Source organism: Emydura macquarii, unplaced genomic scaffold, assembly GCF_026122565.2.
Source record: "Emydura macquarii macquarii isolate MOO-44397 ecotype Brisbane River unplaced genomic scaffold, CSIRO-AGI_Emac_v2 contig_1790, whole genome shotgun sequence".
NCBI lineage: Eukaryota > Metazoa > Chordata > Testudines > Chelidae > Emydura > Emydura macquarii.
Genome location: NW_027131927.1, coordinates 1,968,398 through 2,020,957, shown reverse-complemented (window position 1 = coordinate 2,020,957; position 52,560 = coordinate 1,968,398). Strand labels below are relative to the sequence as shown.

Here is a 52,560-nt window from a genome sequence, read left to right as displayed (position 1 = left end):
GTCTGGCGTCTTGCTGCCGGGTCCGTCTTACAGGGAGAGCGTCTGGGTTATGATGAATCATTTAGATTGTGGCAGTGCCCGAAAGCCTCAGCTGGCATCAGGGACCCCGTTGTGCCGGGTGCTGCCCAGACCCAGAGGAAAGACAGTCCCTGCCCCAGAGAATTTACTCCTGAGCGTGGGCAGTGTTGGCTGGGTGAATCGCACGTGTGCAAAGCCCTCGCATGCTGGCCAGGAGGCTGAGAGTGTGCAGAACAGAGCCCGCTTCCAGGCGCACAGGGTTCTGTGTGTGTGAACTCAAACGCCTGCGTGCCGGAGCAGCTGAACTGCGCACACGTGATTTGAGGGGGCAGCTTTGCCCCTTGCGATCACTTGTGCACGGTGTTTAGATGCCCGGGATGGCATCTATGTGGGCAGAACCCATGGGCACGAAGCTGGGGTGCGGCGGATACCAGTTCTATCGCTGGCGTGCCCGGGGGATAGCGAGCACAGCCTGCACGCCGGTGAATCGTGCATGCAGCATTCGTGTGCCGATCCCTCATGCATGCATTTGGTGCGTGTTGCCAGTTGCACGACGAGGGATCGGATGGCTGTGTGAGACCATTCCTGTGCAGGCCAGGGTGCGGGGGGGCTGTGTGCAGAGGGGACACCGTGCAGAAACAGTGCGTGTGCAGCATTGCACATGCACCAGTACATATCACGCTCCAGCAACTTGGCTCTGCGCAGCTGTTTGCTGGAAAGCGCTTGGCGCTGTTCATGCTGCTTAGAAAAGAGCAGCCAAAGCAGCTGTCAGGCCCTGATCCAGCAAAGCACTCTAGCTGGTGCTTCTCTTGCGGTTTGTGGGACTGCCTCCTGCACTGGCTGGATCGGGGTCTCCGCGAATCCCGGCCCAGATTCTGTCACTTGCTTTTGTTCCTGGTAGACATTAACGCTCCCTGATGGCCAGCGAACTGGATAACATGGAGATCCAGCCGCAGAACAACAACAGCCGCTGGGAGAACACAGACAACCACGCCTGGGATGACGCCACGGCCACAGCCACGGCCAAGCTGTTTGAGTGCTCCCGCATCAAAGCATTAGCTGGTACATCTGAAGGCTAGCTGTTAGGGCTGGGAGCCAGGACTCCTGGGTTCTATTCCCAGCTCTGGGAGGGGAGTGGACTCTAGTGGTTAGAGCAGGGGAGATGGGAGTTAGGACTCCTGGGTTCTATCCCCAGTTCTGGGTGGGGTGGGGAGGTCTAGTGGTTAGAGCCGGGGGAGCTGGGAGCCAGGACTCTTGGGTTCTATTCCCAGCTCTGGGAGGGCAGTGGGCTATGCTCTTTAGAGCGGGGAGGGTGGCTGGGAGTCAGGACTCCTGGGTTCTGTTCCCAGTATGGGCAGGGCAGTGGACTCCGTTGGTTAGAGCAGGGGGTGCCAGTGGGGAGCTCTGCATGCGTGACCAGCTATGCCAGCAGCCCGGGGTATCGGCAGGGCAGTGACCCCGCCGTGTTTGACCCTGGCAGACGAGCGCGACGCCGTGCAGAAGAAAACCTTCACCAAGTGGGTGAACTCGCACCTGGCCCGGGCGTCCTGCCGCATCGGCGACCTCTATGCCGACCTCCGCGATGGCGACGTGCTGACCAAGCTGCTGGAGGTGCTGTCTGGAGAGCAGCTGGTGAGAACACCCCGGCCAGCCCGGTGCTATGGGGCTGTGGGGCCGGGTTGCCAGCTCCGCCCAGGGCCAAACATCCCCCAGCTGTCCTTGGGAAAGAGCAGTAAAGTACAGCAAGGCAGGGGACTCTAGGGAGCTGCCACAGCAGAGTCTGTGCTGGGGTAGATGCCGGGGTGCTGGCAATGGGGTGCCCCAGCAAGATCCAAACGGTGCTGGCTGGGGCTGGCAGGACGCTGATGTGGTGTCCTGAGCCGGCGCCGACAGGGAACTATCTCTAGGAGCCAGCAGGAGGTGGTGACATTAGAGGGGTGCTTTTATAAAGGGGTTCTGGGATGGACGTGGCTCTGTCCCCTGGCCAAGGAAACAGTGCTCCTGTCTGTGTCCATCTGTCCGTCCCCCTACATAGTCCTCTGTCTGTTTGTCTATCTGGGCTCCTCCCTGCCCCTTTCTTCTGCCTGTGGCGTTTATCATCCTGCACCTTCACCATGGTATCCCCAGGCTGTGTCTAGCCCCAGTGGCTGCCTGGCTGTGGCAGGGCCCTTCCTGGTGTCTCTTTGGTTCTGGTTCCGGTTCTCAGGGTGGTTTGCCTGGACCGGGGCGAAGATGGGGCATTAGCAGAGAGCTCTCCCTTGGCCAGATGCCTCGAAGGGCTGCAGGACAGGGGACAAGCAGCGTGAGCTGGGCAGGGGGCGCCTGCACGGCCCGAGGATTTGCGTGGGGGGGAAGCCAGAAGCAAGGCACTCACACCCTTCCCTGCGGCCCCCCCCAGCCCAAGCCGACGCGCGGCCGCATGCGAATCCACTCGCTGGAGAACGTGGACAAGGCGCTGCAATTCCTGAAGGAGCAGCGCGTGCACCTGGAGAACGTGGGCTCCCACGACATTGTGGACGGCAACCACCGCCTGACGCTGGGGCTGATCTGGACCATCATCCTGCGGTTCCAGGTACGAGGGTCCGGCCGTGGGGCGCTGTGTGCCGGAGGGTCCAGCAAAGGCAGTGCCTGGGCCGGCAGCTGCTAGGGACAAATCAGGTGTTCCAGGATGTGTGTGTGGCGGGGGAGGAGGTTCCATAGGGCTGCAGGGGGCTCAGTGGGCTCTGTGCCCACTCCGCGTGGTAGTGTTGTGCTGTGTTACTCAGCTGCTGCACTTCACCCCAGAGCTGGCTGCATTATAAAGGCAAAGTGACCCCCTGTCGATCGCAAAGCTACTGCAGCACATTCTGCGCCCCCCTGGGAGTGTGGTATAGGGCCAGCGATGCCAACTGGCGCCATGCATGGGTTTCTCCCCACTCCTTCCCCAGGCCAGACAGAGGGGGCGGAGCTGTCTGGTCTCCTAAGTCGGGGGGGATTCCCCAGCAGCAGCAGCAGCTCTTGGGGACCTGAGGACTCAAGCTGGGGGAGGGGAGCGGTCAGTGGAACCCAGGCATCCGGTGGGGGAGGGCTGAGCGTTTCCATGGCGTGTGTGTCAATTATCCTCGCCCAGATCCAGGGGATTAAAATCGAGACGGAAGACAACAGGGAGACCCGCTCAGCCAAGGACGCACTGCTGCTTTGGTGCCAGATGAAGACGGCAGGGTGAGCGGAGGCGGGGGCTTTGGAGCTGGTCGGTTACCCCCTTGGAGCCCAGCTGGCCTTCGCGCTGGGCATCCCGTGCGGCTGGGCGCCGGGGTCATGGGTCGCACCTGGGGCTGAGTCATCTCCTCCCAGGAGCCGGTCCCAAGATCAGCGTGTGTAGGGACCTGGTGTTGTCCCGGGCCAAGAGCTGGGTCGCTCGCACCAAGGCATGAGTTTAACCCCGTGCAAGCCCCCGTGCCGATGGTCGGGTTTCCGGTCTGGCGGCTGGTTCTGGTTCCGGAACGGGGTTCAGCTCTTAAACCCAAATCAGCCTCCATCCAGGCGCTAACCAAGCCAGCGCCAGCTCGGAATCCACTGTCCTGGCACAGACCCAGTTGGTTCTGGATGGGGTAGATCTGACCCACCCAGGCTGTCCCTAGGTTGCAAGGTGGCCAGCGGGCTGCAGGCATGGGTGGGGGGCCGGGCAGCCCCTCGACGCGCAGCTGCATTAACGCTGCCCCTGCCGTCGCTGTCCCTCCTTTCGGACTCTTCTCCAGGTACCCGGAAGTGAATATCCAGAACTTCAGCACAAGCTGGAGAGACGGGCTAGCCTTCAACGCCCTGATCCACAGGCACAGGTCTGAAGGGCGGCCGCCTCCTGCTGGGTGGGGTAGGGTTGGGGGGCAGGAGCCTCATTCAGGGCCCAGCGCTCAGTCCTGCAGCGGGGGCTGGTTTCCAAGATCGGTTGGGTTGGTTCTGAGCTGCCGGCAGCTTCCCAGCAGGAATCTGATTTTCTGCAATACATCAGGGCACCAGAATGGAGAGTTCTTCCGGAGTCTGTACCCAGGGCCGGGAGGGGAGTGGGGTCTAGTGGTTAGAGCAGGGGGCTGGGAGTCAGGACTCCTGGGTTCCATCCCCAGTTCTGGCGGGGAGTAAGGGCTGATGGATTGGTGGGGGAGGGGGCTTGGGAGCCAGGACTCTTGGGTTCTATTCCCAGCTCTGGTAGGGGAGTGGGTTCTAGTGGTTAGAGCAAGGGGCTGGGAGCCAGGACTAAGGGTGCTAAGCCCTGCACGTCCCACTGAAGTTCCGTCAGGGGCTGTTGTGTTTGATTCCCAGGCCGGAGCTCATTGATTTCAGCAAACTCACCAAATCCAACGCCACCTACAACCTGCAGCAGGCCTTCAACACGGCAGAGCAGCAGCTGGGCCTGACCAAGTTGCTTGACCCCGAAGGTAACCCCGTGTCTCCTCTCGCCGCCCCACCCCGCGTGGGTGCAGTTTCGGTGGCGTGGCCTGGGTGCCTAGCCGATGCCTGGTACAAAGTGAAACCACACTGTGTGCCTGGAATGCAGCCACCTCTGGGGTGGAGCAGACTGCTGAGTAGCTGGGTGACAGTGGCAGAGGCCCTTCCCTTCCACCATTGGTCTGGTCACACTGTCTTATACCTATATTGGAAGCTTTGGGGAGGAGGGACTGGGGTGCCTGGGCGCTACCGTAATACACCTAATAAATAATAATAACGTGGTCGCTCGGAGCCTCCGTTCCTCATCTGTGACACGGAGAGGCTACCCCCGCCTGGCTTCCCCAGGGCTTGGGAGGATAGATACGTTACAGATCGCGAGGTGCTTGGCACTGCGGTAACTGGCGCTGGCTCGAGCCATTCGCGCTGATACCAGGCACTAGGCCGGTGGATCAGGCGTCTCTGTTGAGTGGTGCCGTTCTCTCTCTCTCTCTCTCCCTCCCGCCCCCCCCCAGCAGACGTGAACATGGAGCACCCGGATGAGAAGTCCATCATCACATACGTGGTCTCTTTCTACCACTACTTCTCCAAAATGAAGGCCCTTGCAGTGGAGGGGAAAAGGATTGGGAAGGTGGGTGCCTTGGGGGATGGCTGCCGGGGGGCACCGGGTCTCGCCGGGTTAAAGAGCTCAACCTGTTACCCACGAGCCCTGGCAGGGGATCGCTGACCCGGTGGCAGGGTGACCGCGACTCCTTGTGGGATGTGACACAAGGGCCAGCCCCTAATCTGCAATAGTGCCCGCGGTTTGGCGCAGGGCCCTCTGCAGCTCCTGGCGCACCATGACGTGGCAGCGTGGGAGAGCTCAGACTGGGGCCCTCTCTTGTGCTGGGTGCTGCACAGATCCAAGATCGGGGCCCTGCGGTGTCCCGGAGCAGTGGCGCTGGTAGTTAACAGCATGTTGACGTGTGTGGGGCAGTTTGCACTTCTCAGAGCGACAGGCTCAGGCAGCGTCGGTCACACACGGGGCAGCTCCCCCCTCCCAGCAATGGACTCAGGCTCTCTGCAGACTCAGGCAGCGTCGCAGCGTCGGGTCACGGTTTTGAGCTTTTCCTCACGACTGCATGAGCTAGAAACCTGCTATTTTTTTTTTAAATAGATGAGGTGGGTGAGGTCGTATCTTTAATGGGACCAACTTGTGGCAGCAGAGCTCTGATGTAGTCACATGACTCCTGGAGCCTGGTCACATGAAGTTTACGTTTCCTGTGCCCCATCTGCCACTTCCGCTGAGTTACTTTGCTTTGACACCGAGCCTAACCGGGAGCTGCCAGTGCCGGTAACGGGCCCAGTTCTCCTTCGGTGCCCATTGGCACTAGTGCGAATCGAGTGTGAAATGCTGGTGAATCAGAGCGGCTCCCCCCCAGCGTGCAAGCATTACTAGCGCAAATAACCATGCCGGGGACGGGGTTGGATTGAATCGTGTCTCTTGCTCAGTGGAGCCCCCTGCCGGTGGTTTGAGTTTTTGCCTGGTGAGGGTATGAAAGGGGGTCCAGGCTGACCCTGGAAAAGCTTATCCGGGCTGGGCAGCTCAGGGTGTTTTCTGGCCGTCTTCGGCTCGTGGTGGGCAGCAGGAACGAGGGCCGGCTGGGTGGGCGCTCGCCTGTCTGCCCCCCGTGCTGACGAGATCGCTGCTGACAGCTGGGCACAGCCGGCTGCTATTTTAAGCCCATCTGTTTTGTTCCTTTCCAGCGTATTCGTCAAGCCCCGGCGGTAGAGCTCCCCCCGCGCAGGGCTGCCATGGCAAAGGACCGCGATGCTATGGGGAGGCTATCGGGGCTTGGGGTGGGGAGGGCACTATGCTGCCCTGGGCTGTATAAACTGCTGGGAGGAGCTGTGGGGGGAGAGCAGGGCAGGGCAAGGGAAGCTAGCGCCTGTTGCAGCACCCCCGGTGCCTCCGCACAGCGGGCCCTCGCCAGCGGGCCACTCCCAGAGAGGCAGCGTGGCCTAGGGGCAACGGGCTGTGCCCCAGGAGATGGGGGTTCTGTTCCCAGATCTGCTGCTGGCCTCGGCCAAGTCGCCATCCCCTCTCTGGGCCCGTGCTTCATGGCACGTCGGCCCCGTCGCGTAGGTACCACAGCGGGGAGGCGCTCTAAGAATCCATCCTTCAGTCGCCTCCTGGCGCTGCGGGGCCCTGATCTCGGTCTGTGTCTGGGCACGACGGGGCCCCGATCTCAATCAGGACTTGTAATGCAAAGCAGGGCAGTGCTGATGAGGGTCGTAGAAATGCGCTTGCTGTGTTATCATTTGCGGTGCCGTTGCGTCCCAGCCATAGACGGGGCCCCACTGTGCCAGGTGCTGCACGCAGACAGGACAAAGGGCTGCAGCCTGCATGCACAGGTGGTGCCGTGCCCGGCTGCTCCGGTGATGAGGATGGGGTGAGAACTGACCTAGGCTGGGCTCGAAGCCCACTTCGGCTCTGCTGGTGCGATTAAAGCTGTGCAATGCCCCCTCCACTGGGGACGCAGTCAGACCAGTCCATTCCATAGGCTGTCCTGGTTTCAAGCACCTTTCGCCCAGGAGAACTGCCTGCACGTGTGTGCTGGTGTTGCTGTCGTGTGGAAAATCACGGCCACTCCAGGGCTGGTCCCGAGGAGAGACGGCCGGCGTCTCCGGCAGACTGGGGGAGCAGTGGGCCGATCCCGGGCAGGGCGGCAAGCAGCAGTTGGAGTGCACTGGCCAGGGGGAGAGGGGGAGATGAAGGCCGGTGTTGCTGCATGATGTGGAAAAGGCCCGTTTGCTGCTGGGATGACCAGCCTGGCCCCCTCCCCGTCCCCACAGGTGCTCGACCAGGCGCTGGAGATCGAGAAGATCATGGAGCGGTACGAGCTGCTGGCGGCGGAGCTGCTGGAGTGGATCGAGCGCACGGTCGGTATTATCAGCAACCAGAAGTTCGCCAACTCCCTGGCTGGGGTGCAGCAGCAGCTCCAGGCCTTCACCACTTTCTGCACCCTGGAGAAACCGGTCAAGTGAGTGGCTGCCTGTGACGTCTGGGCACAGTGGTGGCTGGACGTTGGCGGCGGGAGTCAGGAAGAGTCTTTCCCACTTTGCGGAGTACTTTGATTCGCAGGGGGAGCCGAGACCGTTCTGGGTCCCGGTTCTGTTTCCAGCTGGGCCATGTGTGCCCAGCGCCCCCTGATGGTGGGGTGTAGGCAGAACCCCAGGTGGGCGGAGCGGATGGCAGAACCACTGCAGGTTTGCCCCACGGCCACCCTTGCTAGCGCCACCCTGGATCTCACCCTGCCTGATGCGGCTCCCAGAAACAGGGTTCTGGGAGCATGGTGGGGCGGCAGCTTGTCCGGGCTGGCGCCAGCGCAGACAAGGCAGGTCCCTGGCGCAGATAAAGCCGCGACACCCCCAGCTGACTGGAGAGTTTCCTTCTCTGCGATCACCATGTGAACTTGGTGCCAGTGACAGGGCCACACCAGGCACCCCTGGGGAACCATCCCTCCCTGGGCCCTTTCCCAGTGCCAATCTTCCAGAGATCTCCAGCCCCATGAGCAGTGCCCTGGGCCCCTCATGCAGACCAGCCGAGACCCCAGCAGCCTGTCGGCCTCTTCGTGCCAGCCTCAGGGGGTTTGCTGGAGATGGCGCCTGCCCACAGAGAACCAGGCGTTCCGGGGGGCCCCAGCCGGGGATCGGGGCCCTGTCGTGCCGGGCGCTGCGGGTCGGGGGTGGGCCCCAGGGGCTGTCGCTCTGGCTGTGAGCAGGGAGGGGGAAGCCCGCCTGGGCCGGGGGGCTGCTGTGACCTGGGTAAGGTGGGGGGGGTGAAGGCTGCAGCCAGGCCAGCGGGGATGGCTGCAGTGGGCATGGGGCAAAGAGGGGGTGCAGCGTTGTCTGGGGTGACAGGCCCAGGGCCAGGGGGGCTGACAATGGCCGGGGGGGGAGGGAAGCGGCTGTAACACTTTGGCTGCCTCTGTCGGCAGGTTCCAGGAGAAGGGGAACCTGGAGGTGCTGCTGTTCAGCATCCAGAGCAAGCTGCGAGCCAACGGGCGCAAGCTGTACGTGCCCAGCGAGGGCACGGGGCTGTCGGACGTCAACAAGGTGCGGCCGCGCGGGGGATGGGAGGGATGGGGGCGCCATGGGGGATGGGGGCAGTGGGGGGGGGGGATGGGCAGGTGTGGGGGGGGGGGGGAGATGGGGGAGCCATGGGGGGACAGGAACATGTGGGGAGCCGTGGGGGACAGAGGTGTGAGGGATGGGGCCATTCAGACACACCTGCCCCCCATGGTCTCTCCCCCTCGGTGCCATGCACCCTGCCCTGTCCGCGTCTGCCGGGACTTGGGGCCCGGAGGATCTCTTACCAGCAGCCGTGGGCCCTGTCCCGTGGGAGGGGGTCTCGGGGACCCTTGCGGGGGCTGAGTTTGTGGGGGCTGGGCAGGATGGTGCCCACAAGCTGCCCGCGAGCCAGGCCCCCCAGAGCACTGAGAACCCAACCCCAGCTGCCTCCTGGGCCAGGGGGGCCAAGGGCCCTCCAGCCCTCCCAAGGGAGTCCTGCCCCCGCCTCGAAGGCTGCTCCCCCCCCAGAGGGAGCCCTACCCCCTGAGATCCCTTCTGACCCCCAGACCCTCCCACTGCGGGAATGCCACCCCTCCTGCTCCCCAGGGGGAGTGCTGTGCCCCCCTCTGAGCCCCGCCTTGCCACCCCCAGGCCTGGGCCCAGCTGGAGAAGGTGGAGCACGAGCGGGAGGTGTCGCTGCGCAAGGAGCTCATCCGGCAGGAGAAGCTGGAGCTGCTGGCCCAGCGCTTCGACCACAAGGCCGGCATGCGGGAGGCGTGGCTCAGCGAGAACCAGCGGCTGGTGTCGCAGGTGAGCGACGCAGGGCCTTGCCCCCCGCCCCCGGGGTCCTACGCAGCCCACAGGTGATGGGTCCATCCAGCCGGATCCAATGGCACCGGAGACCAACAGGACACAAGCAGCCCTGATTTTAGTGCCCCACAGGCAGCACCTGTATGGGGTAGGAGTGGGGTCTAGTGGTTAGAGCAGGGAGGCTGGGAGCCAGGACTCCTGAGTTCTCTCGCCAGATCTGGGAGCAGAGTGGGGGGTCTAGTGGTTAGAGCAGGGGGTTGGGAGCCAGGACTCCTGGGTTCTCTCGCCAGGTCTGGGAGGGGAGTGTGTTTAGAGCAGGCATCTGGGCCATAAGCACTCCGGGCTCCTTTCCTCCATTCTGCCGTGGTCTCGCTGGGTGAGCCCCATCCCTCTTCTGTGCCTGAGTCCCGCCCCTGTAGCACGGGGATCCCTGGGGGGGGTCGAGCCCCGAGCGCCGGCTCTGAAAGCACGAGGCCGAATGGCTCGAGCTGGACAACCCGGCCCCGGCGCCCCGCGGCAGCCAGTTGTGGACAGAGAGCAGCCTGGGTTCCTCCCTGCTGCCCCCCCCCCAGCGGCCCGGCCCCCCTCTTACGGCCCAGCCGCCCCCCCCAGGACAACTTCGGCTACGACCTGCCGGCGGTGGAGGCGGCCATGAAGAAGCACGAGGCCATCGAGGCCGACATCTCCTCCTACGAGGAGCGCGTCCAGGCCGTGGCGGAGCTGGCGCGGGAGATGGAAGCCGAGGGCTACTACGACGTGCGGCGCATCAGCGCCCAGAAGAACAGCATCCTGCGCCAGTGGGGGCTGCTGACCGAGCTGGTGGGCGCTCGGCGCGCCCGCCTCGAGCAGAACCTGGCGCTGCAGAAGATCTTCCAGGAGATGGTTTACATGATCGACTGGATGGAGGAGATGCAGGTGGGCACCCGGCCGCCAGAAGGGCAGGGACGGATGGGGAGGGGCGGGTCTGCGTGCTCGTGGCTGGAGGGATATGGGCTTGGGTCCCGGTTTAAACCAGTACCCTGGGCCGGGGGGAGCCACGGTTCCACTCTGGACCAGTGCAGGAGGCCTGGGGGAAGGGTGAGGGACCAGTGGGAACCAGCGCCCATTCCAGGGTGCAGCGTGAAGCAGGAGAGCTGCCGTCTATAGCTTGCCCCCTTGGCTGTGCCCGGGTTTGGCCCGGCGCAATCTCCTCCGCGGGTGCCCATGGGCGGGTATCACATTGGGCCAGGGGATCTTGGGCTCCGTTCTGCCCTAACGTGGGGGCACGGTCCGGAGAGGCTGAGCAGCTGCTGAGACGCAGCATGGGCCAGCAGTGGGGTACCGGACTGGGAACGGCTGCTGGGGGGACCTCAGGGACATGCCTTCCCCTCACTGGGCCTCGGCTTCCTCCGACCCTTTGTCTGCAGAGACTGGGAGCTCATGGGGGCAGGGGCTGTCCTGCCCTGTGTCTGTGCAGCGCCTGGGGCGACGGGGCTCCGATCTCGGTTGGAGCATCCAGGTGCTGCTGCAGAAAAAACGGGAGGATTTACAAAGGGGGGCCTTTGCCCCCATCTCCAGTGAAAGTCTCTGTACATTGGGACATTTGTGCCTTTGAAAATCTCCCCCCGCCACAAGCCTTTCCAGTGCCTGCTGTGGGCCATGGATTGGGGCCCTCGAAGGACAGCATCGTTCCAGGCCCGTAACTGACTACGGGCGTTACAGTAGCGCCTCGGGGCCCTCGCCAAGGATTGGGGCCCCATTGTGCCAGGCGCTGTACGTAACAGAGGCAGCCCCCTGCCCGGGGTCCTTCACAGCCGGATCCGAGGGAGGGAATCTCTCCGACCAGCAGCGACACCTGGCTTTCATCCCCCACCAGGCTCCCTTGGCATCGAAGGACTTTGGGAAGCACCTGCGGGAGGTGGAGGAGCTGCTGCAGAAGCATGGCCTGCTGGAAGCTGACGTCGCTGCCCAGAGCGAGCGGGTGCAGGCGCTCAACACGGCTGCCCTGAAGTTCTGCGAGCTGGAGGGTACGTGTGGGTTTTGCAGGGGAGCCGGCAGCCTGGATCGGCCTGGGGCGGGATCTCCTGACCCCCTGCTGTGGATGTGGAGTGCCGGGGGGCACCCTCGCAGGGCGGTCTGATTGCGCTTTGCCTCAGCATGAATGACCTCCGGGTTGGGGGCCCCGTGGCTTATCCCACCCGCTGTCCCGTTGCCAGTGCTGCCGGGTGCCAGGACCTGATGTCCGAGCGGAGTTCGGGTGACAAATGTCTCCTCGAGCCAGCTCAGCAGCCTTGGCCCCATTAGATATCTCGCACCCCATGTCCTCCAGCCCACGGCAAACGCTCAGGTGGGCTGTCATGTGAGTGCGGGGCTGGGAGCCAGGACTCCTGGGTTCTGTGGGTCAGAGTCCAGGCCGGGGGATGAGAGCCATGGGAGAGATTTCCGTTAGAAGCCACGAGCACCCCGGCTGCTGAGCAAGATATGGGGATGGGCGGACAATTTTCAGAACAGATGAGGGCTGTACTAGGGAGGGGAGTAGGGTCTAGTAGTTAGAACAGGGGGCTGGGAGCCAGGACTCCTGGGTTCTATCCGAGCTGTGGGATGAGAAGAGGGCCTAGTGGTTAGAGTGGGGAAGCTGGGAGCCAGGACTCCTGGGTTCTATCCCAGCTCTGGGAGGGCAGTGGGGTCGAGTGGTTAGAGCAGGGGACTGGGAGCCAGAACTCCTGGCTTTGCAGCTCCTTCCCCCAGCAGAAATCAATAGCTAAGAGCAGGCCTCAGCATGTCCCCTCCTCCTCTGCCCCAGGTTACCAGCCCTGCGACCCCCAGATCATCTGCAACCGCGTGACCCACGTGCAGACCTGCCTGGAGGAGCTGCGCAAGCTGGCCGCCCAGCGGCGCACGGAGCTGGAGGCCTCCCGCCAGCTGTGGGCCTTCTTCCAGGAACTGGAGGAGGCGGAGGCTTGGATCCGGGAGAAGGAGCAGATCCTCTCCTCCAAGACGTGCGGCAGAGACCTGAGCAGCGTGCTCAAGCTGACCAGCCAGCACAAGACCATGCTGGGGGAGCTGGGCAGCCGCCGGGCCCTGCTGCACCAGGCCATGAAGAAGGGGGAGCAGATCCTGGCCAAGAAGCGCCCCGGCGCGGGGAAGATCCAGGAGAAGCTGCGGGAGGTGCGGCAGCGCTGGAAAAAGCTGGAGGAGGTGACGGGGACGCACCAGCGCAAGCTGCAGGAGGCCTTGAGTTTCTACCAGTTCAGCGCCGAGACGGACGACCTGCTGGCCTGGCTGCAGGACGCCTACCGCCTGGCATCCAGCGACGACTTCGGCCACGACGAATACTCCACTCAGTCGCTGGTCAAGAAGCACGCGGCGGCGGTGGAGGAGATCGAGCAGCACCGGGCGCCCGTGCTGGCCCTGCGCAAGCAGCTGGCCGCGTTGGCCCCCAAACACCGCGAGGTGGTGGACGTGCAGATCCGCATCGTGGAGGTGGAACAGCTCTACGGGGAGGTGGCCGAGGTGGCCGTGCTGCGCCACCAGTGGCTGCAGGACGCCCTGGCCGTCTACCGCATGTTCAGCGAGGTCAACGCCTGCGAGGTGTGGATCGACGAGAAGGAGCAGTGGCTCAACAAGGTGGACGTGCCCGAGAGGCTGGAGGATGTGGAGGTGGTGCAGCACAGGTCTGGCGCTTGGAGGAGAGGGGCAGCGGGAACCAGCACTCCAGGGCTCTAGTCCCTACTGGGGTCTAGAGTGGGGGTTGGGCTGGAAACCAGGGTGCCTGGGTTCCATTCCCAGCTCTGGGAGGGGAGTTGTCTTGTGTCTGCGTGGTGGAAGGACTAGCAGCCAAGACGCTAGCTCTGGGAGGCGGGGGAAGGGTTTGGAGCCAGGACTCCTGGGTTCTATTCCTAGCTCTGGGAGGAGTGGAGGAAGGGTTGGGAGCCAGGACTCCTGGGTTCTATTCCTAGCTCTGGGAGGAGGGGGGGAAGGGTTGGGAGCCAGGATGCCTGGGTTCTGAACGCCCCGTACCATTCTATACCATTCACAAGCCCACGTGTGCCTTGTGCAGGTTCGAGACCCTGGACCAGGAGATGAACAGCGTGATGGGGCGCATCCTGGACGTGAACCAGACTGTGCAGCAGCTGGTGGATGGTGGCCACCCGAGTGCGTCCGAGGTGCAGTCTTGTCGGGACCATCTGAACAGCAGGTACCAGGCCCCCGTCGGGCTGCGGGGAGGGGGCGGTGTCAGGCAGCGCTCCACAGAGCCTGGGGAGGGTTCAGAAGGCAGAGCCTCAGGATCGGGGCACTGGCCTGAGATGAGGGGGAGCTGGATTCAATTCCCGGCTCTCTCAGTGACCCTGGGCCCCTCCCTATGTCTCTCAGGACCACGTCCCTACCGGGGGGTCATGAACCTGCCTTTGTCTATTTAAACTGCAGGCTGCTTGGGGCAGAAACTGTGTGTCATCAGGGGGTCCATGCAGTTCCCAGTGCTACGGGGACCCCCACTGGGGTCTGTGCAGTGACCAGGCCTCTCCCAGGGCCCCACTTCCGTCCTGGTTCAGCCCGCACTCACTGCGCCCAGCACCGCTGCATCAGCTCAGCGCTGCCTGCCAGGGGAGTGCTGACCCCCCACCCTGACCCACCTCCGCCCTTAGCGCTGCCACGTGGCATCCGGCCCCAACAGGGCGTGATGTTCCCCTGGTGCAATCTGGACTGGTGAATCTCTGTGTCACCAAAATACCCCACTCCTGGAGCCCGTCTTGTTCTGCTTTGCTGTGAGAACCCCCCGCCCCTGGGCTGTCCATGCACAACTGCGAGCATTTAAGCAGCTCCTAACTGAGTGAGTGAGTGCTTCTAGCCAGCCACTCCTTAGATTATATAACAGAATGACCCCAGCCATCACCCCCTGTCCCAGATATAACCCTAGGAACCTCCATCTTACAAGGTTCAGTGCCGCCCACTGCACCATGGAAGCTCATATAAGTTCATCAGTTTAACAAAGAAATTGATATGCACCAGCCTTGTTATTCCCAGTGAAGTGTCCTGCACACTTCAAACCAAGCTCACTGCTTTAGGTAAAACAAACAAATGTATTAACTACAGAAGGGTTTTAAGTGATTATAAATCAAGGCGTAACAAGTCAGTTTTGGTTAAAAGGAAACAAAAGCGAAACGCGTTCTAAGCGAAGTTTAACACTTTCAGCAGCCTTACAAACGTAGGCGATTCCCACCCCAGGCTGGCTGGTTTCCCTTCAGCCAGGTTCTCCCCTCTGGTCAGCACTTCAGTTGTTTGGTGGTGTTCATCATAGATGGAGATGGAAGAGAGAGGGCATGGCAAATGTCTCCCCTTTCTATAATGTTCTTCTCCCCTCTGGGGCTTTGCTCCCCTTCAGGGTCAGGTGACAAACAATGTCCTTGTATGGTTTCATCCATGTCCAGAGTCAGGGAGCATCACCTCATCGAGGCTCCAAGCTGGCCCAGGGCAGGGAGGCGACTCACTCGAGAGTCCAATTGATCCTCGTTGATGCCCAGGCCAGGCCTTTGTTCCTGGAAGGCTGGGCTGGGTTTGTCCTATACCCGCCTTGTTGAGGTGTGAACTGCCCCTCTGCTCCTGGAGAGTTTTGTCTGAATCTGTTTCAAGCCACAAGGACACATCTCTGGGGATATTACATTGTGCAGCCTCGTAACCATACACATGACGCTGCTCCAAACACATCACTATAACAATAATACTCAGTGCGTCAGGAGCCTTCCAAAAACATCTTACATGACGTACTTTGCATTGAACAATACACAGTTACACTGTAAGAGTGAACATGGGGGTGCAGAGCGTCACACCCGGGGGGCAATGTCACCACCCGCCGACTGTCTGACCTCTGTCTGCGGCAGTCCGTCTTTTCCCTTGAGGTCGCCGGCACAGCAGGAGATATGATGGGCACATAGCGTGGAGGGGCACGGGGGCTAATCTGCTTTGTTACCTGGGTAACACCTGACTGGTGCATCTCACCTGCCGGTTCCTGGGCCCAGAGATAAAGGGGCCGATGGGTGGGGGTGGCGAGCTCTCCAAAGACCCGTGTGCAGAGCGCAGAGACGTGTGTGCCGGCCCTCAGGGTAACTGTGGCTAGCGCCGGATTCTCCTTGATGAGCCAGGAGCTCCCAAGGGGTTATGTGGACAGCTGATAAGGGATCTGTCCATCTGGCCAGAGAGATAGTGCTGCTTGAATGGCTTGCTGAACGCCTCCAGCCACCATCCCTCCCCTCCCTCCACTTGTCCTCGGTGGGACATGGCAGGCGCCAGTCAGTGCAGCTCCTTCCCAGCTGTGCTGACTTAGCAGGGCTGTGCAGACCCGTCCCCCACTGAGGATCGGAGCCAGCCACATCAGGAACCGCTCCCACGGCTTTGGGTGCCATCCCTAGACATGGGGCCTGCTTTGAGGTTTCACGCCAGCAACGCTGAGGTCCCCAAGGGCAGGGGAGGTTGGAGAAGAAATGCTGAAAGAACAGCTGTGATCACGGGGCTGCATGTGCCAGACTGGAGTGTCTGCAAACACGGCGTAATCACTCTAGGGAATGTGCCCCCAGCAGCTGCAGCTCCTCGTTCTCGCTGTAACGCCAGGCCCCTTGCCCAGCGTGGACAGCCCTGCTCTGGGCAGGGGGTGCTGGGAACCCGCGCCGGCTGTGTGCTGCTTCCAGCATTTCGTGCTGCGTTCGGGGACCTCGACCTTGTGTGTGCAGGAGTCTCCAGAGGCCGGCTATCACGGAGCCGCCGCAGCCGCCTGTCGTTGACCTTGGAGAACAAACTGCGATTCTAGAGGGGGAGATTGTCAAGCTCCCGGCGCCCTGCAAGTCGCTCTGCGAAGCCTCTTCGCGAGCCAATGCCCCACAGCTGGTGTGAAGGGATCCCGAGGGTCCCATCGCGCAGCCACTCGCCCCAGCAGGACGCCGCCATGGCGTTTCACACCCACCTTGCGGCACAGGGAAGCGTGCAGACGTGGCGAGAGAGAGCGATTCAGAGCGGGCTGGCGCCAAGAGCTTTTCTCATCCCCATGCCCCGTGGTGGCGAGCAGCCAGGAGCAGCCGCCGTAGGTTGGAGCGTAGGCATCAGCAGGGGTTGCATTGCCCCAACGCCAGCTTGCCTGAGGCCGGCAGAGCCATTTGCAACTCGGCTCGTGGCTTCTTTCTTCAGGAAGACACTTGACATCTCCTTCGGGATCCCCCTGCCCCATGTCTAGACGCCGCAGCAGAACCTGACGGCCCAAAGGCACTTGGAGCTCACGGCTCTGGTGAGCGGCTCGGGTTCAAGAGGGCAGCGCTGGTTCAGAGCCCTGCTGCCACGTCACTTCTGCCTGGTGCGTCGCTGCTTTGGGTGCTTCCTTCAAATCCCGGGCCTAACCCTGAGCTTTCATATAGGATTGGGTCCTGCTGATTGTTTATGAGGTGTATTTCAGTACCGAGATCAGGGTCCCGTCATGCCAGGCGCTGCCCGGACCCCGACCGAGATCAGGGCCCGGTCGTGCCGGGCACTGCATAGGCACAGAACGAAAAAGTACCTATGCCCTGAAGAGCTCGCCATCTGAATAGATGAGGCAGACAGAGGGTGGGAGAAAATATCTGCATTTTAGAGGTGGGCAACTGAGACGCACAGATCAAGGCTGGGAGAGAGCAGAAGTGGGGTTAAGTAGTGAGTAGAATTTACTCCAGATGAACCATGTTTCATTAAGGCTCCTTGCTGGCTTCCAGAGCCGCGGGGCTGAGGGCAACTCGGTCGGACACATCTCTTCCTGTACCATTCTGAAACGCCACGTCGCCATCGCTCTGTGCTGGGAGAGGCGCGTCGTACGGCGGCTGCGTCTCCGGGCACGGCGCAGATTTAGGCCATCGGACGGTGTCTCTCTGCCATGCTGGGGAGGGGGCGGGCTAGCAAAGGCCACCGTTTGTAGCAATGGGGGGGCAAGATCTCCAGCTGGTGCCAGTTAGCATAGTTCCACCGGAGTCCCTAGGGCCAGATTCCCGGCAGGTGTCAGTCGGCACCGCTCCACTGCAGCCACGGTGTAAACAACCCATGGGAATAATGGAAACTGCCACACATGGCGGGCCACAAATGTTCTAAGGCAGGGGTCGGCAACCTTTGGGAAGGGGCGCAAAGTCTCCCCCGCGCCCCTCTGATGTGTCATGGGCCCAGCGCCCTGGCCAGAAGCCACTCATGGCCCCAAGCAGCGCTGTGCAGCGGCTACTCCCCCCTCCCAGCCCCACTCCTTCCCCCCCACGTGATGTGGGCCCACTGCCTGGGTTTGTGCTGCTCAGAATCATCCTGCATGCCACGTCTGGCACAGGGGCCACAGGTTGACAACCCCTGTTCTAAGGGATCCATGATTTTGGACTCAATCTTGAGGTGCCTTGGGAAGGGGTTGGTTTGCGGAAATTGCTGGGTCCTGAAAATTGAGCCGTTACAGGCACGTCCAGCTGGGCAGCCAGAAATCCCTGGCGGGCGCTTCTGAAAATCATGACCCCGGGCGTCTAGTGTTGGTTCAGCTCCGCACCTCAAAGCTGGAGCCTCTTTGTCCAGGCTTACGGACCAGGCCTGTGATGTCGGAGGTGACTCATAAAGCTCTCATGGGGCACAGCCTCTAGGGGGAGACAGAGCGGCACTGTGGCATGGAACACACACCTACGCACGCACACCCTGTCCCTCCTTCCCCCCGCCCCATAGCCAGGAAACCTGGGTCCTGATCCAAAACCCATTGACATCAACCAGGAAGCTTTCCACAGAACAGAGATGGTCAAACATCCCTTGTTCCAAAACCATTTTTAAAATGAAACTTGCCCACCCCCTTCCCCCTTTTTTTTGTTTTTTAAAATAACAAAAAATGTTGTTTGGCCCCAAATTGTCTGTTTAAGTGGGAAAATGTTCTTGGAAAATTACAACACAAATTGATCTGGCTCATTTCTATCACATTTTGTTAGTTCTTTGTTGATATTTGCTACATATTGTTCCTTGGCATTTGATATTGTGTTGCATGCTTACCAGCTTCCTGTCTCAGGCCCCATTTCAGTAGTAGCTGGGGACCTCACAATCTTTTTTTAATGAATCCATCCTCCTGACACGTAGGCAGTGTGGTTACTCAGTTATTTCTGGGAAACTGAGGCCCGGAGCAAGAGAAGCCAGGCCTACGCTATCAACTTCCATCGGTGTAACCACATCACTCAGGGATGTGACAAATCCCATTTGTTTGAGGAACTGGGCCACAGGGAGCCTGTAGCGAGCAGAGAATTGGACCCGGGTCTCTCAGGTCACGTGTTAGAGCCCTAACAACTGGGCCATCCTTCTTATCTTCCTTTTCCAGCCAGCTGTGCCTTTTCCAAGCCAGCCTACCATGCCTGTATCTCTGCCCACTCAAAGCACTCAAAGATTGTGAGTCAGGCTGCAAAAAATCACGAGATTGTCTTATAAATCATGAGATTTAAACAAAAAAAAAAAGACGAATACCTGCATGGCTTCATTTGCTGCCTGTACTTTTTAGCCTTTGGGGAACCCATTTCCCAGTTGTTCTCAACAGCCACAAGGATTAGAAGCTGACTTGACTCTTGGTGTTTTGTTTGGGATGAAAGCTGCGTGTCTCTTGCGTGACGCCCGCAGCTGGGGGCGTTCGCGGGGAGCGGCAGGCACGCCCGAGCCGCTCACGCGCTTCTCTTTGTGTTTGGCGTGCCCAGGTGGAACCGTGTGGTGGAGTTGGTGGAGCAGAAGAAGGACCATCTCAGCTCCATCCTGAAGATCCAGAACTACCTGCTGGAGTGCAGTGAGATCAAGGCGCAGATCCGGGAGAAGCGCAAAGCCATCGAGGTCACCCAGCACTGCACCAGCGACCTGGGTGGTGTGCTCGCCTTGCAGAGGAAACTCTCCACCATGGAGGCCGCCCTGGTGGTCCTCGAACCCAAACTCATCGAGCTGCAGCAGGAGGGGGAGGCCTTGGCCGCCTCCCACCCGGCCCAGGCTCTGGCAGTCCTGCTGCAGTTCGAGGAGATCAGCGAGGAGTGGGAAGCGCTGAAGAGAACCCTGCAGGGCTGCGAGGACTCACTGACCGTTGCCAGCCGGCTGCAGCAGTTCATCCAGGACTTGGACAACTTCCTGACCTGGCTGGTGAAGACCCAGACGTCCGTGGCCTCGGAGGAGCTTCCCAGCAACCCGGCAGATGCCGAGCGGCTGCTGAACCAACACGTGGCCCTCAAGGAGGAAATCGACCGCTACGAGGAGGACTACAACAAAATCCAGGCGCTCAGCGACCTGCTGGCCTTGGAGGAGGCTGACATCCCCTACCTCTCGCTCCAGCAGTGGCTCCAGAAGCTGGATGTGGGCTGGAACAAACTGCTGCAGATGTGGGAGAACCGGAGGCAGATGCTGGTCCAGGCACACATCTTCCACCTGTTCCTGAGGGACGTCAAGCAGGCCGATGCCTGTCTGTACAACCAGGTAACGCTGAGCCTTGCCCCTCCTGGGTGACCGGGGGCGGGGCTTGTTCTTGCTCATTGCAATTCATTGCTGATTGGTTACGGCCAATTGCCAGTTATGCACTGGTAGTTGCTTAGTCTGGTAGATTATCGGTTGGCATTTGATCATTAATGCCAATGATCAGTTACTAATTTATTGATGTCAAGACTCAATGTCTGGTTATAGCTATTTGCTAACTATTAATAGATTTTTCTTAATTATTAATGGTTTGTTATTAATTGACAAATGATTGGCTAATTATTACTAAATAGTGAAAGGTTATTAATATTGGCTATTTATTTGTATGAATTGTTAATTGATGTTTGAAGTATTAATTGCCATTAGCTAAGAATTGATTGGCAGTTATTGCTCTTAGCTAAGCTATTTATCAAGCTTTACTCTTAATTGGTGTTAAGTATTTGCTAATTAGTAATAACTAGCCAGATAGCAATTAATAAATATTAATTGCTCTTGTATTGGTTTTGCTAACTATTGGTATCTGTTATGAATTAATTGCCAATTATTGATTTTTTTATAATTGGGTAGTTCTAAATATTAATTGCAAATGTATTGACCTTTGCTATTTGGTATCTGTTAAGTATTCCTCACTAATTATTATTAAATGGCATTTGATAATTATTGGATTTTGCCATGCATTAACTGCTAATAATTTATTGCCATTTGATGATTATTAATTGGTATATGCTAGATATTGCTCATTAGCCTTAGGTAATTAGCAATAAATTATTAGCCAATTATTAAATACTAATTAGTAGTTAATACTTAATAAATACCAATACCTAGCAAATGGCATGAAATAGGAAACAACACTTATCAAATTGCTTGCTGTTCCTAAATATGGCCTGTTAATGAACTGCTATTTACTAATTATTAATTGGTATTCGTTGGCACTTGTTCAGAATGATTTCCGCCCCGGGGTGCCCAGATGGGTTCTAAAGCCCAATTACTTCCACCCTGGTGCAGGCGAAAGAGCAGTAGCAGCATTAGCTGGGCTCGAGCGGATGCTTTGTTGGCCGATGGTTGAGCCGGGGCACGACTCATCACACCGGCCACTTAGGGCATGAAATCTGAGCGCTGTGGGTGCCGGTTCCCACCCGCTCCCCAGCACCCCCTGTCCCAGCTGCAGGGCCTTCTGCCTGCCCAGCGTATCCAGCACTGCAGGAAATGGAGTCACCTGCTCTGGGAGAGGATTGGAAATAAATGCTAGCTAATTTAAGAGCTAACCACTGTCAGAGGAGCCAAGTGCAGCCCAGAGACTGGGGAGTCAGGATCCAAGTCAGGACAGCACTTACTAGTTATGATGTGCATTGTGGTAGCACCTACAGGCTGCAACTGAGATCAGGGCCCCATCATGCCAGGCGCTGCACAGACCCCACACAAGATCAGGGCCCCGTTGTGTCGGGCTATGCGCAGACACAGAGTGAGAAACAGCCCCTGTCCTAAAGAGCTTCCGTTCTAAATAGGCTAGGAGTGGGGAGGGAAATTGAGGCTCAGAGAGGGAAAATGACTCACCCAGGGCCAGCCAGCAGATCAGTGGTGGCGCTGAGCATAGAACCAAGGTCTCCTGACTCCCTCTGAAACAGGTGCGTTGCTGCATCCTGAAACCCCCAGGCCACCCCGGTCCAGGCATCCCTCTGGGCTGACCAGACAGATGGAGGCCAGTGGGAGGAAGTTCTGCTCCAGGTTTAGGAGCCTCCTCGCCTTCAGTCCTGTCTGCGGCTTGGCTTTGGATTTTGCACAGCCGGTCCCAGTGGAACAGGGTGTAAAGGACAGAGGGATCTGTGCGGAGAGGGAGAGGTCTCTTCTGGGGCCACTCCTGGGGCTGAGCGTGGCAGGTGGAATCTAGGCTCGGAGACCCGCGCTGGTCTCTGGAGGTTCCCCGTCTCTGGTCCCCCTTCCCTACGGTGCCATGAGAGACTGGAGCCAGCCAGCACAAAGGGCCAGACCCAAAGCCCACCAACTTGGCTTAAGGCCTGAGCCGCTCTGCCCTTCCGCTCGGGCTGGCGTGCGTGCCGGGCGCGCGCCAACGGGGAAGCTGGCATCTGTGGCGGCCTGCATCCAGCTGACTCAAACAAGGAGAGACAGCTGCGCATCGCTTCCCGAACGCAGCCGCTTGGAAGTGGGGCTGGGTGTGTGCATATGGCCCGAGACAAGGCAGGGAAGGAAAGAGGGGGAGGAATTTTCCTCCAAGAGGAGTAAAGGAACAAAATAACCACACCGCCTGCGAGAAGAGAGGTCATAGTGGGCAGACTCATAGCCAGGGCTCTTGGGTTCTGTCCTCAGCTATAAAAGGGGAGTGGGGTCTGGGGGTTAGAGCAGGAGGCTGGGAGCCAGGACTCCTGGGTTCTTTTCCTGGCTCTGGGAGGGGAGTGGGGGTCTGGTGGTTAGAGTATGGAGAGGGGGATGCTGAGGGCCCCCGGACTCCTGGGTTTTCTTCCCAGCTTTGTGGTGTGTGATCTCAGGCAAGTCGCGTCCCCCTCCATGCCTCAGTTTCTCCCTCTGCCCCAGGGGCTCCTGCCATGTGGTGGGGGGACGGCAAGGTCGGGGTGATGTTTGCAGGCCGCCCTGGGAGCGGGAAGGCCGCCTGAGGGCTGCGTGTTAACCTCTGTCGTCCCGCTGCTCTCCAGGAGTCCGCCCTGGCCCAGGCGGAGCTGCCCACCACGGTGGAGGCGGCGGAGAAGGCCATCAAGAAGCACAAGGATTTCATGACCACCATGGAGCTGAACCTGCCGAAGACGGCGCTGGCCCTGCGAGCTGGGGAGAGCCTGGTGCGCCAGGGCAGCCCCTACAGCGCGCGCGCCGAGGAGGAGATGGCGTCACTCAGAGCCAAGTAGGCCCCGCACCAGGCTGGCGTTGGCTGCGTGGCTGCAGCGTGGCGAGGGCCCCTTCCCTGCCTGACTTCACCGGGAGCTGCTTAGACCCCCGTCCCACCCCCTACTTTCCCCCCAGGTGCCGGTCAGCCCCTGTCCCACCCACACACCAGGGCTAGGACTCCGGAGACCCAGGTTCAATCCTCCCCACTCCACCGCAGGCTTCCCCTCTGACCTCAAACAAGGCCTCAGGCTCGGCTCCCGGAGGCGTTAGGTGCCGAGCTCCCTTTGAAAATCTAGGCCTGAGTCGCTCTGGATTTCAGTCCCCTCCGCGGAGCAGTGGGGAGAGCAGCGCCACACACATGGGTGCAGGGAGGAGACATCCGTTCAAGAGCAGGAGGCCCCTTGATGCTACGGTGATGGGGGGCAGAGAAGTCCCCTCCCTGGTGGATCTGTGGCAGGGCAGGGCCCTCCGTGCACCATTTCCTGCTTTGGTGGCTTCCTGGATAACCCTGAAATCCTAGATGAAGAGCCCTCGGTGCCAGAGGGCAACCCTTTGGGGAGGAGGCTGAAATCAACCCTACATTAGAGCCAATTAAGCGCTTCTCCCTCCTCATTAAGGCATGTTGGGTCATTAGATTTCCTAGCTGTCACCAGCGCGTCTCCGTTCCCTTTGAAGTCTCCCAGCTTCATGCCCCGACAGCTAATTTCCATTGACGTTCTAATTGCAGCCGAATCGTTAATATATTTATCCGCACCCACCAGATGGACCCGCTTTTGGGGGGGTGGTTTTAATGAACAAAGAAGCATTTTTGCTCATTGTAACCCCTGCGGGGTGAGTCCTAGTTTGCCAGGGTCTGGGCATCGGTCTTCCACTGCTAATTCAAGCTGAGTTCGCATCTCCTGGCGCCATTGTGAACCTCTTGTGTTGACTCCCAGCAGATTAAAACGGAGAGGCTTAAAAACCAGGCATTTTTGCTCTCCTTTTCTAAATTCACCCCCTAAAAAATGTCACTTGAGGCTTGTTTACCTCTGATTTTTGCCTTGATTTAGGGCCGGAACATGCAGAAGCTAATGCGTGTGGATTTTGCATTTAAGGAAGGGCCTAGTGGGTCGGGCGCCGGCTGTGAGTCAGGAGGTCAGGTTGCTCTGCCCGGCCTGCTGGGTGTCCTTGGGGAGGTCACGGCCGCACTCTGTCCCTCAGTTTCCCCAGAGGTTAAATGGGGTTAACGAACCCGACCTCCTTTGTAAAGCGCTTGGGGAATCTCCTGGCAGCGAGCGCCGGGGAAGAGTCAGGGATGATGGTGCTTGTTGCGAGTGAAGCACGTGGGTAATTTAATTGGCTCTCTAGCGGTTGGGCCCTTGTGACGATGGGAATAAAGCGAGGGACGTGGGCAGGTGCAAGGCTGAAGTGAGTTCACTCCTAATGCTTTTGGTCGGTCTTACCCATCGCGAGGCAGCTTTGAGGGCTCCCAGTCCTGGCTCGGGACCCCACAAACGTCTCTGCCTGCTCCTATTAGTAGGGTTGGTTCTCCGGAGTCCTAGCCTGGTGCTTGACCCTAGGCTGGCCCTGTTGGAGGGTTGATCCTGCCAGGTGGCTGGGAGCTTCCTTCTTCAGGTGCCTCCCAGCTCGCTCCCTCTCTGCATTTCCCCGGGGTGCAAGAGGGGGGCTTGGCTTCACCTCACCAAAGGGTCCTGGCGAGAAATTGCTGCAACAGCAGCTCCTTGGGGGAAGGCTCTGGTGCTGCCTGGCTGTGTCTCTTAATGCTGCCACTTCCCCGGCCCCTGTGGCAAAGACCGTGCCCTCATCAGAGAGGTGAGATGTAGGACATGCCCTGGGCTCCTCCTGGGGCCGATCCAGACCCAGAAGAGTCAGTGGAGAGGCTGCAAGGGGGGCTGGCTCTCAACTGAGCTTGGGATCTCCTCCCCAGTCGATGCCCCCCTGGTGCCCGGATCACCCTCCCACCCAGGGAAGGAGCCTGTGGGTTCTGTCTGGCCAGGAGCAAACACCCGCTCATGGGTCCTGCTCAGCTTGTTGGCCGCATCTGGCCGGAGAGGGGTGCCAGCTTAGTACATCCCAGGCAAGCGCGGGGAGCCTTGTGCCGGCAAGACAGTTCAGGCCCCTGTTTAAGATGAAACCTGTGTGTGCTCGACTCCCGTTGGAGCCAACTGAGGCTGCTGGGCCAGCAGGTGGGGCATTGGGACTGGGGAGTGGGCGTCAGGACGCCTAGGTTGTCTGCCGCTTCCCCTCTCTTTGCCTCAGTTTCCCCTTTGTCTATTCAGACTGGGTGCTCTTTGGGGCAGGGACTCTCGCTCTGTCTGTGCAGTCCCTGGCACAGTAGGAGCCGTGGTCTCCGTCGGGGTCTCTTGGTGCTCTGAAATATAATCCCACCCGACAGAAGGGTGCCTTTGGAGATAGGAGATGTCTAAAGTTCAGTTCTCTTGCTGGATGTTTCCACCTTTCCTCCCAGGATCCCTGCACCAACCGGAGGCCCAAGCCAGGGGCTGGGCTGCATTAACTGCACGGTTCTGTCCAGGGAACTAAGCCAGGATCTTTCATTTCTACAGGAGCCACCAGAATTTCCAGCGGGCCCAGGAGTGGATGCAGCGTCTGAAAGACCACTTGGATCTGCAGCATTTCCTGCAGAACTGTCACGAGGTATGACCCGGACCCTCGTGCCCTGTGTGGTGGGTGACGTCCTGTAGCTGCGGACCCTGTGCTCCCAGCTCCCCGCGTGCTCCTGGTGCTTCCCGTTGGGCTCTGTTCACGTGGACCACTTGGCCGGGGCGCACCAAGGAGCCAGGCAGCCCATGGGTGGGGGCGGAAGGGCAGCAACACGGGACACATGGCCTCCATCAGGACTGGCCACATGGTGCGGCATTCGACACAGCTTCCTTGTTGAGTTCAGGGAAGGAGCAAGGAGCACTCCAGCTCCAGAGGCAGCTGGGATTGGGGGACTGACTTGGGGCGCCTTAAAAGGGCCGGGTTTTCAGAGGGGGAGAGCTCAGCACTGCCTGAAGTCGGGGTGACGTGGGGCGAGTTTGACTCCTGGTCTCCAAACCTCTCCTCCCGTCCAGCCACTACACAAGTTGGACATGCACACTTGAGCGGGCTCAGCAAGCTGGCTTCTGCCTCCCTCATCCGGCCAGGGTGCTGGCAGCTCCACAGCACAGCCATGCCTGGAGACGGTGCCTGACAAGCCATGCGCAAGGCCGGCTCCCTAGCGCGCAGTAACGTCAGGGTGCAGGACTGGGGCAGGGGGCTGGGAATCCCCGTCGGTAAATAGAGTTGGTGGCACCAGGGATGCCAGCCAAGACCCCCTCAGCTTTGCATTCAGGGCTGTCCCACCTGAAAGCACCTTTGCTGAGTGAGGGTGTCAGGACGGGGGTGGAAGCTGGGGGCAGCCTCTTATCAGCAGGGAGCTGGGATGGGAACCTCCCAACAGCCCGCAGAAAAACGGACCGAACCAGGCTGGATAAATGGCAGCTCAGGCAGTTGTCCGTCTCCTTGTGCCATGGTGGAAATGGCTGGGATGGCCAACGCTTCACAGGCTGCTGCTGGGGGAAGTGTCCAGATACTGCGGTGAGGGGTGCCGATGGGGAGCCAGGGTGGAGAGGCAGAGAGGCATAGATCAGTGAGCGTCTGTGGGGACAGACAGAGATGGGCAGTGGAGTAGGCAGCTGGGGATGGGTGGATGGATTCACAGAGGGGCGTATGTGGGGTTGGGATGGGTGGACGAACAGTCAGGCAGACAGAGAGTCCGGCGCATCTGAGAGCAGAATTCAACCCCAGCAGCGGATTATTTCAGCAGCTAAATGTATTCGGGCTCCTGCCTCATTTGCGTTGCTAGCCCGGCCCACCCCCATCTCCTGCCTCTAATTAGGGCAGTGGCGTGTGTTTCCAGGCAGCGCTGGCACTGTGCTAATGAATTCTGCTGGGGAGAGATCGACATCCCCAGCGAATGGCGCTCCGGAATCTGCCCCCTTTCTGTGAGCCGCCTCAGACGCTGGCGGGCGGGTTTGGGACCTGAGCCAGCACTGCCTGAGCCCGGCCTCGGGCACAGCTGGGTATCGACAAGCTGCCGTAGTACCCCCGACTTTCCTGCCAGGCCCATAGCTCAGGGTTGCCCACAGAGCACGTGAGTGGGGTTTGGGACGGAGGGGCACCGGCAGACCTGCGGGGAGGAGCCCAGGGCTGGGATAGCAGGGGGCTGCGGATCAGGATTTGAGGGCCATTGGCAGAGCTGGGGGTGGGAGCCCAGGACTGGGATTGCAGGGGGGCTGTGGGTCGGGAGGGGCATCGGCAGAGCTGTGGGGGGAGCCGAGGGCTGGATAGCAAGGGGCTGTGGAGTCCCGGGGCCAGGTTCCCAGCTGGTGTAAACCAGCATAGCTGCATTGACAGAAGTGGATTTGGGCCAATTTACTCCAGATTAGAATCTGGCCCACTTTTGGCTCCAGGGGAGGGACCAAAAAGCACTGACAATGAGGGATCTTTGTGGGCCAGCTCCTCTGCATGTGTCAGTCAGCCAGGCGCCCCTGGTCCCAGCAGAGCAACGCTGATTTGCACCAGCTGGGGATTGGGCTCCGTGTCCCAGGCCCTGCTCTGCCTGGTATTTCAGAGACAGGAGTGTTTTCTTACCCCCCACTCCAGACTCCTGCCCCAACGGCCATGGGACGGGACAGGCTTCCCCTTCCCTCCAGGTCCTCAGCTCACCACTTCCTGCAGCCAGCCTCACCTGCTGGGGATGGGTCCGGCTCACTTCCCACCTGGTTCCAGCGCCGAGAGCAGCCCTAGTGTGATGGAGGTGCAGCCAGGCCAGATTTGAGCAGCATTGTGACCTCATGTGCCAGGTCCTGACGCCACTCGAATTTGTCCCGGCCGCCCCGTCTCTGGGTAACAGCATCTCGTGCTGACTGGCTCTGGGACAGTCCATTTTTTATTCAAATACCAGACGGGAGAAGGGGTATAATTAACCAAGTGGGGGGGGGGGGGAGGTTAGAACAGGATGCTGGGAGCCAGGACTCCTGGGTTCTCTCCCTGGCTCTGCCCCAGACTCCCTGTGTGGCTGGATCTCTCTGGGTCAGTGTCAGGATGGGGTGGAGCCGGTTTTGGTTCTGTTTGTTTTGAGTACCTTGGAGAGCCATTGGGAGGGCCTGGAGGAGGTCATGGGCTGTCCCGCTCTGGGGTGTTAGTGCTGGGGTCACGCTCCCTGGGGCCTGACCCCCCGCCCAGAGCTCCTTGGGGCACCAACGAGGAGCGAATACAGATCTGGGGGTATCCAGGACTGTCTCTACAGCTACCCCTCTGTTTGTTTGTCTGTCCCTACACCTGCTCCTCTGTGTCTGTCCATCCCCACACCTACTTCTCTGCCTGTCGTCCATCCACAGATCTACCCCCTCTGTCCCTCAGTCCATACCTGTACTTCCTCTGTGTGGACATCTGTCCATTCCCCTAGCTACACCGCCTGTCTGTCCTTCTGTCTGTCCTCACACCTACCCCTCCATCTGTCTGTCTCTCCCCATACCTGCTCCTCTGTCTGTCCCTCCATCCCCACACCTACCCTTCTGCCGGTGGTCCATCCACAGACCTACCCCTCTGTCCATCCCCGCAGCTACCCCCTCTCTGTCTGTCTGTCTGTCTGTGTGGCCATCTGTGCTTTCCACTGGCTACCTCGTCTGCCTGTCCCCACTGTGCCTCTGTCTGTCTCCCACACTTGCCTGTCCGCCTCTCTGTTCTCACGTGCCACCCGGACCGGACCCCCGGCCCAGAGCTGAGCTGGGAGTCTGTCTATCTGTCAGTCCGTCCTCCCCCCACCCCGGGCCTGTTCCTTGTCCCCGGCTCCCGCCTCCCCGCCGCCGCCGCCGCCTAGGCCCTTTCTTATGCAAAGCGGCCGTGCGCAGCCTCTCCGGGCTGGGCTCCCTCCCCTCCCCGCCCCGCCGCCGAGCTGCCCGGCCGGAGGACGCGCGGGGAGGACGCGGGGCTGCTGCCGCCGCGGACGGGGGGGGGGGCGCACGGCGGGATCTGGCGGTCAGCGGGCGGAGCCTGCCGCCGGGCGCCCAGGGGCTGCTGCGGGGAGCCAGGCCGGGGCCATGGCGCAGCGGGCGGGCCGGGCGTGAGGCTGTCGCGGGGAAGCGAAGCGGCGGAGCGGAAAGCGCCGGCCGGGCCGTAGCGGCGTCCTCCGGGATCGGCCCCGCAGCGCCGGGGCAGGATGCGCCGGGGGCCCCCGCGCCTCAGCCTCGCCTCTGTCTCCCGCAGCTGGACGGCTGGATGGCCGAGAAGATGCTCCTGGCCGGGGAGCAGGCGTCCAAGCGGCCCGAGCAGTGGCTAAAGCACCAGGCGTTCATGGCCGAGCTGGCCCAGAATAAAGAGTGGCTGGAGAAGATTGAGAAGGTGAGGGGGGGGTTGGTGCCTTAACTCTTTCCTCCCCAGCTGGGATTTCCCCTACAGCCCCCCCCCAACCTCCCCTCCCGCCCCTATGGTCAAATAGTGACCTGCCGTGGTGCCAATTCCCCCCCCCAGTCAGTACCTGGCGTAGGCGCTGCCAGCCGGGATCAGGGGAGGGGGCAGCTGGTGCAGTGCCCGGCTCGGACTGGGCAGGAAGGTCGGGTGTGGGGTTGGGAGCGAGGGTGGGGGAGGGCCGAGAGGAACGGGGCCCGGGCCTGCTGTCTGCATTTCTCTGCCCCTGGCATTGGCGCCGGGCTGGGTTGAGTTGCCCTGTAGACAGCTGAGTGCGTGGATCCCTGCTCCCGGGCAGTGTGACCTGGCCGGCATCTCTGCCATCAGCGAGCAGGTGGCTGCGCTAGCAGGTGGCTTTCCCTGTGCTCTGCGGATGGGTCGGTGGAGGGGATGTGGCTCCTTATTTAACACCTCAGCCACTTGCTCCTTCTATTACAGTGTAGACCCAGGGTCTGTGGGCTTGGGCACACAGGGAGGCCCAGCTGGGGGTCCTGATCCGGGTGCCTAGAGCCCCTGCATGGTCTGGGGGCTGCGTGGGAGCTCTGAGTGGCTGGAAGGGGCAGCTCTGCTGGGTGTGTGAGACCAGGGCCTCAGAGCGGCCTGAGCATGCTCTGGAATGAGCCCTGCATCTGCGAGCGTGCCAGGTGAAATCCAGGGGTCTGGTCCTGCTCTGGCTTGCCTGGTGTAAAGCTGGAGTGATTTCAGGGAGCTGGGGGAACCTTCCCACCCCAGTAAAACCCCTGATGATGTTAAATTGTCACTGAATCTGTACACGCCCCAGGGGCCACAGCGGAGAGGCAGCAGGTTGAAATACTGCCGATCATTTGGACCAGATCCTCAGCGGTTATAAATCGCTGTCGCTCCCTTGAAGTCGGTGCCGCGGGACGCCGGGCGAGGCTCGGACCCGGGATGGCACCGTGTGTCAGTGGACGGAATTTGGAGCTGCTGTCCAGTTATCTGAAGTGCCGGTGTGCAAGCCCAGATCCCGTGCCGCCCGTGTGGTCTCACGCACGGCACATGCCTGGCGTCGTGTTCTGTCCGACCCGTGCTGGGTGCAAAACAGGGCCGTGTGCCCTAGGCAGGCTGTGAAGATCACAGCCAATCTGGGCGTGTGGGTAAAGCAGCGAATTCTTTCTCCTGAGAGGGGGAGCCGAGTCCGCTGCACCAGCAGACTTGGGCTGGGTTTTGAGCACCACCCCAGCTGTGATCAAGGCAGGGAGGGACGCAGGGTGCTGAGTGGCTCAGAGGAGGCAGGCCTGCTCCCCCAGTGTATCTCCCAACCCCCCGGTCCTGCTGTTCACGTCCCCCCGAGGAAGGGTTGGTTTAAATGGTGGAAACGTTTCTCCGGTGCGCTGGGGTTCTGCCAAGTGCGTGGGAGAGTCGTGCGCCAGCAGCTCCGTGTGCTGCCGGTTGCATGGGCCGGGGCTCGGGGTGGGGGGGGGTTTGCACAAATGATGCAACCGATGCTTCCCGCACGCGCAGAGAGCTGCAGGTCACAGTGAAACAGGAGTCTGGATGCTCGAGCAGAGCTTCAAAGTGACCCTGCCCATGCAGTGCCGGGCCTGCCGCGGGCCTGGCCCTGACTGTTCTTCCCAGGACGTTTGGTGTGTGTGAGCCCTGGCTCTGAGGGACGGGACTGCGGAAGGGGAGAGGGTAGGACCTGGGGGTGCCCAGAGACGTTGCCCAAGGGGGAAGGTAACGGGAGACGTGATGGAATCTCATTCCTAGCTTAGGAAGCCGCTTTTAAGATGTGTGTGTGCGTAGCTCTGTGTGCCCCCTCCCCCCCGAGCTGTGGCTGTGTGTGCGTCTGCCCCTCCCACCCAGAGCCGGGATGTGTGTGGGTGTGCACGCCCCCAGAGCTGTGTGCATGTGTGGGTCCCCAGAGCTGTGTGTGTGTGCGCGCGCCTCCCCAGAGCCCCAAGTATGTGTGTCTTGAAGCTACACAGCGTGCTTAGCTTGCACCCCTCACCACCGCTGCGCAGGGCCGTGTTGTGCTGCTTTGAACCCTCTGCTGCTGGGCGAGCAGGGCTGGGGAAAGCCCCCGATGCCCCAGACCTTTGTGCAGCTTTTCGGGAGGGCAGGAATTCTGACCCTGCTGGAAACAGTGAGCGACTGAGATCGGTTCCCCACCCGCTGCCGAGGAGGGGAGGGGAGAGGCAGAGGGGGCAGACAGCGAAGCCTTGTCAATATCAACCCAGCTGCTCTGTGGGTTCCGCTCTCAGACACGACCTGGCGGTGCCACCAGAATTGCCCCTTCCTCGGATTTGGCACCCCAGGGCCCCGCCACAGTGGGTGCCACGCGGACGCTGCTCCAAAGAGCTGGTTGGGTTCAGATGCCGCCCCTACGCCAGGGCCTGCCCTAGCATGGAGCTGACTTAGCTGAGGCTAATGGGGAGTTTGCTGGGGGCTGCTAGATTGCCAGGGATCTGGGGCTGATTCTCCGTAGCACAGTGCTGGGGGGAGCATGGACAGCAGTGCAGAGAGCAGGTGTCAAGGACGAGCTGGGCCAGGGAGACTTGGGCTCCTTGTTTTAGTCCAGTCGATTCGCACCACTCGGCCTCAGTCCCCCTCTGTGATGTGGCGAGAAATGGGGCGTAAAGGGGTCTGACCAAAAGTGGGGGTCTGTCATGACCTGGGCGCAGCAGCTTTGGGAAGGCAGGGGTTAACATGTGCCCCTCAGCCCCCGGTCTGCAACCCCTCTGCCTCCCCCGCATGCTTTAAGCACTGGGGAAAATAATCCTTCCTGTCTGTTTAGCTCCTAGGGACAGGGACTGTCTCACTCTCGTCCCTGCAACTGGCACAATGGGCCCTGATCTCGATCGGGGTCTGTGCAGCATCCGGATCAACAGGGCCCTGATCTCAGTCGGGGTTGGGGCAGGCCTGGCACGATGGGCCCTGATCTCACTCAGGGTTGGAGCAGCGCCAGGTGCAATGGCAGCCCCCATCTCAGCTGATGCCTCTGGGCGCTACTGTAATACACCTAATAGTTTGATGGCGACTAAGGTTACACAGCACCTTGCAGGCGTGGGCCAGGCTCCGGCTTGGGGGATAAAGGCTTGCACCTGCCTTGCCAAAACTAGGACAGAAGCAGGAAGGCTTCAGGAGCTGTCCCCCCGCTGCACTGCAGAAGTCCAGTGGGTGACATTCTGGGCACAAGGGGGTGAAATCCTGCTCCTCTGACGTTGCTGGGGCTGGGATGCTAGCCTGCCGGGCGCCATCACCTCGCAGAACCACTGGCGTGCCAGGCTGTGCCCCGGTGCCGAGACTTGCATTGCAACTTCCTGCAAAGGGCATGCCTCTGTCTGCCCGGTGCTGTATTTCTCGGGCACCCAGCCTCACGGCGCTGACCCGGCCCTCTCCCCACGCAGGAAGGGCAGCAGCTCATCCACGAGAAGCCGGAGCTGGCCGGCTCGGTGAAGAGGAAGCTGGGCGAGATCCGGCAGTGCTGGGTGGAGCTCGAGAGCACGACGCAGGCCAGGGCCAGGCAGCTCTTCGAGGCCAACAAGGCAGAGCAGCTGGTGCAGAGCTACGTGGACCTGGACAAGAGGCTGTTGCACATGGAGGACCAGCTGCAGGCTGTGGATGCCGGCGCCAGCCTGGCCAGTGTCAACAACCAGCTTAAGAAACTCCAGGTAGGGCTGGGAGGATCAAGGCTGGGTCGGTCCGTGAGGGGTGGTGCACATGTGACACCAAGCCAAGCACACGGGTATGCTGCGTGGAGGCAGCGGGAAGTAGTGGTGAGGGCAGCCGGACTCCTGGGGTCTCTCCCTGGCTCTGGGGATGCCATTCTGATCTGTCCATGCCTTCTGGCAGCTGGGGTCCCATGCGCGGGAGGTCAGGTTGGGGCCACTGTGGCAAGATTTTAAGGACAAGCTCAGGTCAATTTAGGATTTAACGGTTACACTTAGAGCTGGGGGGGAGAAGCCAGGACTTCTGGGTTCTATTCCTGGGTTCTGGGAGAGGAGCGGGGTGTAGTGGTTAGAGTGGGGGAGGGACTGAGAGCCAGGACTCCTGGGTTCTGGTTCTGGGAGAAGAGTGAGGTGTAGTGGTTGGGGGAAGGAGAGGGGCTGAGAGCCTGGGTTCTGGTTCTGGAAGAGAAGTGGGGTATAGTGGTTAGAGTTGGGGGTGGGGCAGCTGAGAGTCAGGACTCCTGGGTTCTGTTTCTGGCTCCGAGAGAGAAGCGGGATGTAGTGGTTAGTGCTGCCCGCATGTACACCAGCTGAGAATGTGGGCAGATACAAAGCCCAGGAGCCCCTTTCCCAGCTGAGGGTTGGGTTAAGCTGGGAGCCCCGTCGCTGAGTATAACTAACCCAAAGGCCTTTGTCTCCCGCTGAGCCACTGTCAGCCAGGCATAGCACTGAGCAGAGCTGGGGTGCCGTGTGGATTGAGCTTACAGGAGAATTGCCCCCCTTCCGGCATGGTCTGTGGTGGTTAATCACCCTCCCTGTGACAAACGGGCATCTGATCGCCGTGGGGAGCTGAGAACTCTGAACAAACAGGATGTTTGGGGGACACGGAGCCATAGATCTGGGCCTCCCTTGCCCTAGCCCCTCGGCCCGTCCGGGGTCATGCTGGGCCTGGCCACGGCCGGCCCTGGCACTCGGGGCTGTGACACGGTCAGCCCCTCTAAGCAGCGGTTTTGCTTGAAAGAATCAAACTGCTGAGCCAGAGGGATCCAGTCCTGCTTTAACCGGGCCCAGCTGCCTAATGGGCCTGGCCAGGATTTTGTTCCAGAGTCGAATCAAGTCAGCAGCCAGGATCCGCGTTAGCAAACGTTTCCTGGGCGTGCTCGCTGGGCTCTTTGCTTTGCCTTTCTCAGGGGGAGAAGAGGCCACACAGCAGAGCAGACAGCTAGGGCTCCCTTCCCCCCCCCACACTGCTGGGTGGCGTGCTGCAAGCACGTCGCAAGCCCAGGGCTTGTAACCCTGGTTCCGGGCTGCGCTGAGTCTCACCGGGGCCTTTCTGTTCATCTCAGCGGCCCACACACCCTGGATACCAGCGCTCTGTCCTGGTGGGGTCGCTGTGCGACCCCAGCACTGCTTTGCTCTGGAAGCTGTTATGAAAGCACCAGGCCTCAGCTTGGGGGGGGATGTGCGCCGGTGGGGGCGGGTGGGGGCAAGCTTCGCCCGATCCAAGCCAACCTATACGTTTTCCCTCTTTGACAGCATGGGGTACCTCAGACCATTCCTCACCTCATCCTAGTGCGGTTTGTATCCCACAGGCGTGCCGCAGCGGGGTACAGTAGCCTTTTTGTTTATTCATCTCGGTCACATTCCACCTCCCCCCTCTTCTTTGCTCTCCCCATGCTCGCTCCTTCTCCCCGGGGATGGGGGAGGGGGCAGTGACGAAGGGACCCCTCCATCTTCCCATCCTCCGCTCTGCATTTTCTGCCTTTTGAGTTCGCCATCAGCTGCCCTCGGTAGCCGTGGTGCTGAGCCCCTTTCCAAAGGGAGCGCACGGGCGGTGGGTGGCCCTGATTCTCAGCCACACCCTGCTGGCACCGGAAAGGTACCCCAGGTTGGCTGCAGGACATTCCCGTGCTCTGGAAGGCCGGCTTGTGCGTCGCTCCACGCTGGGCTGCCTAGTCTGCTCCGTGGATCCCGCTCAGGTAGAAGATTCCCAGGCACAGTGCTGCTGGCCTCGCTGCTTTGCAGACCGTCCGTAACCGAGCTCGATCCTTGTCTGCCCCCAGAAAGTGAAGGATCGTGATCAGCTGACCCCTGCCTGGCTGGATTTCCTTCTGCAGCAGCAAGCCAGGGTTTAGGTTTAGCAACTTCCGCCTGCTGCACAAAAAGCAAACCTGACCCTCAGCCTCTGGGAAAGGTGGACCCAGAAATGTACCCTGGCCAGTTCCCAGGGCTCGGAATGTGGAGGGCAGCCCCCCTGGAGCCAGGAGGCTGGGCTGGAAGATGGCAGGGGTTAAAACCAATACGTTCCATGGTGGGTCGTGTGGGCTTTGAGCTGTGCCGGGCCCCGTTGTCAAACTTCTCTCCATGGCCGCAAGGGCTAGAAACTTCCTGTGGAACCTGAGCGACGCCAGGAACTGGGTCTCCATGGAGAGCGGCAGACCTTGCGAGAGCTGCAATAAAATCGGTCCCGCCAGGGACAAGAGTTCGCCCTGCCGGCAGAACGGAGGCTGCTTTTGAATGTAGGATTTGCAGATGTTAGCCTTAAACCATCTGTGGAGAACCATCCCATGGAGAGCCAGTGGGAGCAGCCAGGTGCACGCCACAGCTGCCCCTCCGCCTGCTTTCATAGGGGCCTTATCAGACACCTGGGCGGTTAGCGCCAGGCCCCGGGTTATGGGGGCCTCTGTCTGCCAAACCTCCGTGCGGAAGGACCTAGCGCCGCTAAATCCAGGACACTCCAGTGAGGGGGATCCGGGCAGGCTGGTGGTTTCAGCCCTTCTCAGCTCCTGTTGTGCTGGGAAGCCAGGCTGGGGGGGCAGGGCTCCGAGGGAGCAAAGCGCTGACGGCCCAGCCTCAGCCCCCTTGCACCAGCGGGCCTTCCCCTCCTGTGCTTCTGAAGGCGAAGCACGTGCTTAAATGCTCTGCTGGCTCGGGGCCTTGGTGATGCCCACAAGCTGGGCACCCGACAAAGGCCCTGTGCATGGTCAGAGTCGCCTTGGCCGGTAACAGTGGGTTTGAGGTCGACTTAGCTAAGCCTGCAGGGGCCCTCGTGGCTTGGTTTGACCTTGGCTCACGCCAGCCCTCGTTTAATTCGGTCCAGCCCTGACGTCCGCTAGGCCCATCCGAGCCGGGCTAAGACAGAGTCAAGTGCATCCACCCAGATTGAACTAACGCGGGGTTCAAAACGGGTGTGTCAGGCTCCTTGAAATGCCGGGCTGGCCAGGATCCCAGGAGGTCACTGAGTGGTTCCAGCCCACGCCGCGGCAGGGCTGGCTTCTAACCAGGATGGTGCGTGCTGCAGGCGAGGGTTAGGGTTTGAGGATTGAGGGTGGTGGTGTCTGGAAAGGGGATGCTGCATTTCTAATGTTCAAAGCTTTCCTAAGCCCTGCCAGTCCTTCTGTTAGTGGACGGGGGGGAGGGGAGATTATTTGGGGGTTGGAGCATTTTTATTTATTTTTTGGATCGAGGGACGCATTTTAAACTGCCCGTTCAAAGCTGTCCTGATTCAGTGGCCCAGGGTCCAGCCATCTGGGCTCAGGGTAGGGACATTTCCATGGAGAAATTGGAAATAAATCCCCCGATGCTTTTATCCAGCGGCCGAGTGCCGACCCGACCGGGGGGGATCCCAGGCCGCCCCCCACGCAGCACTGGGACTCGTTCCTGTCTCGTTTTACACGAACAGCATCCTGGAGGCCTGTGGCAAAAAAAAAAAAACCTGACGGGTGAAGATGGGAGCAGCTTGTCTTGAAAGCCCAGGGGCTGATTTCTCCCTGCTGCCCCTGCCCCTCTGTAGATACAGAAATGTCAGGCTGGCCCTCGTGACGAGATGTCACAGGGGCTGGCCGAAGCGGGTGGGGAGCGGCAGGGTTGGGCAAGATCCTCAGCGGGTACAAATGAGCACAGCTTTTACCGACGCTACCAATTCGGAAGGGAAGCATTTCCCACCCCCCATTGTGCCCTGGTGCGAACGACCCCGCAGGGGGACGGACAGCTGGAAATCAGGTCTCGTGGAGCGCCGGCCGGGGATCCGGCCCTGGTGACTCCAGTGGAGCGGTGCCAATTGACGCACCGGCCGGGGATCCGCCCCGCCATGTTTCAAAGTGCCCCTGGCAGGGTGGATTTATTGCCACACGCGCCCATGACCAGTTAGCATCCCAGGCAAGGCCAGGCGTGGGCTGGAGAGGAGCGTGACCGGGGGCTGAGTCCCATTCTCCAGCGTCGGGCAATGGAGGATGAAGGACCCCCTGTGATCAACCACCATCCTGTGCCGCGCCCAGCCTGTGCCTTCTTCCAGCGCCTGGCCTTGCTGCTTCCCCACGCACGCCTGGGCAACGCTTGGCCCCCCACACACACCCCTATGAGGGGAGAGGACCCCAGCCCTCACCTGCTCGCTGTCTCTTGCAGACGATGGAGTCGCAGATGGAGGAGTGGTACAAAGAGGCCGGACAGCTCCAGGCGCAGATCGCCTCCCTGCCCCTGGAGCCAGCCCGCCAGGAGGTGGTGGACGAGAAGCAGAACGTGGTGGGGACGCGGATCGTCCGCCTCATCGAGCCCCTGAAGGAGAGGAGGAGGATCCTGCTGGCTTCCAAGGAGGTGCATCAAGTCAGCCACGACCTGGAGGATGAGATCGTAAGTCAGGAGGCTGCTGGGGGGACATGGGAGGGGCATAATTTATTGTTGCGGCTTCCCAGCCCCCTGCCCCAATTCCAGGAGAAGCTCCAGCGTTTCTTCCTTGGGTTCGGGGCAGGAAAGGGGAGACTTATTCCACGCTGATCAGAGCAGCGTCCGAGCGGCCCTATGCCTGCGAGGTGAGGCCCTCTGGGCTGGGCACTGGTGCATTCTGGGATCAGTGGACTGCTGCTGATTGGGGTAACTGGGGGTCTGGCCCCATTGACTCCCCTGGAGCGACGCTGCTTTACACCAGGTGGGGGATCTGGTGCATGGGGTCTGAGCCTGGCACTGCCCTTCCCTCGTGTTTGCTTTCTTCCCACTGCGCCCCAGTCCCCAGGCCAGCTCCCGCCAGGCCAGTCCTGGGCCCACCCCTCTTTGTTTTCTTGCCACTGCTCCTCTGCTCCGCCCTGTCTCCCTTCAGATCTGGGTCCAGGACCGGCTGCCTCTCGCCACCTTAAAAGATCATGGGAGCAATCTGCAGACGGTGCAGCAGTTCATCAAGAAGAACCAGGTGGGTGCTCGTTCCTTGCCTGCAGCATTACAGACTGCAAGCCAGGACTCCTGGGTTCTCTGCCTGGCTCTGGGAGGGGACTGGGGTCTAGTGGTTAGAGTGAGGGGGCCTGGGAACCAGGATGCCTGGATTCTATCTGGGGAAGGGAGTGGGGTCTATGGTTAGGGCCTGGGAGACAGGACCTCCTTTCTATGCCTGGCTCTGGGAGGGGAGTTTTAGTGGATAGAGTGAGGGGGCCTTGGAGCCAGGATGCCTGGGTTCTATCCACAGCTCTCGGAGGGGAGTTGGGTCTAGTGGTTGGGGGGGGAGGGACAGGGAGCCAGGATGCCTGGGTTCTATGCCTAGCTCTGTGTGACATTGGGGGGATCAAGCCCCTGCCCTTACCCGCCTCATTGGGGGTGGGTAAGGTGCCCCAATCCCTGAATATCTATGGTGGGCTGTGGGGTCCCAGCTGCCAAGACCCCCCATATGTCTGACTGGGCACATCTAACCCTGGCCCCCACACCCTGATCCAGAACCTGCGGCGTGAGCTCCAGGTGCACAAGCCCCGGGTGGACGACGTGCTGGAGCGGGCAGGTGCCATCGCCTCCATCAAGAGCCCCGAGGTGGACGGGGTGCGGCTGCTGCTGGAGAAGCTGCGGGAGCTGTGGGGGGTGCTGCAGGAGCAGACGGAGCAGCGGCAGCAGCTTCTGGACACCACCTACCAGGTGGAGCAGTACTACTTCGATGTGGGCGAGGTGGAGGCCTGGCTCAGTGAGCAGGAGCTGCTCATGATGAACGAGGAGAAGGGCAAGGTGAGCGGAGAGGTCAGGGGGGTGCTGTGCTGCTGGGAGCAGGGGCTCAGTAGGGGGTGCTCTCCCCCAGCGGTCAGTGCTGGCCCCAGCGTGGTGCTAGGGGGCGCTGTGCTGCTGAGAATGGGACAGGGGGGCTCAGCAGTTTGGACCCCCAGGAGCGAGAAGCTGTTGTCGCCGGTGCCCCGGGTGTGTGGATGGTTTACGACGTTGCTGCAGGGTCTCTTGCCCCTTTCCCGTAAAGTGGCTGGGCCGGGCCCCGGGTGGCGGCATGAGGCTGGGCTGGATGGGCCCTGGGCTGAGATCCCACCGCTGACACCAGCTGCCTGTCCCTGCCCTGCCCAGGACGAGCAGAGCACTCTGCAGCTGCTGAAGAAGCACCTGATGCTGGAGCAGACCATCGAGAACTATGAGGAGACCATCGCCCAGCTGTCCCGCCAGTGCCGCGCCCTGCTGGAGCTGGGACACCCGGACAGGTAGGTCGGATCCAGCGCCCCCTGGCCGCCCCCACCGCCTCCCTTTGCCCTTGTCTCGCCGGGCGTCGGGTTCTCCGCACTGACCAGGGTGTGTCCTTGCCCAGCGAACAGATAAGTAGGCGGCAGTCTCAGGCTGACCGGCTCTACGTGTCTCTGAAGGACCTGGGCGAGGAGCGCAAGGCCCGGCTGGAGCAGCAATACTGGCTGTACCAGCTCAGCCGCGAAGTGGCCGACCTGGAGCACTGGATCGCCGAGAAGGAGGTGGTGGCCGGGTCGCCGGAGCTGGGCCAGGACTTCGAGCACGTCACGGTGAGCAAGGGCATCCCACGCACGGGCGTCAGGGCCGCATCGGTCAGCTCCACGCCGTGACACGTCTCCCATGCTGCCTCCCCCCTGTGCCGGGCGCTCCCTTGTCACAGGCCTCCCATGACGCCTGGGCCGGCCACTCCCGTGGTACACATCATTTGTGCCACGTGACCCTCGTGCCGGGTGCCTCACCTTGCCACATGCCCTCCAGACGGGGCTGACTATGCCACATGGCCCCCGAGATGCTTTGTGAAGTGCCTCACATCATGGTCTCTGTCCCAGGCTGTGTGCTCTGTCTGTGCCCCCTCCCCCGGTGCCATGCCCCAGACCCTGTACCAGGGTCTCGATGCCAGGTGCCGCTCTCCAGGTCACATCTCCATATGGGCTTTCCCTCCCCTGGGCCAGGGAGCGCCGCTGCCACGTGCTGCTTTCTGTGCTGTACCCCAGACGCTGTGCCCTGCCGCTGTCCCCATGCCATGGTCTCTGTGCCATGCGGCTGCCTCTGTGCCATGCTCTGTGCCATACTCCATGCCATGGTCTCTGTGCCGTATGCCATGGGCTCACTCTCCCGCCTTCCCCTCCTCCCCCCAGCTGCTGCAGGAGAAGTTCACGGAGTTCGCCAGCGAGACGGGCAGCATTGGGAACGAACGGATCTCGGCCGTGAACCAGATGGTGGACGAGCTGATCGACTACGGGCACGTGGACGCCGCCACCATCGCCGAGTGGAAGGACGGGGTGAACGAGGCCTGGGCCGACCTGCTGGAGCTGATGGAGACGCGGGCCCAGATGCTGGCCGCCTCCCACGAGCTGCACAAGTTCTTCAGCGACTGCAAGGACGTCCTGGCCCAGATCGAGGAGAAGAAGCAGCGGCTGCCGGAGGTGACGGCCCGCGAATCCAAGAGCTCCGCCGGGACCCTGCAGCGGGTGCTCAACTCCTTCGAGCACGACGTGCAGGTGCTGGTGACCCAGGTGAGTGGAGGGAGATAGAGGGAATGAGAGGGCAGAGGAAGGGGGCATTTGGCAGTATAACCAACCCCTGCGCACCACCCCAAAAGCGGACGCATCTCAGCACCAGGCGATGGGTCCCTGTATAAAAAACCCCTGCGCCCCACCCCTGAAGCAGACACATCTCAGCACCATGCAATGGGTCTCTGTATAGCCATCCCCATGCCCCACCCCAGAAGCAGCTGCATTGCAGTGCCAGGTGCAGTGGATCTCATGACCAGTGCATAGCCCCAGGCACCGGGGAAGCCCCGGGGCTGCACTGCGCCGCGCTTACCCCCCAGTGCCCCAGCAGGTGCGGCAGCTGCAGGAGGGGGCAGCCCAGCTGCGGACGGTGTATGCTGGGGAGAATGCTGATGCCATCGCCACCAAGGAGCAGGACGTGATGCGGGCGTGGAAGGAGCTGCTGAGCTTGTGCGAGGCGTGCCGGCTGCAGATCACCACCACCACGGACAAGATGCGCTTCACCAGCCTGGTGCGTGACCTCATTTCCTGGATGGACGGCGTCATCTGCCAGATCGGCACCGGCGAGAAGCCCAGGTACCGGGGCCACCAGGCCTTGCCCTCGGGAGCTTCACGTCCGGCTCAGTGCAGCCCATCCTCTCTTCATGCAGTAGCCAGCCAGCCATCCCTGTCCGTCCATCTGTCCATCCCTCCGTCCTTCTGCAGTATTCATCCATCCATCCGTCTGTCCGTCTGTCTGCAGTATCTGTCCCTCTTTCCTTCCTTCCATCCGTCCTTCTGCAGCATTTCTCCCCCTCTCCATCCATCCCTCCGTCCTTTTGCAGTATCCGTCCTCCCCCCTCCCTCCCTCGCTTATCCCCAGCATGTGCTTCTCCCCCTCTCGAACCCCAGCCCTTTCGTTGAGCTGCCGCCCTCTGCAGGAGCCGCCCTGGATGCCGTGGCCATGGGGGCCGTAGCCAATGTCCCGGAGGCAGGAAGGGGGAAGAGAACCCGGGGGTCCGGACTCTGCACCCTCTACCCTGCTCGTTCAAGGAAATGAAGAGGTTTGTCCAGGCCTGGGCCGTGACCCTGCCCTGGCTCACTGTGGGGAGGACCCGGTGGGAACCTGGCTGGCCACGGGATCCCCTCGGCACGGATCCGAGGACAGGATGGGGGCCCTGGCATGCCGACGCCCATGCAACAGCTCTGCATGCCCCTCTGCCCAGTCCTGATCCTCCCCCATAGCCAGGCATGTCCCATCTTCCCCCAGGGACGTGTCCTCGGTGGAGGTGCTGATGAATTATCACCAGAGCCTGAAGAGCGAAATCGAAGTCCGGAGCAAGAACATTGCAGCCTGCGTGGAGCTGGGCAAGACCCTGGGGCTCAGCAAAAGCCCTGCCTCTGAGGAGGTAACGCCGGCGCGTGCGTTCTGCCCTGGGATGGGGCGGGGGGGGTGGAGAAACGGGGGGTGGGTGAGTGAGAGAGGTGCACGGCTGCTGAGCTGACTGGCAGCAATGCGGGCTGGGTGGGACGTCTCAGAGCGGCTGGGCAAGTGGGGAATTGGGCCTTGTGTGCACCCCAGGGGTGGTGAACAGGGAAGAAACCAGCGAACCAGCACTGATAAAGTTTGCAGATGACACAAGAATTGGGGGAGCGACAAACGATGCTCAGGCCAGGTCAGGGACCCAGAGCGACGGGAATCGCTTGGGAAAACGGACGCAAGCAAACACTGTGTGCGTTACTACGGCTAAATGTAAACGTGGCCGTCTAGGGACAGAGAAGGTTGGCCATTCTTATGGGATGGGGGACTCTGGCCCGGGAAGCTGTGACCCGGAAACAGATTTGGGGCTCGGCGTGGAGAATCGGCTCGCTGGGAGATTCCCCGTGCGACGCTGGGGCCAGAAGAGCTAGTGCTTTCCTGGGATGTATGAACAGGGGAATCTCTCGGAGAATGAGAGAGGTGATTTTCCCTGTGTATTTGGCCCTGGTGTGACACTGCTGGGATGGATCCTGTGTCCGGTTCTGGTGGCCACGTTTCAAGGAGGATGTTGATCAGTGGGAGGGGGTCAGAGAAGAGCCGTGAGAACGATTAAAGGATTCGAAAACCTGCCTAGAGCGACCGACTCCAGGACCTCCAGCCATTTAGCTGAACAAAGAGAAGGTGAAGGGGTGACTGGATCCCCGTCTATAACGACCCACCGGGGGATAAAATATTTATTGATGGACTCTTCAGCTTAGCAGAGAAAGGTTTCCACGAGCTGATGACTGGACGTTGAAGTGAGACAAATTCAGACCGGAAATGAAGCGTAAATGAAGCAGTCAGAGGAATTAACCACTCGAACAACTTGCCACCGGGCGGGCGGATTGGCTATCGCTGGCAATTGTTAAATCCAGACTGGCTGTTTTTCTAATTGATCTGCTCCAGGAATGACTCTGGGGCAAGTCTCTGGCTAGTGTTATGCAGTAGTTCAGACTAGATGACCATAGAGGTCCCTCCTGGCCATGGGATCTGGGAATCTAGGGTGGTTCTGGGCACGGGCCCAGCTAGGCTGTCGCTCTCTGATGGTCTCCCCTGAGCGGTGCCCGTTTGCACCAGCTGGGATCTGGCCCATCGTGTTCCATCTCAGCGGCTGCCTGCCCAGACTCCATTTTCGGCCTGCTAGGTTCCCGCTTGCTCCTCCTCCTCCGCGCACACTGCTCAGGCCAGAGGCACCACCGCCGATGAGCTGCTGGGTGGGGCTGAGCGCCAGAGACCAGGCACTGACCTGCCCCCGAGGGTCCCTGGGGCAGTCCGGGGAGAACAGGAGGGACAGACAGACAGACAATGATGGCGGAGATGCAGCCCTGAGATCCGCCAGGTTCTGCAAGGCGGGGGGGCCAGCTAATGGACATGTGGCCACCTCCGAGGCTCCTGGGATGAGGGGATCCCCGATCGCACGCGTGACTGCGGAGTACGAATTGCAGTGCCCTCCTCACAAAGTCCCATCTCTGGCGTTCTGCCTAGTTTGAGCTCTCCCCCATCCGGGGTCTGTCGTCACGACAGAGGAGTACATAAGGCGCGAGAGAAAAATAGGTAGATGTGTATATATAGGAACGGACAGCCAGCAGCCCCATAGACCGTCTGTCCGTCCTTCCATACCCCTTATGCACACTCCTCTTTTCATCCATCCACCTTCATACACACCCTCTGTCTGTCTGTCCCCACACACACCCCTTTCCCTACGTGCACGTACTCCTCTCTTCTTCTTCCATCCCGCCCCAGAGACTGTCTGTTCGTCCGTCCGTCCGTCCGTCCTTCCATACCTCCTCCTACACACTCCTGTTTTCATCTGTCTGTCCCCACACAAACCCCTTTCCCTCTGTGTACGTACTCCTCTCTTCTTCCATCCTGCCCCAGAGACTGTCTGTCTGTACATACTCTTCATCCATCCAGGCCCCTAAGTACAAGTGATGAGAGGTCAGGAACTCGAGGGTTGTGCACATATCTGTCTAGCCAGTCTCTGCGCGTATCCTTTCAAATGCCAGTGTCCATCAAGCTATCCCCGTTTGTGCCTGTCCGTCTGTCTGTGCCCGGCTGTGCGGCTCTGTCTGTCCAATTGCCATATGGCCCCCTCTCTGGCTCGTTGATTGAATCCATTTCTGGGCTTCTCAAAGTTTTCCATCCTCACGCTGCCCATTGAGCAAGACAGCCACAGCCCCACAGCATGCATTCGCGCCCCCTCCTGCAGTGGGGCGTGACCCCCAGGCTGGGATCCCTCGCTCTCTCTGGGGTGTCTGAATGCTCTGGTTCTCCCAGCCTCATGGTACCTGGGACCCCGGCACAGGGCAAGAGGCTGGCATAGCCGGGGTGTGGGTGGGGCAGCCTCCTGGCAGACACATGTGTGTCTCTCTACAGATCAAGGGCCACCTGGAGAAGCTGATGACCAAGAAGAAGGAGATGACGGACAAGTGGGACAAGCACTGGGAATGGCTGCAGCAGAGTGAGTATGAGTCGCCGCCCACGCCCGGCACCAGCGTGTGGGTCGGCCCCACCCTGCCCGGAGCCGGGAATGGGGGACGGGGCAAACAATTGATCATGGCAGCTTCTAAAGAAATTTGGGGGCTAGTGGTTAGAGCAGGAGGGGCTGGGAGCCAGGACATCTGGGTTCTATTGTACTCTGGGTGGGGAGGGGAGTCTAGTGGTTAGAGCAGAGGGGGAAGCCAAGACACCTGGGTTCTACCGTGGCTCTTAGTTGCCGTGTGCCTTGGGCGAGTCACGCCAGCCCTCTCCAGCATTCGATGTCTCAGCTGTGGCTGGCACCTGTGGCCGGGGGGCTCTTGCCATTAGTGCTCGTGTCTGGAGGCCCCGGACTCAGCCCCCTTCTGCCCCCTGAGGGGAGAGTTAGGGGGCAGGGCGTGTGAGGAGGGGGCCGTGCGGTGGAGCCGGGGGCTCACGGATCCGATCTCCGCAGTGCTGGAAGTGCATCAGTTTGCCCAGGAAGCCGTGGTGGCGGAGGCCTGGCTCACGGCCCAGGAGCCCCTGCTGAAGAGCCGCGAGCTGGGCAGCAGTGTGGACGAGGTGGAGCAGCTGATCCGGCGCCACGAGGCCTTTCGCAAAGCGGCCGCCACCTGGGAGGAGCGATTCAGCTCCCTCCGGCGCCTCACCACGGTACGGGGCAGGGCAGGGAACAGCCCCAGCGCAGGGCGCCCCGGCCTCCCCGATCCACCCCTATGGGCCTTGGGGGGCAGGGAACAGCCCAGCGCAAGGCGCTCTGACCAAGACCCTGATCCGGCCCCTATGGGGCAGGAATTTCAACATCTCACAGGGTGGGCATGAAACCCAGGAGTCCTGGCTCCCAGGCCTGTGCCCTGACTGTACCCATCTTCCCTCCAGGTAGAGAAGCTGAAGGCCGAGCAGAGCAAGCAGCCGGCCACGCCGCTCCTGGGCCGCAAATTCTTCGGGGACCCCAGCGAGCTGGGCCCCAGGGGTCCCTCCCTGCTGCGCCAGGCCCTCTCTGAGAAGACCGAGGGAAAGCTGGAGCATCAGGACTTGCTGCGGGGCCGGCCCGAGGCACCGGCCCTGCCCAGCGGGGGCAAAGGGGAGCCTCTGGAGGTGCTGGAGCCCACGGTGGCCTTCGTGCGGCAGGAGATGAAGCCGGAGAGGCTGCAGCCCCGGCTCGACCGGGTGCAGGAGGGCCTGGCTGCTGGCGTGGAGAGGCTGAGGGAGGCAAAGCAGCTGCCGAGGAGGCCGTCAAACCGGAGAGGCTGGAGGCCAAGCTGACCCAGCACCTGCAAGTGCCTGAGGTGGGCATGGTGCTGGCGGAGCAGGCCAAGGCCCTGGCCGAGACACAGCCGGAGCGGCCGCGGGAGCGCTACGAGCGGCGGGAGCCCAGCGAGCAGGAGACGCCGCGCCACGAGCAGGCGGAGAGGCGCCGGGAGCGGCGGGACCGGCGGCCTGAGCGCCAGGAGTCCAGCGAGCAGGAGACGCCCCGGCACGAGCAGGCGGAGAGGCGCCGGGAGCGGCACGAGAGGCGGCTGGAGCGGCAGGAGTCCAGCGAGCAGGAGACGCCACGCCACGAGCCCAAGGGGGGCGGGTGAGTGCCGCGCTTTGCACCCCGGGGAGGCTTCCACTGGCATCTCCGGGCAAACCAGAGGGGCCAAGCGTTGGCTGTCCTTACAAGTGGGATTTACAGCCAAAGAGTGGGACTTTCCAGGTGGCGAGTTAGCTCAGCTTACGACGGGCCATCTCATCTTTGGTCCTTCGCAACACCAATAGTCCAGGCTTTTAATCCAACCAGCACTTAATCGTTTGTTTTAAAATGTGCCCTGCTTAATGGTGCCTATGAAACTGGTAAATGTCCCAGTTCGTAGGAAAGGCCAGGGCAGGTGCGATGTTTATCTGCAGTGCAAAAACAATTCTTTGCTGGTTGGAACGAAAACCTGGATGGTTGGAGATCCCAGAGTTAATAACTCCTGCCTTAGGCACTCAGTCAGGGGACGGAACAAGAGAAATATTCCAACATAAACTGGTTTTATGTAAAGCTAACAAAAAAGAAAGCGGTTTTACCAAGACAGCCGTATGTTTATTCTGCATATCATCTTGCCCCATTTGAAAAACACTTTACAGCACAGGTATTGTTTGGTTTGTAGGTGACGGCTCCTGTTACATTTACAGCAACCTGAAGGGAAGTACTCAGCTTCCAAAATAAATACATGCCAATTAAAGTAATTAAAATGAAATAACTGAAATGAAACACAACCAAACCATACAGGAAATGAATGTGAAAATAAATAAAGTAATTACATTCGCTTGAATTCATTTGAAGCTAACAAACCATAGCTAAGGGACGCAGACTCCACATTTCTTTTAATATCTAATTTGGTTTCCCTTTTTATTCATGCACTTTGTGGTATTGCCATGTGGCCCCTTTGCTGTTTTTATAACTTCTTTTGGCGGCTCAGCCTTGAAACAGCACTCAGGATTTGCCAGGCGGTGTCCCGTCTAGTCCAAGGTTTGGCCTGAATGGTGTCTTATTCTTTCAAACCAAATTGAACCTTCTCTCTTCTCCTGCATTTGCGTGGGGGAAAATTAAGCCAAGCCTGCCCACCCTGGACAGTAATGGCAACCTGAGAAGACCACTAGGGCTTTTGACATTGCTAAGCGTCCCGCCTGTACCGCACAGTAGCGTTATCGGCATCAGTCTGTAGTGCTCGTCCCATGCAGACAGAGGGAGAGCTGATTTCTGCACCAGCGTCTCTATCTCAGGCGGAGGGAAATGGAACATGTGCTGGGCGCTGCCAACAAAGTGCTCACCCTGTTCAAAAGTGTGCTTTTCCCTAATCTCAAAGCTCACAGACGCTGCATCTCTAACATTTCATCAGGCCAAGGTAGCTCCTCGCATGCAGCCCTGGCTACGCTAGTATCAAAAACAGAGCTTCCAGTTTGCAAAAGGACTCATCTCCCCTTTTGCGCTTCCGACGCCCGAGCAGCCTGTTTTGCGACCAAACCTACAAACGCTCTGTGTTTCTTTCAGCGTCTGAGTAAAACTATTTTAGCTCTGTCGATATTTACTGACATGAGTGAGATGAGCTTACGGATGTGCAGGAGGGAGGGAGAGCAGAACGCTAACGAGTGAGTCACACCCAATCAGTGAGATCCGATGGGCCTGCAAACTCCCCCCTGCAGCACGGACTGGAGACACCCCCAGCTGCGCCGGCACCCCACTTCCAGCGTGGCTAGGGTGTCTCCGACGGGCAGAACCCTGGGCAGAAGCAGGGAGATCGGCTGCACCTGAAGCTGCTCAGTGGACATTTTGGCTGGAAAGCGACTTTTCCACCAAATTCCCACCAGATCTGCCTGATTTCGCCCCCTTTCTGTCATCTTCCCCCCCCCCCCCATTAGAATTTTACACCAAAAAGAGTTGAGTTTTCCCCACGTTTTCCTGTGTCAGATCATCTTCATCTCAGACTGTCCCCGGGCAACAACCAGAAATCTGCAGGGGGAATGCTGAGTGCTCTCAATCCATCCCTGTTTCTTTTGGCCCCCTCCCTCCGCTGGCATGAACAGCTGCAGTTCTGCAGACCCCAGCGGTGCGGTCTGTTTCTGCCAGCGGAGCTCTGGCCCGGAGCTGGACGCCCAGCGCATCTCACCCTCTTTCTCTTTGCTGGCAGCAAGACCACGCTGGCGGACATCGTGGAGCAGCTGCAGGAGAAGGAGTCGACCACGCAGGTGCCAGCCCCGGTGAGTGCCTCATGCGGCGGCCGGCACCAGGCTGGGCCACGGCCTCGGTGGACGAGTCAGAGCGATGGCTCGTTTATGCCAGCCGGGGATCTGGCCCCCTCGTCTGCTTCTGCCCATTGTGGTTAAAGCCCCCGGGGCTGGTTTCGGAAGTAATCTGGGGTCCCCGGATGCTCCATCTTGGGAGAAGCTGCCAGCGCTCTGGCCTGGGTGCGCTCTGCCCAAGACGGTGCTCCTGCATCACTCAGGGCGTATACTAGAGCAGCCCCAGGGGACAGGGTGTGAAGGGGGCTTAGTGTCTCCTGAGCCCCCAGCCTGGGTGAAGGGATGGGGCGACCAGGAATTGGGCCCGCTGTCTCCTGGGGGGTAGGTGGTTCTTCCCATCCAGTATCCGGCGGCTGCGGGGGGCCCCCGGTTTTAGCTCCGTGCCCGACGCACTCTGTCTTCACCCCACCAGCCCCGCGACAGGGACTCCGTCACCCGCCTGCCCAACGGCGTCGACGTCCTGCCCGAGAGGACACCGCGCCCAGACCGGCCGCGGGCACGGGATAGGCCCAAGCCCAGGAGGAGGCCGCGGCCCAAAGACCCCAGCCAGCCCCCGGGGGAGACCCGCCGGTCCCGCTCAGCGCCGGCCCAGGGCAGCGCCCCGCCCCCACCGCCCCCCACCCACACCGTCCAGCTGGAGGGCTTCCTCTTCCGCAAGCATGAGCTGGACGGACCCAACAAGAAAGCCTCCAACAGGTGAGAGGGGCCAGGCCGATGGCACCGACCCCAGCAGGGTCTTTCTCCCCAGGACTGGGCCGGGACTGTCCCCGCAGCACAGCAGTGTCCCGGGGGGTTGTGGTAGGGTTGGGCGGGATGGGGGGGAGCCTCTCCCCTCGTGGCCTGTCCCACGTCCCGGCATTGACAGTCTTTCAGTCGGGACCTGTGCTCTGGCTCACCTTGATCTTCTAGTAGTTCATGTAATCCCAGCTATAATGATTTACATGGGTGGCTGCATCATGGGGCTGCCCCCCAGATCCTACCCTGGCCAGCCGAGGGGTTCTCCTGCAGGGGATCTCCACCGGGGGGTCGGGATCCCAGGGGTGTGCAATGAGGTGTCATGAGGCCAAGACCCCAGCCCCTCCCTATATGGCTGGGTGGGCGGGGGTTCCCATCTGCCCTGCTCCACGGGGGTCACTTTGTTTTGGTAGGTCCTGGATAAACCTCTACTGCGTCCTGAGCAGAGGGGAGCTGGGCTTCTACAAGGATGCCAAGGGGCAGGCGTCGGGCAGCACCCACGGCGGGGAGCCGCTGCTCCCCCTGCACAATGCCACCAGCGAGGTGGCCAGTGACTACAAGAAGAAGAAGAACGTCTTCAAGCTGAAGTGAGCAGAGCCCCGCGGGGATCCAAACTGGGACCCCCCAGCCGCGCACGCCCATCCGCCCCCACAGCCAATCAGCTGTTTGGTGACCAGTTCCCACCCCGCCTCTGATCAGCTGTTCAGCCATGGGGGGGGGAGGCGCCTCCGCTGAACAGCTGATCAGTGGCCAGCCCCCACCCCCCAGATCTTAAGGCGGGGAAGCAGCCACACAGGCTGTGAGCTGCAGACAACTGCTTCCCCGCTTCTGAGATCTGAGTCCGATCCCGCATCCGCAAAAAATGGTATAGCCGCAGATATTGGTGGATTTGCAGGGCTCTGCAAGTGAGTCCAGCCCCTTGCTCTGGGGCGCAGAGATGCCAGGCCCTCGCCCTCTTCCCCAGGGCTCAGAGATGCCTGCCCCCACCCCCTGTCCCGAGGGTCAGAGATGCCTGCCCCCTCCCTGGGGGTCAGAGACTCCAGGCCCTGGGGGCAGCGACTGTCAGGGCTGGTGCTGGCCCCTCTGCCCGGGGGTTCAGGGCCTCTATGCTGGGAGGTGACTCGCTCGGAGGGATGGACTGGAGGCTGTGGGGCCAGACCCCCGCCCTAGGGCCCCTCCTCTGCCCAGAGCCCCCTGGGCTCCCACGTGGTGTCCCGCTCAGCCAGGGGGTCCAGCCCTCCAGCAGCGAACCCCGGACAGAGCCCTCCCTGGTGCTGCACGGGACTGACACCCCTCTGCTTCCCCCAGGACCAGCGACGGGAACGAGTTCCTCCTGCAGGCCAAGGACGAGGTAAGACGCAGCTGCGGTCTCTCTCCTTCAGGCCGGCCGGGAGCCTTCACCGCAGGCTGCTGCAGCTAAGGAGGGGGATGGGGGTTGAGACAGCACATGGGGGACCCTACCCCCGCCGGAGCTGGGGCGAGCTGCCACCAGCCACGTCTTCCGAGGCTCCTACATCCCATTTCCAGGAGCGAGTGTCGGCGGGGCTGGCCCTGGCCTTCCCCTCACTCTCAGGGCCTGTGCAGCAAGGACAATACCCTCCCCGCTGCCGGTCAGCTGGGTCCTGACCCGCCCCAAGCTGAGCTGTGATGCTTTAGCCTCCCGGGGGGGTCCGGCTAGGGGTCCTGCCCAACCCCACGACAGCTGGTCTGTGGGGGGGGGGGTGGACAGGGCTGGAGCCCGGGTGGGTTCAGACAGCCCAATTCTCTGTCTTCCCCACCACACACCCACGGGACGCTGCCAAGAGGCCTGTGCGAGGCAGGGGTGCAGAACAGCAGGACCTGGGGTGCCCACCAGGGCCTGACAGCAATTGGAGGGGGCCTCATGTGACTCTATCCCGCAGGAGGAGATGAAGAACTGGCTCAAGGCGCTGTCTGCGTCCGCCCAGGAGCACGCCGAGATTGCCCACTGGAGCCAGGTGCTGCTCACCACCTCCTCCACCGACGAGGGCAACCCCAAGCGGGACAGCGACCGGCGGGCCAGCACGTCTGGCAGGAAGAAATGAGGTGGCCTGGGACAGAGCCCCCGGGGGCTGAGAGCGGAGCCACGCCGCCCCCAGGTCTGCAAACTTCCTTCCAGACCCACTAGCCGAGCCAGCGCCCTCCTCCTGCACGCGTCACGGACAGCCCCCTCCGCCGTCACAGGGACCCTCCTCTCTGGACCTGGGTCCCCCACGCACGCCCCGTCGCAGGAAGCTGGGCCCGAGCAGGGGCCTGGGGAAAGCAGGGCCCTGAAGCGCGCACAGGGGCACTGGCTCCACCCTGTTTGCCATTCGGTGCCTGGGGTTTTCCAGCCCACTTCAGAGGGAGGGAGCCGCTGGCCAGACCGGCTCCTGGACAGAAGGAAGATATATGCAAAATCACCACCATGTGGGGCCTGGGAGATGGTGCGGTGGGCCAGCGAGGAATCCATGGGATGCGGAGCCTCTGTGCAGTGGAGAAGGGCCTTGGGGGAGTCTCTAGGCCTATCCCACTTCATTTCATCCCCCTCCATAGAGCCATCATCTGTCTCCCTGCCTGGCGTTGTGGGTGTGAGCGCTCCTGGCCTCTCCGTGGATTCTGGAGTGGGTCCCGGTTCCCTGTCCGGGCTGGGAAGCTGCTCGGTGTTTCTGAGGGGTGCTTTTCGGGCAGACGTTCAGCTTTTGGGGTAAATGGAATGAGGGAGCTGTCATCCAGATGTGGCCCCATCACACGGGGGCCGGCAGCCAGAATGGGCCTGGTTCTGAGTGCATGCAGCGGTGCCTTTCCACGGCTCACATGTACGGAGCTCCAGCCGCGTCTGGGGCTCTGCCCTCCCCAGGCTTGGGGGCTGGGAGCCTGACGCGGCTGCTTCATCCTGCGTGGATCCAGAGGCCACCGGTCCCTGCATGATCAGCACGTCACCCGGCCCTAGGAAATGCTGGTTCTGCCATGCGCCCTGGCAGGACGGTGCAAGGGAGAGCTATGGCCAAGCATCCTACTAGGAACCCCCCCCCCCCTTCCCCCAGCACTTGTTGCAAATGCTAAGACTGAGAGTGGATCCAGATTCTGCTGCTCCGTTCCCATCGGACTGGAGCCGGTCAGGAGAGGCTCGCAGCCAGAGCTGCGTGGGCCGTGGGCCGGCTGGGATCCAGCACAGATCTCTGCGGAGGGCTCTGCAACCGGCTGGGATCTGAGCTGCTGGGGGTCGTGCTGCGGGAGGAGGACGGAGCCGGGCAAGGAGCTCTCTGGGGCAGAACCACAGTGAGCCGGAGGGCTGCAGGTGAGACGTGGCTCTTGCTAGGGCTGGAGGGTCGTTGAAGGAGCGGGGAGGTGAGGGTCAGTGCCCCCGGAGTTCGCCCCGGCTGGGATGGAAGGCAGGGGAAATGGGGAGGGGGGGGGGCGCAGGACTGGGGACGGCCTTTGTGTCCATTTAACAGCTATTATGGGCCTCAGTCCAGGCTGGAAGAGTCAGGATCCTAGGGAAGGGGCGAAGGTTGGAGGCGTGGGACATTCCTAGACTGGATACCAGGCCCAGCGCACCCTGCAGCGCCCACGGCTCTGGGCGGGGGAGGCGTTTGGAGAGGGAACTCCTGCCTCTCCATCCTGGTCTGTCTCCCTGCAGCCCCGCACGTTGGCATCTCGTCCTCTGGGGAGCAGGCTCTCCTGGCGCCCA

General features: G+C 61.0%; 1 protein-coding gene across 1 annotated transcript; it reads left to right on the top strand.

The window, feature by feature from the left end:
* The first annotated feature begins 935 nt into the window (after nucleotides 1–935).
* Nucleotides 936–52,244, top strand: SPTBN4 (spectrin beta, non-erythrocytic 4). The gene is given in 36 exon segments (XM_067556584.1): nucleotides 936–1,080; nucleotides 1,499–1,650; nucleotides 2,417–2,590; nucleotides 3,128–3,219; nucleotides 3,756–3,836; nucleotides 4,315–4,430; nucleotides 4,956–5,068; nucleotides 7,273–7,460; nucleotides 8,418–8,535; nucleotides 9,142–9,300; nucleotides 9,913–10,215; nucleotides 11,156–11,306; nucleotides 12,083–12,953; nucleotides 13,340–13,477; nucleotides 18,981–19,737; nucleotides 22,404–22,606; nucleotides 25,155–25,245; nucleotides 28,843–28,977; nucleotides 32,412–32,675; nucleotides 37,077–37,301; nucleotides 37,765–37,854; nucleotides 38,370–38,648; nucleotides 38,991–39,121; nucleotides 39,226–39,430; nucleotides 40,019–40,396; nucleotides 40,725–40,969; nucleotides 41,643–41,781; nucleotides 44,268–44,352; nucleotides 44,824–45,020; nucleotides 45,246–45,576; nucleotides 45,579–45,945; nucleotides 48,023–48,092; nucleotides 48,547–48,830; nucleotides 49,283–49,456; nucleotides 50,178–50,220; nucleotides 50,771–52,244. Coding segments are annotated over 36 exon segments (7,656 nt in total). The 3' UTR covers nucleotides 50,933–52,244.
* The last annotated feature ends 316 nt before the right edge of the window (nucleotides 52,245–52,560 follow it).